Source organism: Arvicanthis niloticus, chromosome 5, assembly GCF_011762505.2.
Source record: "Arvicanthis niloticus isolate mArvNil1 chromosome 5, mArvNil1.pat.X, whole genome shotgun sequence".
NCBI classification, from domain to species: Eukaryota; Metazoa; Chordata; class Mammalia; order Rodentia; family Muridae; genus Arvicanthis; species Arvicanthis niloticus.
Genome location: NC_047662.1, coordinates 55,513,988 through 55,586,076, shown reverse-complemented (window position 1 = coordinate 55,586,076; position 72,089 = coordinate 55,513,988). Strand labels below are relative to the sequence as shown.

The window sequence follows — 72,089 nt, the reverse complement described above, 5'->3', positions numbered from 1 at the left end:
CATTGCCAATCTGAGTTATCTTCATAGGAAATCACCTGTTCTAGACCCTGGATATACCAGAGACTTGATGTGAGTATTGTGGACTTCCTTGAGAACTCTCCTGGGATTTTGGCCAACTTAGTATAATAACAAAGAGGATATGATCTACTTGTCAACTGTGATGACTAATCTTCACTTAATTGGATACAGAGAGATTACCTGGGGAGGGAAGATTTACCCTGAATGTGGATGGCTCTGACCCATGGATTGGGGTCCTAGAGTGCATAAAAAGGAAAAAGGGAGAAAACGAGCTGATCAGCTTTTGTCTCTTTCTTCTTCCTGAGTAAAGAGCTGTAATGTACCCAGTTGCTTCCCGCTCCTTGCTGTGATTTCTCCACCAGAATTGACTGTATTCCTTTAAACAATCATCTAAAACAAGCCATTCTTCTTTATGTTGCTTCTGACAGGCATTTTGCCAGAGCACTAACAAAAGAAACTAAGACATACTGTGGAGTCTTGAACCAAGAACCTTGCTTTATGTAGTAATCTCATTTTCTTTTCCCTTATCACATAGGTCTTTCAACTTCGGCCTCAGGGCACCAGCTAAACTGGTTTATTGGATAATGTGACTTTCTTCTGCCTGACAAAAAGTAAACTCATTTTGCTTGGGTTTTTTTTTTTTTTTCCAACTCTGGTGGTGGTCATATTTTTATTTGATAATACATGTCTTGGAACATAGAAAAGCTTACATGACTTACACACACACACACACACACACACACACACACACACACACACACGCACGCACGCACACAATGCACACACAATGCAAGTGTCACATGCGTGAGGCCTTGAGTTTGGTCCTCAGCACTGCAAACAAATGCAGTACAGTAGGAATAAGACGGCAGCATTAGGATTGCTCTTTCATGCTTCTGTTTTCCGGTCTGATTGCATCAAGACAAGAGCGGGCCCTCAATTTATTCTGATTACACAGGCCCAGCATACATTCTTGACATAAAAAAGAAAATGGCTAGGGTGGTTATTTGTTGTGGACAGCCCTGGCCTTGTATTTTGATACTAATTCCCCTTTCCTGTGAAGAACTGCAGAGGAGGTGTGAGTCATTACACGGGTGATTTCTAGTGAACCTTCTGCCCATCTTAATTTGTAAAATAAAGGCTGAAGCCAGTGATTGGGCAGAGGAAGGGGAGGTGGAGAAATAAAGGCTGGAGAGAGAAGAGAGGAAGAAGGACTGGAGGAAGACAATGGAGGAGGAAGATGATGAAGGAGAGGATGACTGGGAAGCAGGATGAAGAAGGACAGATGCAGGGTCTGGAAAATCCTCAAGCTATAAGAGTCTCATAGCTGAGAAACAGAGTAGTGTAGGGGTATCTGCCCAATCTAGGCTTACAGAATATATTCATAATTACTGAGCTGTGCTTTCATTGACCGGTCATATTTGGGTTGGAGATTTAAATATCTCCCACTACAGCTATTCTAAATGACATATACTTCTACACATGCATTTTACTGTTATTTAACAGATACTGGTAGAATAGAACTGACACAACCCTAATGCCCCAGGTGTGAGGATTCTGAGGGAAAAGAAGCTTTTTAGGAGTAAGAGTATAGAGACAGGGCTTGACTCAGGAGAATCCAGACCAACAGAGATGAGCTGCAGCTCTGTATGTAGGGGTACATCTACATGGCTGACGAGAGTAGTGGTCCACGATCACCTGGAGCTACCCTGCTTTTAATTGGGACTTGGGAATAATCTTATAATTTTTAAAAAATTTAAATCATTTTATTTTATTTGAACTTGATATATTTTTTGTGTGACTGATTGTGTAAAATGAGCTCCACCCCTGCCTGTGAATAGTGCTGTCCAATTGTTTTCTTTGAGCTTGTTTTCCTGGAGCTACAGAGAGGAAGAGCCTCCTGGTGCTCCTCAGGCTGAAGGAACAAGGCGGACTGCGGATGCACTAGGTATGCAGCATCTCTGTGCCTCCAAATCTGCATTATAAATTGGAGTTCACTGAGGGCATGTGCTGGTTTGAATGAAAATGGCCCCCATAGTCTCATATGTTTAAATACTTGGTTCCAAGTTGGTAGCACTGTTTGGGAAAGATTAGGAAGTGTAGTCTTGTTGGGAGGTGTGTCACTACCAGTAAGCTTTGAGATTGAAAAAGTCCATACCAGGCATAGTCTCTACCTGTTTGTTGATCAAGATGTAAGATCTCAGCCCCATGTGTTACCAGTCTGCTGCAATGCTTCATGATATGATGACCATGGACCAATCCTTTTAAAATGTAAGCAAGTTTCCAGTTAAACGCTTTCTTTTATTAGCTGCTTTGGTCATGGTGCCTGTGGTGGTTTGGATAGGTATGGCCCCCACAGACTCATGTGTGTGAATGCTTGGCACATAGGGAGTAGCACTATTAGAAGGTGTGTCCTTGTTAGAGTAGGTATGGCCTTGTTGGAGAAAGTATGTCACTATGGAGGCAGACTTTTATGCTCAAGCTCTGCCTAATGTGGAAGACAATCTCCTCTTTGCTGCCTTTGGATCAAGACATACAACTCTCTGCTTTGTTTCTAGCACCATGCTTCCTGCCAAGACGATAATGAACTGAACCTCTGAAACTGCAAGCCAGCCCAAAATAAATATTTTCCTTTATAAGAGTTGCCATGGTCATGGTGTCTCTTCACAACAATAAAACCCTAACTAAGACAGTGACTCTTCACAGCAACAGAACAGTAACTAAGAGAGGGCATTACATATTAAAATCCAAAGTATGATAAAGAAATGTACTGAACATATATTACACAGTAACCACTGTACTCAGTGAAGAGTAATAAGGATAAGGCAGACATCCTGACCTTGTGCCTGTCAAGTTGAGAAAGAGAGAGAGAGACATTTATCCTTCTGTGTGATATGAAACACAGAGTAACTGGTGTCTGGTCTCAGGAGTCTGGGTTGGTGCTGGGGCACTGGGGAGGAGGAGGGGCTCTGTAGGATCTTGTTCCTAGAACTGTAACAGCTATAGGGTAGTAATAATTAACAATAGTTGTGTGCTATGTTCATCCTATTCCTGTCACATTAATATTATTCTAAAATAATATGTTCTTTAAGGATGTTTTATTAGTTTCTGATTATGTGCATACACATGTATCTGTGTGTGGGTGTAGCACATGAGTACAGGGCCCTCAGAGCCCAGAGGCATTGTATCTCCTAGAATAGGAGTTTGAGGTGGTTTTGAGTGACCATGTGGGGGCAGGGAATCAAACCTGGATCCTCTGCAACAGTAGCCAGTGTTCTTGACTGCTAAGCCATCTCTCTAGCCCCCCACCATGTATCATTTTATTATTGGTGTTCTACTCTCAATAACCTGAACAGGTGATTATTATGGTCTGCTTTTGCAGCCAAGGAATCCGAGACTTAAGTTGTTGACTGGACATGGATCACAAACCCAACCGGAGAAAGATTAACAGTGTGGAAGTGTGACATTCACCAAGAAAGTCAGAGTTTATCACGCAGCTCACAAGACAGCCAGAGACATGAACATTGCCTTGAGAGTCAAGATGGATCCCTCAGGAGGAATGATGGAAATCCCAAATAGGCAGGCTGGCATTAAGTTTTAGCCTGTGGCCACTGCCACTCAGCTAGATGGTTGTAGAGAAGGATGGGAAGAGCTTTGACTATCTCCTCAATACAGTATATCTGATTGCTGAAGAGATGACTGGGTGCTGGGATAGTGAGGTATGGGGTGTGGGAGGAGACTCAGTAAGATAGATCTATTGGTCTCAGCACATGTGACTTTTGAGCCATGGCTGGAAGGATGAGACAGTCTAGGGGTTGACCATTATGTTAGATATTGGTTAAGACAACTCCCCCATCTCCTCCAAAGCTCACAACCTCATGGCAAAACAATATAGTATGATAAATGCTAAGGCTGCTATCATCACTGAGCTCAGTTGGGGACGATATAAGAGACCAATCTCAAATGGGCGATAAGAAAACTCCTAGACAATGAAATGGCATTTGGCTCTAGAAGAAGTAGAGAGTTGTAGGTAAAAAAGACATAGGGGAACTCTGCAGAAGGCATTAGACAAATCCGCAGGAACAGATGCCCAAAAGAAATTGAGCTAACAAGGAACTTAAGCTGCCATGCTAATGAGTTTAGACTTGACCCAGCGAAACGAGGTTGTGATACAAACTCAAGCCCATATCTGCAGGACCATAGTATCTACCTACCGAGTCCTGGGCTGGGGAGCAGAACTACTGAGTGCTGGGCTGGGGAGCAGAACTACTGAGTGCTGGGCTGGGGAGGAGAAGGCCAGGACTCTACAATGTGAGGGAGGAGAGACTGGCTGGGCAGTCGGGGGAACTACAAGTCAGCTTGATAACTTCAGTGGGTTTTGCAACCTACAGAGGCTTAGAAAGGACGATCAGTGACTTTGCAATGAAGCTTTCATGCCTCTGTTGGCGATGCAGCTGGAAGAACGCCTAATTCCAAGAAGCAATGACTGAGTTCCTAAAGAGACTAGCAACCCAGACTAGTCATTTAAATGCTTTCAGGGCAACCTAGCCATAGGCATCCTTGACCACAATATCACTAAAAATATTAGAGTCAGTCATGCCAGGCCTGAAGTCCTGATTCTCCTGTACCCTTTTGCTAAATGACCCCTAGCTTGCTACTTTAACTCATCTATAAAATGGCGGCGGGGGGTAGCAGTTGCATTTATTCAAATAAGTTGTTGAAGGTCACATGAAACTGCTCGTTTATTGAGATTGTTAAATGAGATAGTGGAAGTACTTAATAAAGGGATTGTGTGGGTAGGAAGAAAAAGAGGAAACTCACTTCTGTAGAATAGGGGTAGTGGGTGAGAAGGACACCAAACTGATGAAAGTAGACCCAATGCCACCAGGGAAAAAAAAAAGATTTGCTTACTCAAATCACCAGGCTTTGAGTCAGGAATCTGTCACTTCCCAGCAGGGAAATGCCAATCAATTCACTTTTCTGTGAGAACTACCTTTTTCTCTCCGTTCCCTTCCCAAGAGAGATCTCTTCTAGCAGAACAACACCCACGTATGGGAGTGCCTATTGTGTGCCAGGCCCTTTATTAAGAACTTGTGTTAATGGTAAGGGCTGCAGCTATACAACACACACCCAGTACATTTATAGCTCTTGGTCATCCTCAGAACCAAAAGCAAGCAAGCAAGGAAGCAAGCAAATGAACAAAACCCAAACATCTTTCTTCTTTTACCCGCTCAGCCCCTATATTGTGACCTAAATTCTGTTCACTCCTTTTTGTACAAGAAGAGCCCAGACTCAGAGTGGTTAACGACTGTATCCCGTGCCCCAAGCTCAGCTCTGATGGGGGCTGGATTCAGACCTGACTCTGCTAAACCAACATCAAAGCTTTGGCATATGTCTTCCCTGGACTAGTACACACTTAGAGTTTGTACGGATACTACTCAGCACCAGATGGTCTTGAAAATACTTCACTGGGGAATGCAAGAGCCATTTTTCCATAAGCTATATGGTTACAATTTATGAGCCCCAGTTCACTCCTGTGGGGAGGCAATTGGGTTGATTTCCAGCCGAGAGCCCTTTGGTAGGACCAGCTGTGATAACTCCCAGCTCTTGGCTGCCAGCCCCAACCAGAGCTTTTGTTGGCTATCTTTCCCCCAGAGAAAGTCCACACTCAATTGCTCATTAACATGATTGGGATAATTTTCTCAACAGCCCTCCAGTGGAACAGCCAAAGAAGACTGAAAAGCTCTCAGTCCAGTCGGGTTCCCCCAGCCTTGCCCTTTCCTGTTTACCCATAATGGACCGGCTCAGTCTTTGGAGGAAGACCCATCTGCGTTTGGATTCTGCTGAAGACATTGGCTTGCTGGGAAATCTGCAGCTTTGTATGTCCCCCGTCTCAGTCTTCGATTTCTCCTTAATAGAATAAGACCATTGTATTTAATAAGTTATTTGAAGGACTAAACCAGGCAGTATGAAAGAAGAGATGAGGGAAGCAGGTTAGGTAGTTTTTTGAGTTCCTCATGGTAACTCAGTAGTGAGATAAGGAACATCACCCCCATTTTAAAGGTAAGAAAACTGAGTCACAGATAACTTCATTTTGTAGCTAGTAATTAAGCGTGAGAACGAGGAATCAAACCAAGTCGGCTTTCTCTTTTCCTTTTCACCCCTCCTACCATATTGGAAACTGAATCTATAGCCTTGTGCATTCTTGGCAAATCTTCTACCTCTGCGCTGCATCCCCAGTCCTTTTGTGCTTTTTATATTGAGACAGGATCTCATTAAATTGCCTAGAATGGCTTTGAATTTATAATCTGCCTAAATACCTGTCCGGAGTGGCTGGGACTATAGTCTCCCATTCACATTTATGAGTCCATTTTCTTTTATTGTTGGTCTCTCTTAGACCATGTTGTTTTGCCTAAATCAACATGTAGGAGGAAGAAAAGGGGGAACAGCTAGAACAGTAGTAGGCCTGGGAATTGAGCTCTGCTCTGTTATGTGAACTTTTCCAAAAGGAGGTAAAACATTCACACTCAAACACACACACACACACACACACAGAGAGAGAGAGAGAGAGAGAGAGAGAGAGAGAGAGAGAGAGAGAGAGAGAATAACAAATGTATAAAATGACTAAGGATAGTTATATATAATGACTAAGGAGGCATATTACATATGTATATCCAAGTCTTACATAGAGCCTGGATTCAAATCTCTGGTTCTACCGTTTTAGTCAATGAGATTGGACAAAGTCCTTCCCAGCCATTGAGCCTCAATTTCCTCTACTGTACAATAGGAATCACAAATACATCCATTCCCCCTGGGACTCACGTGAAGATTCAGCCTGATAGGATAGAGACAGTTCTCATTGTCCTGCCTAGCACACTACAAGAGTTGGGCAGTACTAGAAATTCTGCCACCTTTAACCCATCGATTGACCTATAATAACCCCAGTTGCCTCAAAACTGTCCTCAGATGTGAAGGTCTTTCATAAATGCAAACTTTTTCTTCTCTGTACTTTCCACAGTGATCTGTCTCGTTTAGCCACAGGAGTGTCAAGGCATAGTTATGAATCAGTCATTAGGTGTCGGCAGCTATGTGACTGTGGGGTTAACCTGCAAGTGACTAGTGTTTGGAGATTTGCCTTTGTACCCTTCCCACGGCAGCATCAGCGTGGCTGCTTGTAACTCCTCCTGGTGAGTCTGCTGAGGGGCTCATTAAAGTGTCGGTATTAATATCCGCATGAATACTTTCAACAAAACCTTTTGTTCTCTGAGTAGGGGGTGTGGGAGGTGATTACAGGAACTGTCTTGCTTTTCCAGATTTAATTGTCTAAATAGAGAGCTGTCTCAGCAACACGGGGCAATTTCTTTTTTCTTCCATTTCCCCCCCTCTTTCTTTCTTACCAGAGCCCTGCCAAGAGCCTACTTTGGCTATGAGGATTAGTTTGTGTGTTAGTAAACTTGCTGTGTCAGTCACTTTATCCCAGCAAGGGCATGCGAGTTGACACACACTCTCTAACCAGTCTTCTCATTGTTTATTAGGCACAAGTCTGTGGCTAAGTTGTAATGAGGAACTGGATGGCTCCTAGGCAAGTACCTGCCTTTCGGCAAATGCATTAGTGGTAAATGTTCTAATCCCAGGCTCCCTAACAGGTGACCCTACTAGCTTCAGAATCTCCCAACTTAACATCCAGCATGGACCTGAGTGCTCACACTGTGCAAAGCCTCTTTAGGTTAAACATCATGGCACATGAACGAACAGCTTATGCCAGAGTACTTGGGTTTTGACAGGAGGGAAACTGGGTCGCAGAGAAATGAGAGGCCCAGGTGTATAGCTGATTCCAGTGTCTGAGTTCTTCCATACTTCCCTGCTGTTTGTAGCAGTGTGGGGAATTTTTCCCCTACCCCATTCTCAGGGTTGCATAGGAGCATTTTATAACTAGAAGGAACCCATAGGTAGACTGACCAAGTGTCATTGTCTGCCTAGCAGTAAACTGGCTCCTGAGTTTTGAAACTTTCAGATTTAGAACTGGAACTATCAGGGTAAGAATGGAATTCAGCTTGTAAAATGCTTGCCTAGCATGCACAAGGCCTTGGGTTTGATTCCCTAGTAAACTGGGATTCATAAACTGGGCTTGCTGGCTCATGCCTGTAATCGCAGAACACAGAAGATAGAAGCAGGAGTATCAGGAGTTTGAGGTTACTATCTACTACACAAAGAGTAGGAAAAGCCAGCCTGGGATACAGGAATAAAATATGGTAGAGTCTAGGAGAAAAAAAAAAAAAAAAAAAGAAGGAAGGAACTACCCCCCCCCATAGGATATAAAGTTAATGCAACTCTCAAAATAAATAAAAAGTACTTAATACACGATATTATTGCTTTGTCATTTTTAAATTTTTAGAAGGCCTGACACTATTACTGATGCTATGATGTCCTTACAGACAGGAGACTAGCATGGCTGCCCTCTGAGAGGCTCAACAAGCAGCTGAAAGAGTCAGATGTAGATACTTAGGCCCAACCAATGGATAGAAGCCAGGAACCCCTGGGGTTGAATTAGGAAAATGCTAGAAGAAGCTGAGGATGACACCATAGGAAGACCAGCAATTTCAACTAACCTGGACCCCTGAGATCTCTCAGACAATGAAACATCAACCAGGCAGTATGAGCCAGCTGATATGAGGCCCCCCCCCCCCCCGACACATATACAGCAGAGGACTGCCTGGTCTGGCCTCAGTGAGAGAAGATGCACCTAACCCAAGGCCCCAGGGAGTGGGGAGGTCTAGTGGGGTGGGGGTTGGGGATGGAATGGGGACATCCTTTCAGAGATAGGGGTGAGGGTGGGGGGTGGGGGAGAAAGTTTTGGGATGAGGAGCAGTCAGAGGGCAGACCAGGAGGGAGATAACAACTGGACTGCAAAATATGATTAAAGAATAAAAAATTTTTAAAAATGTAGACAGTAAAACTAAAGGTCATAGAATGCAAATAACCTACTTAAGGCAAGCAGACTGGGAACTGGAAAACAAGCTTTGAGATTCGAATGCCATTTCCAATTTCTATATATGAAGCCACAGCACTTAAGACATGACACTCTTACTGATTTCCTACTGCTTACCTGTACTCAGCTAGCCATGGCTTAGCAAAAGCACAGGCAAAATTGCAGGTACCTAAGGTCATATTAGCCACTAGAAGTCTCCACAAGATGAAATATTCTGTCTCAGTGACGTCCTTACCCCAGTCACCAGCTACTTGTAGCTACTGAGCACTGAGAGTGTGGCTAGCATGACTATGAAACTGAATATTTCTGTTGTATTTAGTTACTTTTAAGCCGCTCAGCAGGTGATTTCAATATTGAAAATCACAGACCCAATGGCTGTGCTTAGTGTGACAAAGCATCTTCTTCCTCTCAGAACAGATTCTATAGTGTGTACACTTTTAAAAGGACATTTTTAAAGGGAAAAATAGATGGGATAAATGATGTACAGGTCCTAGATTTCTGGGTATAGGCATGGAAGTAAAATTGAACTCACTTCTCCAAGGCCAATCAAAGAGAATCACCTATTTAGGTTTCAGTTAAAAGGATAGAAGTCTCAGAGGAATTAAGAAACTGTCTCAAGGTCTCCATTTGTCAAAAGTAAGGCCTAGAATATGAACCCAGATCTGATTATAAGTGCTATCGCTTATATGGTGAGAATTGAGCCTTGAAGTAGATGTGGGCCTTCCTGGCCTCAGCTGCAGTTTGTCCCTCAGGTTTCCTGCCTTGAGTTCCTTGGCTTGATGATAGACTCTATTTAACCTGTAAGCTAAATGAACCCTTTCCTTCCCAAGTTAATGTTGGTTGTGGAAAACAGACTGGGATAAAAGGTGTAAAAGAAGAGTTATTATTCTGAGGAAGAAAACAAAAACAATCCTTTTGTTTACTTTATAGGCCGCTTGCCATCCACAGGAGATGTGAGTTCTTTCCCTGGCAAACATCACCCACATCCAACCACATCTTGTTTTCATTGGATGGTAAAACCAACCAGGGAAGGGTTTTCAGTCAGAGGGTAAGATAGCCCAAAAACATGTACTTGAAAATGAGGCTGAAGTGAAGAAGGACCCCAGAGTCCTTATTACAGTGGTATGACCTAGTAGAACCACCATCATTCCAGAATCTTGATTTGCTGACAAAGATGGCAGAGGCAGAAAGGCTGTGACATGGCTCCTCATAAGGATGACAGAAGCCAGGAGAGCAAGGGAAAATCGAAACAGATTCAGTATTTTCCAAGCTTTATATGACACAAGAACCTTCAGGTATTAAAAGCTAAAGATAAGGAAATGTATTTGTTTTTCAAGATTTATTTTATTATTTATTTATGTGTATGTATATGTGTCTGTGTGTATATAGTATACATGTATATGAAGGGGGTTGGGCTGGTGGAGGCCACAAGAGGTCATGGGCATCAGATCCCTTGGAGCTGAAGTTACACACAACTGAGCCAGCCAGTCAGTGCAAGTGCTGGGAGCTGAACTTGGGTTGTGGGGAAGAACCATGAGGGGTTTTAATCACTGAGCCATGTGTCCAGTCCTACACTGTACATTTTTATGCTTCAGTTGGGTGAGGAAAAGACAGCTTTGGAGAAATTGACTGGACAGAAAGGGTGATAATAGGCGGGGAAAATTAAGCCTCTCTTCAACACACCTTCCTCCCAGGTGGAGGGGACAGTTCTGACCAAAGGCATGAGAACAGGGAGAATAACCCTCCTTTGTTTTCTGGTTTGCCTTAGGAAGGGCATTCACATTCCCATAGCCTTGGAGGGGAGGAATTCTGCTCTTTATGGTGTGCTTTGGGAGGATAGAGAAAGGCATATAAGAGAGACTTTGCTTCCAAGGCCTCAGAGGTCCCTTCAGTTCAAAGCACTCAGCATCCCAAAGTGCTATACTTTGGTGAGCTGTTTCTGAGCCCTGACAGAACTGAGAGAAATCAAGTGAAACATGCCTGACAGAACGTACTTAGTAAGTGGTGGCTGCCTCCAGCCTTCTGTCTCCCATATTACTCATTCTCCCTCACCCTTTTAGTTTCTCATCTCTTCTGAGAAAGCTTCAACAGCACCCGGGAATGACACTCAGAGAGGAGGGACCTAGTGAGACCACGTGGTGCATGACTGCAGTGGGAGCTTGTCAGGGTTATGTGCCTCTTTTCTTTCATAGTCTTATCCCAGGACCCATCACCAAAAACTCCTTCAGATCTGCTACTCTCTTATTCCTGCATCCCACCTTTGGATTAAAACCAGAAAACAGAGAGAGATACCAGTATACTTTTCAAAAATTATAATCTTGAGCTTTAGAGATGGCTCAGCAGATAAAGGCACACACACACACACACACACACACACACACACACACCCCACAAACATTAAGTAAAATATAATAAAAATTGTGATTTTTGGAATAGATTTGGAAGAAAAGCTACAATTTTAATCTACAAGGAGTATAATTCTCTTTAGCAACTAGTCCCACCAAAGGCAGGCAACCTCTGACTCCCTTCTTCCCCCTACCATCTCATCTCTACCTACTTAGCCAGGATAGCCTCTCTTTAGGAGGGACCCTGGGTCTTTTGGACACTGGCTCTTGAGATATGGACGATCCTAATCTTCTAGGTTGAGGATCTGTTGAACTGTGTATTTCTGCGTTAGCTTTGAGGGATTGGCTCCAGGCAGTTTCTGGTATATAAATGGAGTTCTTAATAAATAACAAATATTCATAAAAGTTCATTGACTTTTTTTTGCTTGTTTGTTTCTTTGTAGTAGAATGCAATATCGATTCCAATATTTCAAGCTAAGTCACTAAGTCACCCCCCCTCCATCTTTGCCACTGGTTCGGTTCCTTCTTAGCCCTACTGTACTGCATAGCAGGGAGAAGAGGAGAGTAAGTGGGGTGGGGGGAGTTGGAGTTTTGGGTGTTGTGGAACTTGAGTGAGCACAGAAAATCTCAAATGCAAAGCAACGGCTTTGGGGTTTTTGTTTTGTTGTTGTTATTTTGGTGTGTTTGATTGTTTGTTTGTTTTAACTGCAAAGGGTATGTTCTTCATTTTAACACTGAGGGTAAAAAAGAAAAGAAGGCTCTACCCTGAACTGAAATCATCTGTTATTCTTTGTAAATGTTCAAAAGCAAACTAGATTAAGGTAAAAGCCAGTGAAAGGCTACTTACTCGTCCTAGTTACATAGCTTTCAGTTGATTGTCTTTCAGCTGCGCACTGTTCCCAGCTGGACCCAGACAGTCTGAAGGCTTTCGGGGGTCCAGGGTTAGGCTGGGGGCCTAGACAACCCCGGCTCCTGTCATTTCCCTGGCCTGCCTCCTTCCTTCCTTCTTTCTTGGCAGAACCCACATCCTGTTGCTCTGAGCAAAGCCCAAGAAAAAGGCCAGTGGCAAGTTATTGTGCTTCCAATGAAGACAAATGAGTCCCCATTCTGTGGTGCTCCTGGCATCCTGTTGGAGGAAGCAAGGCACAATGCTTGGAGGGAGGGGGCTTTGCTCACCTCCTCCCTGATGGCTTTCCCCTCCCCTTTCTGGTGACTCCCCAAAGCTTCCACTTCCTGAGGAATCCCTGGATGCAGGCTTTAGGTATGTGGCTTCCCATACCCAGGCAGGTTCCTAGCCAGATCTCAGGAAGTGCAGCTCAAAGAGCTCTAGCCCCAGATCTAAGACCTCAGAAAAGGATAGAGTCTTGACTGCTCCCTCTCCTCACCAAGGTAGCTATGGCCAATCCTTGAAGGGCTCTAAAATGTGTTTTCAGTGTGCCAGCAACTGCCGTCTACATCAGTGGCGCCAGAACTCACCCGTGCATCAAAATTCTCCTGGGAGCTTTGACAAGCTGGTACCCTAAATATGCCAGACTCTTAGAACAGACATTTCCTCACCAGAAATGTTCTGTGATGATTCCAGTCCTGTGAAATATAAGCTGTCTCTCTTTCCTCGCTCAGTGCTTTTCTATCCCTGTTTGATACATTGGTAGAGGAGAGAGAGATAGTCACATGGATATGAGCAGCAGCAATAAGTGACTAGGAGCCAGATCCACCCCTAAATATGTGACCTCAGGCAGAACTTGGAGCCACAAGGTGATTTACTTTACTCATCTGCAAAATGGGAACAACGATAATAGTTCAGAATTGGGTGTTTGAGCTGATGGGGGGGTCACAGTTAGTTTTCCTTCATTGAACAGTTCAGTGAACACGTTCCTGTATTTGCTATCAAAAAACCTAAACCAAACCAAACACAGACAAAGACAGACAGACAGACAGACAGACACACACACACACACACACACACACACACACACACACACAACAACCCCCAAACCCCCTGATGAGTTAAGAAAAATAGGGCCAGTGTCTTCTTGCTCTCTCCAAGCCTTTGGGTTATCAGAGAATTCTGTGATATAATCTTGTCACGTGCTGTGCTGTAGTCTCCCAAGAAACCAGACTCAAGTGTTAAGCATGCAGCATGTTTGAGAGAGGAAAGGGAGGAGGAGGGCTATGGGTGAGGAGGCAGTCCACAGTGAGGTCCTCAAGTGATGTTCTTTATCTCACTTAGAGCTCTGTGACCTTTAGAGATCACAAAACAGTGGCTGAGGCAGCCAAGTCATGGAACACTCCAGAAAGGGGCTTGACCTTGAGTTGCCTGAAGGCTGGTCACTGACATCTGGAGTAGGTAAGAAGGCATCAAAAGAGAATTGAGGAATGCCTCAAATAAATATCCCAAATCTGTGAGGTGAATTATGATAAACAACCAAACTACTGAGGAGAGGTAGAAATTCACCTGACACGGGGGTTACAGGTCACACCTGTCTGTTCCTATGGATGCTGAAGATCTGAACTCAGTCTGCATAGGTGCTTGGCGAATGCACCACGTCATCTCCTCAGAGCCTTTACTTGTTTTATGCAAATCCATCTGTTTCTTGTCATAAATCTATTACCTTTCCTCTGCCTCTCTGTCTTTGTCCATTTTTTTTTTCCTCCACAAAAAATCAAGGGCCAATGTTAAAAAAGATAGAACTCTCAACTTTCCCATTGTGAAAGAAGAGGAAGGAAGCCCCAGTATGGCCAGGAACATACTCACAATTTTTAGCCACCAAGAAGCAATGTCTTAGCCATTGGTTTGCTGACCAACAGGGAAGACAGGAAGGTCCTAGAGAAGGGTCTTAGGTGGCAGAGGTAGCAGGGAAAATCGTCATGGGACCCTGAGGAGGCATGGTCAAGAGTGGCAGCAGTTTTCAAGTTAGTCTGGGAATATTTTAAGTTTCAGGAGAGCCTTACAGGTAAATTGCAAACTGTGTTCAACATTGGAGAAATCACCACCATGAGTCCCACATACCTCAAAGGCATGGCAGGATCCTAGCTGGAAAAGCCATAGCAAGTTTGCTCTTCTTTGTGTCACAGATTTGTGGTAGGTATTCTGAGAATGTTCAGCTCTGAAGAGATCCAGAAAGCGGTTCAGCCCCTTGGATGCACCCAGAACACTGGCAAGCCTCTTACTATTTGAGGAGTTCAAGCCCATCCATTGTTTAATGGGACCAATACTACTGATTTGATGAAATGGAATAAAAATTAAACATCATTGTGTCAGTGAAAGGTATTTTACACCTGCCTGGGATATACCGTGGTTGTTCAACGAATGCTTTCCCATGCTTTCATTTCTGTTTCTTTTATTTCCTGTTTCCCAGTATTCTCCCTTGGTTTCATGCCCCTAAACCATGCACACCCTCCATAAAATGACCATGAGATGATGTGAGATGATGATGATGGTGGTGACGACAATGACGATGATAAGCTATAAGAAAAGTCTTTAGATCTGTGACAAACTACTGAGATCTATAAATTTTCTCCTCCAAACAGAGAGTTCTAATTAAGAGAATAGAATCCCCTGGTTGAATTCTTTCTGCCCAAGAACAGCAGACTTTTCCTCTTCCTCGAGGTCAGGTAACTGATTTAGAAAGATAACCTGAATAAGAGAGAACTGCTTAAAATCTACCTTGTGTGTTCGTCTGCACACAGCCACATCTGAGAAGATTCCATGAGCCTGTACTCTTGAATCACTTGACCACAGAATGAATAATAGTTGAAAATTTGGAGACATTCAGTCAAATATTGCTAAGGGGTCATATCTGCATTAAGCTGTTTTGAGTCACACACCAGCTGAAAAAGGGCAGCTGCTTTAAAAAAAAAAAAACATAGCTATAGCGAGAAATCTGGAATGTTGGTTTCTTTAAAAAGCACAGAAATATTATAATACTATAATAATATATTATATGTTTTCTTTTAATACCAGGTGGGGTGACATGGGACTGCTTCCCAGCAACTATTATTTGCCTCCTGCTCTGGCAGAGGCATGGTTTCGCCAGCTGCAGACAGTTTCTTGCAATTGTGTGATGATTAGAATTCTGGAAAATCTACAGAGGGTATATAAACTGGTTGTTGGTCGTTCAGGAGGCAGTGGTTGCAATTCATTAATAGTCACACTCAAGGAAGAAAGAAGAAAAAAATAGATTCGTGGATCTTTCTCTCTCCCTTCTATCCTTCTGTCTCTTCTATCTAGTGATAAGGGTTGAAACCAAGGGGGATAGAGAGGGGTAAACAGAAGAACTCACAATGCAGCCAAGACCAGCTGCAGATAGCATTTGTCTTCTTTGTTAAACACTAACATACTAATTCGACTTTCCTTTTTAAATTAAAAATTTAAAACTTTCTTACAAAAAAAAAAAACATTGCAAATAAGAATGTAAAAAAAGGCGGGGAGGTGGCCCTGAAATTAACTAGGACCAAAGACTTTAGGAGTCAATGAACTTCTGTATAGTTAGAATAACAATTAGAGATGGAACTGTGAAGTTTTATGTTGGATTTTATACTTCTATGCATTCATCCACTGCCAAAAATGAAAATTCCACACTAAAGTTAAAACCAGACAAACGATTAGCTTTGTATCTTCTTTCCTGGCCTGTGTCCATCATCTGTCTTTTGTCTCTCCTCATCCTCCAGGGCTTAGCCTTTCCTGTGCTCTTGTCCACAGTTTACACTGTGCCCACATGTGCATTAGTTTACATGTACACATACATTATTGGCTAGATTCTGCTCATGAGGGAGATCATGTGGGTTTTTCTTTCTGTGACGGTGGAACTTCTGTTAATGTTATACATTCTCAGTCTGTCCATTTTCCTGGACAAATTCAACTTGCTACTGAATTGTTTAGTTGACAATATTCAAGTAAATTTTACCCTTAAAAATATTTGTTCATTCCAAATTCTGGAAAGAATCACCTTACCACACACAAAGAAGCCAGTCTACAGAGCACCTTGTTTCTGCAATGTTTGCACTTATGATGCACAGTTGGTGACTTTTCCCTTTCAGTAAAGTGTCTTCCACAGTAGAAGTCAGTTTGAAACCTGCTTTTCTAAGTAAGGATAAATGGAAACAATAATATATTCTCTTCTTCCTTGGTAAGTTTTCCTTCAAATTGTAGAACGTTAGCAGTGTGGGTCAGGGTACTTTGAGATAGAGAGAATTTAGTGGGACATTTTTCCACTGTGTGGGGTTTTTTTTTTTCTTTATATATAAAACTTTTTATTGATTCTTTGTGAATTTCACATCATGCACCCCATCCCACTCACCTCTCCATTCTTCCACCCTTGCAACCTCTCCTTCAAAAGAAAACAAAAAATAAAGTAAAAAAAAATACAAAAAAGAAATAACAGAACAAACAAACAAACAAACAAAACATCTCACTATGGAAGCTTCAGTAAGGCACAGTGTTACCCTTTTGTCCACACATCTTTACTTGCTAATGTTCATTGCAGTGAGTCAGTTATTGGTCTGGTTTGAGGCATCTGACTTCTGGTACACTCTCATTACTGGCTCTTCACCAGGGCTCCTCTAGGATATCCTGTTGTTGCCCTGTGTCATGGAGATCCTGCAGCTTTGGCTCTGCAGGATCACCTTCTTCACATACTCCAGAAGTTCATAGATGGGGTAGATGTTGGGGTGGGCCAACTCAAAGCCCTGGATCTGGGCCTGGGTGGTAGCTGAGTTGGTCAGTGTGATGATTTATATATGCTCTGCCAAAAGAGAGGCATTATTAGAAGGTGTGGCCCTGTTGGAGTAGGTGTGGCCTTCTTGGAGTAGGTTTGTCACTGTGGGTGTCGGCTTTAAGACCCTCATCCTAGCTCCCTAGAAGTCAGTATTCTGCTAGCAGCTTTGAGATGAAGATACAGAATTCTCAGAGTGGACTGCACCATACCTTCCTGGATGCTGCCATGCTTCTGCCTTGAAGATAATAGATTGAACCTCTGAACCTGTAAGCCAGCCCCAATTAAATGTTGTCCTTTATAAGACTTGCATTGGTCATGGTGTCTGTTCGAAGCAGTAAAACCCTAACTAAGAGAGTTGGCCTGCCAGCTTTCCTGTACCCACCCACACTGCCAGGGTTATTTCTCCAGGGTCAGCTCTCCAGCACCCCCCCCCCAGGACCCACCCCCCATAGCTCACCCAAGGGCTCCAGCTGGCAAGTGTCTGGGTCAGCTCTCCTTCACTCATACCATCAGGCTTACCTCGACCCACTCCACCAGAGCAAGGGCCAGCTTTACTCTGCTGCCCAGGTAAGGTGCAGGGCCTAGCTCTCTCATTGCTGTGAGGCCAGCTCTCTACCTCTCCTGACCTCCAGGCCAGTTCTCCCACCTGCTGCAGGCATCAAGGGCTGGGGTCTACTGTGTGTTATGAGAACATCTGTGTGAATTAAACTCTTCTAAAAGGATCAGCTGATTAATGAAATCACTTTGGCTGGTTGACTAGGTTGTCTATGTCTAAATGAGAAATTTGATCAAGAACTTAGGAAGGAAATGTGAGAGTGTAGAAATATGGCTGACAAAAAAAAAAAAAAACAGGGCACCAGAGCCCCACGCAGCACAGAGATTAGCTAGTTTAGAGGCAGCACAAACACAAAGACGCAGTAGAAAGGTGTTAAAATATCCTACATGTTTGTTCTGAAATGTGCCTTGTGAATTGCTTCCTCTGCTTCTCCATATGGTCCCCAGTAAGATTCACTTTGGTGTGGATGGCTTTTTTTTTTTTTTTCTGGAGAATGCAAATAGGACTGAGACCTGCAAAGTTGGTTAGAAGTCAGGGTGGAGCTGCAAGTATGAATCTCCATTAAAGTGATAATGACAATAGAAACTTCATGATTGAGCACTTACTAAAGTCGAGCTTATCTCAGTTAACCTTCATTGCTACCTATTCATTCAACTGATTATCCCCTTTGATATAAATGAGAAAACTATAGTTCAGAAGGCTAGCTCATTTGCCTGGGGAACTTCAGGAGTCCTCGGAAAAACTGGGCTAAGAAAAGCATCTGTGGTCCCCATCTTGAGCTGCATCCTCAGGGGTAGAGGCAAGCAGTTGACCCTCAGGTCAGCCATGGCTTTTCCAAGATGCACACACTATGTGGGACAGTCAGTGAACTGAACATGTCCAACTTTGATTCTGTGGCACCTTGTGTACCGGTGAAACAGTCAGTTCACTGAGCAATTCCAGCCTCAGTTCTGTGGCCCCTAGAGTCCTAAGGACAGTATGTTGATTTTCATATCCTGTTCTCATAGGGTTCTTGAGAGGGTCGGGTAAACTGATACATGTTTTTAAAATTCTTCAAACAGTACCTGGCATGGGAGTTGCCCAGTACATGTTTTCTATTTTCACCAGAGCGTCCCAGTCATATTATCCTTTGCTCTGTCAAGCCTGTGAGATAGAAACTGTTGCTTGTTTATAGATGATAAAACTGAGAGACAGACAAGGCTGAGTAATTTGCCCAGGCTCATATAAAGAATAAATCTCAGAGCATGAATCTAAGCCCCAAGTTGGGAGATACAGACGTTGACACTGCAGATGTGTCTCAGTTCCTTCACCCTTGTCTTTAGTTTACAAAGTTTCTCCAGTTGGGGACCAGAACCCCCAGATAACGTCTCACTCTGACGTCCAATGAGATTCAAACATACATACTGAATGATCCCAGAGTTTTAGTTTCCCAGATTCGTTTTTTTTGTTCTATACAAAAGGGGCCAGAGGCTGGAGGCAACAGCCAGTCAGCTTCCTGTCACAGCCGGTCTTCAGCATGGGCGTGATCACTCAGTGTTTAGTCTGTTGTTTGCTGTCTGCACGGCTGGATTTCAAGCACTGAACAGGGGGATTATGACTTAGGAATCCAGAGAGTATGGTTTTTCCAAAGCCCTCCCCGTCACGTCTCTGTGTTTGTGCTTCGTTGCTTTGTTGTGTTGCTCATCTTTCAGCTGGTACAACCAAACTGTCTGTTATCACTGACTCTGGGTTTAAGTGGCAGCAGCAACTCAGAGCTGTTGTTCACATAGGCATGTGCATCTCAAGTGTGTCTGAAGTTCAGAACTATTCGTTGACTGCACTGAGCACTGGAGTATTTAGTGTGGTTAAAGTTGTTGTAATTACCCACAGGGTCAGTGGAAGGTAAGAGTCTAAAGTCTAGCCATTGACTTTACAGAGGGAAGTCTCAGCTCTTCCACTTATTAGATGTGTGACTTATAGCAAGTATCATGAAATTAAGCTCCAACACGCTCATTAGCAAAAGAAAATACTTGTATTGTCATTCACACAGCACTTGTGAGCTTCATGACTCTGCATGCAAAATGAGTAGACATGTAAGTTGGGATTGAGTGTCTCTCATTAGTGCTAATACCCCATGATACTTTGGGGGAGTTTAGTAATTTAGCGAAAGTGATTTGTGCAACACTTGGCACAGAATTAGTACTCTATAAGGGTCTGTCATGAGCAGCATTTCTTTGTGTTACCATCGTGAAGCCTATAGTCCTTTACCAGTGTCTCCACTGTGACAGAAACACTGCATGGGAATGAATCGGACACCACTGCTAATTTCAGAAAGTCCCCCAAGTCATGTGGGAAGGCTGATCAAAAGAGAATGATCTTTGTTTCCTACTTGCAGGAGAGGATGGACTAAAGCCAGTCAGGGGGAAGGCTAGTGAAGCAGTACCTTCCAAATTTGGTTGAGACTAGGAAGCACCTCACTAAAGAAGGTACTGGGCTGAAGTCTGAAGGGAATATAGGTCAACAGGTCAAGGGAAAGCCCACTTTGGACTAGGAGTCTTGAGGTCCCAAGCAGCAAGCACTGCATATCTAGACTGGCTTGTGCATAAGTTCAAAAACATAAAGGAGTTGAGTAAGAAAAGAGCTAGGTAAAGTGGGAAAGCTCCAAAGGTGGAAGAAGGCCAATTCTGCATGGGAAGGACATGGGTCCTACTCCACTGGAGTTAGAGAGACTAGCCAGAAGGAAGCACAGGCATGACAGAATGACCTCCTAACAGTCTTACCTTGTTAAGACCTTGGTAATAGTAGAGAATCAGGAGCCTTGTCACTGAGATACAAAGGGCAGGGTTTTGAGAAAGAGACAATCAGTCCTTCCAAAGTCACGAAGATGTCTACTGAGATAAGCACTCAAAAGCACTGAGTGGACTGAGCAGTTGCAACACCGTTCAACTGTCTTGGAGACTACTTTTAATGGGGCAGAAGGCACGGAATCCTGGTGGGTTCTTCCTGCACCTAAAGAATGTATGTGTGTCCATTTTAATGTAGTCACTGAATGATTTCAATATTAATTACAGATCACATCTTTTTGCTCCAAAAGTTTCAATATGGGTATCCTAAGAACAAAATAACTATAATATTCTTATATATGAATTTAACATTTAGGAAGTACATATTGACACAAAATATGTCATTATATGTCACATATGACACTACTGTCTTATATATAGTCTATATTCAAATTTCTTGTGTCCCCAAACTTCCCTTTATATCTTTTTTTATTTTTTTATTTTTTAATTTTTTTTTATAGTGATGTTGAGAATCATGTATTTTAACTCTGGTATTTTCTTAGTCTCATTGCGTCTAGGAAAATCCCCAAGGGAAGTTTGTTTATCTGGCTGTCTTCCTTTCCAGTCTGCTATAACAGTGCCTCAGGGAGAGTATAAGGGCAGAATGCCCCTCAGCTTGGAGTCCCTGGTTATTTCCCCCTAATTAAATTCAGGCTTCACTGTTTTGGTATGGACACTACATAGGTGACATATACTCCTTTCTAGTGCCTCACAGAGATGCACAGGACTACAGGCTACTCTATCACCAATGATGTTGTATTTGATATCTAATTATTGGGCTTCATTAGACCTCAGCATGTGGCGATAGCATTATATCTTTGTAGTTATAAGTAATCTTTGAACTGGGTAACTGGCCTGTTCTCTTACCTTTTTTTCCACCTACTGGTTTAAACAATTTCCATGGATGACTCTTGCTTAGACCCAGGCCTTTGACTGATATAGACTATGATTTTCTATTTTTAGCCTCCCTCTGTCTCTCTGTCTCTCTGTCTCTGTTCTCCTTTCTCTCTCCCTCTCTTTCTTCTCTCCCCTCTCTTCTCTTTCTCTTTCTAATCCTTTGCAGTCCCTGATGCCAGAACTGTATCCAGTTGCCTATCTAACTTTAGTTTCCAGCCTTGTATTACAACCAAATGGAGGAGAAACAAAGAGAGAAAAGTCATATAGTCCACAGTTCTCTCCGTTTTTCTTTGTGAAATCTGAGCGTACATGTTCTGTTGACCACAGCAGAGATATAGTTATCCCTCCTTGGAAACAGAGAAGATATCCTCTTTATTTCAGACAGTCATATGCTGAGATAAAAATTTGGGGTTCTATTAGAAAAGAGGAAGAAGAAAACAGTTCTTCATATAGACCCTACAAATAATGTTCTAGAGCATACATTCTAAAAGGGGAACATTAGAAAAAGATCAGTGACATCAACCTGGAAGAGTCACACAGAAAACAGATTGTTTTGTATCTTTGACTTTAAAAACAAAACTAAATCAATGTTCATATCTCAGTTTTACTAAGTGTCTCAGTTTGGGTTGTATTGCTGTGAAGAAATACTGTGACCAAGGTAACTCCTTTGGGCCTGGCTTCCAGTTTTAGATGTAGTCTATTATCATCATGGTGTGAAGCATGTCAGCATCCAGGCAGATATGGTGCTGAAGGAGCTGAGAGTTCTCCATGTTGATCAACAGGCAGCATAAGGGGACTGCCCTCCATGGGCAGCTAGAAGAAGGCTCTTATTCTGTGCTGGGTGTAGCTTGAGCTTATATATGAGACCTCAAATCCCACCTCCACAGTGACACACTTCTTCCAACAAGACCACACCTCCTAATATTACCATTTCCTTTGGGCCAAGCATTTAAGCACATGAATCTATGGGGGGCCATACCTATTCTAACCACCACACCAGTCAACATTGTTTTGCTCTGTACCCTTCTTTGTGGACTGAGTTGCAGTAGTGACATAGGATGTCTGCTGATACCAGGTCCTTCTTGGAAATGCACTATCGTTTTCTCACCAGTGTCCCTGAGGCAACTGGCATAGACAACTGAAACTGATACATATGTGGCAGTAACAGGAGTCACAGATGGAATGTCAAGTGACAGTGGGTGTATGTTGGAAACCACCCCAGCCAGGAGCCTGGATCCAGAGATTCCAGGTCCAAGTCAGCCACTGGGTTTTTTCATAACTCAGTTGCCCTCCTCAGGGTATTTCCCCTGCTCCTGTTTTCATACTTGGTGCATAATATTTGCTTTCAGAATAAGATAATCTGAGATCTGGAATGAAAAGCCTTTACTTTTGCTCTGTTAGGAAATGTAGAGAATCTGGCAAATTCCAAGGCTTAGCTTGCTAATTGCCTTTCCATTTGGCTTTGATACAACACTGTATGATTAACAGCAAATGCTCATTAACCAGTGGTTTAATGAGAACAGGAATCTTGTTTGATTTTCTCACTGTATCACCAACAACTATCTCAGTCCCTGGTACATGGAAGAGCTAACACTGTCATGGTAACTGACTTATTGATTGGACTAGATAGTTTTCTTCCTAAACTGTCATGAGGACTGGTTCTGCTCTTTTCTTCCTAAGACCAAGCAAGAGGTAATCCAAGAGGAGCCAGCCAACAAGGCTTACATACAACCTATGTTGTATTTTACTTTAGTTTTCCTCAAGAAATATATCATGATTTTTCTTATAAATGACAAATCTGGATATTAGAAAAATAAATGACTTGTTTGAGGTTATATCATTTTATTACATTTATTTATTTACTTATTTATTGTATGTGTCTGGCGGTCAAAAGGCAACTTATAGGAGTCAATTCTCACTCTTCATCCCAGGGATTGCATTCAGATTATCAGGCTTGGTGGCAAGTGGCTTTACCTACTGAGCCATCTTACCAACCCAAAATTTGTGTAGTTTTTAATGAGAAATATCCACAAAGTATATGAAGAAAACTATAAAACATTGCTGACACATAGATGTGAGCATGCACAAATGAAGAAAAACATTTCTGCTCTTAATTCAGACAGCTCAGTATCACCAGGATAGGAATTTATCTTACTAGTTCACTGAAATTCTAATAAGTAGACCAGTAACCTTTTTCCAAAGCTAAACAAGTTTATTCTAAAATTGATATGCAATAATCAAGAGGAATAAAATAGTTAGGAACACTTTAGGAAGTGAGCACATTTCTCTAGTTAAAATAGAGCTACACTATTCCTGTATGCACAGACCCCCGTCAGACAATTAGTTCACCATTTGGAACAATTCTCATTCGTAAGAAGGAATTTGGAACAATTCTCATTCGTAAGAAGGAAAAAGAAAAACAGAATTCTTAACACACCAAAGAACAAAATGTGAAGTGATGCACTATATAAACAATGGAGGAAATCATGATTGATTCCTTATAATGGAGTGTAGAGTAATAGTTTCCTATCTATGATTCAAGATTAAGACATAATAAAAAATGATTGATACATCTAACTAATTAAAAACAAAACTCTTCTATGGAAATTCACCATTAGAAAAAACAAATAGCAAATGACAAATCTGAAAAAAAAAGATCTTTGTGACACATACCCTCAGGGCTAAAATTGATAACAGATAAAGAACTTTCAGATGAAGGAGAATATTGCAAATAAAGTCATAGATAGATAAAAAGGAAGTATGTGTAAATGGCCCATTCATGCATAGAGAAATGCTATGGCAGACGGTCCCTATGTAGCCCCCATGACTCATGCCCTTGTATCATGTTCCACTTGCATAAGAACTAGACCTAGATTCCATAAAAGTGATAGGATGCTTCTTCAGAGATTAGGTTACAAAATAATATCACTTTGGCCTTATTTATATACTTGCTTCAAGAGAAACCAGCTGCCATATTTTGATCTACCCTCTGGAGAGGCCCACTGAGTTAGGAGCCATTGTCTCTAGCTAGCAGCCAGCCAAGAACTAAGGACTTCCAATAGCCACAGAATGTACTTCGGGATAGATGGTACCTCAGCCAAACCTTGCAATATGCACAGCCTCCAAAAACAACTTGGCCTGCTGTTTTGAAGAACCTTGAGATAGTGTCACCAGCCAAACGACACCTGCATTCCTGGCTCATAAAAACTGTAAATAATAAAATATTATTTCTAAACCACTAAACAATTATTAGTTCAGCACTAAATCTCACTTCTTGGATTTTGTCCTTGAAATATAACCCCAATAATACAAAAGTACATAGAAATTAATTCACTGGAGCATTATCTATAATTGATATGTGAGGATTGGGTATCCTCATAGTAGAATAGATAGTTCCATCTCTCCACTGTTTTGTAACACATCATCTGAAAACTTAGTGCCTTAACTGTTCCACAATTTACCCTTCATCATACTGTTGGTCAAGTTGGTGTTTCTGTTAAGCTCCAGTGTTGTTATAATTATTTAATATCAGTTGGGGGAGGGTTCTACCTCGCTCTTGATATTCCAGATAAAAGACATACAGTTTTTACATTAATAACAAGCCTTTAATGTATTAGAGCCGGGTAGAGCTCTACCCTCTAAATTATTAGAATTATATCTACCCTCTAAGCTATAAGAATCTATTTCTCCATCAATAACCTCAAATTATAACTTGTCACTTTCCATCTGGGCTGCTCTTAACTCCGATTGGCCAGCCCTCATGGCCATGTTTTCAGGACTCACCTAATATATGGTATTTTCTCTCTCCACCTTCTCTCATTTTCTCTTCATGAGTCTCCTCTGACCCAAGCCCAGGAACTAGACCTCCACATATCTCTCTTCTGCACAGCTATATGCTGTAGGCATCTTTATTCACCAAGATAACTTGGGGGGCAATGCCACATAGCATCACTTTGTGTACATGCTGGATTCTCTCATTCTTGGGATCAACCAAGCCTTGCGGGGGCCAGTATTTAGCTTTACAATACATAGCAAAAGAGCAAACCTCGACATCACAGGATGTTAAGGCTAAGGTCACTTGGCTGACCACATTCAACTGATGAATCAAGCTGATCTCTTATTTTTAAGGACCACTCAGCACAAGACCTCTCGCTGCCCAGTAGCATCCTTTGAGCCTCTGTACAGCATGGTGGCTCTTTCCAATGAAAAACCAGAAACCCACAGTCCTCTAAGATCTTGGCTTGGAAGTCCAGGACATTATATATGCTACCTACTGTTGCCCAAAGCAATTCAGAAGGAGAGAGAAATGGCAAATAATTCACAAAAATTTTATTATAAATATTCAAAGGTGTTAAAGGATGGGGCCAACTTCATGAACATCCATGGGATAACTGCCGGAGGAAAGCAAAGTGCAAGACTGTCCATATAGGGCTCTATATTTTACATAGGAGAAAAAGAATAAGCAATAAAACCCCACACATATCTATCTGCTTCTTTGTTTTAAATTTAAAAATAATCTAGGAATAATAATAGGAAATAAAATGGGCTACCTCTTATGGGATGTCCTTGGAGTGGAAAGGAAGAGGGAGGATGTTTCTCTGAGTATGATTTGGTTTTTATAGTTTAACCTTGGAAACATATTAATCTTCCTGTTCAAAAGATAAAATTAGTCTATAGAAGGGAGTGGAAAGGTCCAAGAGACAGAGGATGGGGAGAGATGCAGCAAGGCACATCTTCTGGCCATGACCTACCCACTGCACTTTTGAATTCCCTGTAGTTGTGGCTATCTGTGGGGAAGATCTACATGACACCAGGCCCATCATCAGTTCATCCTGCATTAGGAGGAGCCCCACGAGGCCCCATGCCTCCCTGAGGGTCTACTGATAGTTAAATGATTCTTAGGGAAGGGATGCCATATTTCCCTCTCAGTGGTTACAGTAATAACCTCTTTCTATAGTACTAACCTCTTACCCATGCTCAGGCAAGAAACTGATTAAAATCAACGGGTCACACTCTAGTAGACAGGAAAGTAGGAGGGGGCTTGTTGAGAAGGCTTCCAGCTTATAGCAAGAGAGAGAGAGAACGTGGGATGGGGAGCAGAGAAGAGACAGGAAAGTCTAAAATTCATTATATAAGTATATGAAACTGCCAGACAATAAAAATTAAAAATAAATTAAATTAAGTCTAGAAGGAAAACCATAAAGGGGAATACAAATAGAAACAGATGTGCTCAGGTTCTTCAGGTACTGGAAGAAAATATGGTTTATAAAAATGTTATTGATACACATGAAAAAATATATAATGGAGACCATGTATTAAAGTATTCTATCATTGTTGGATTATCTGAGACTTCACAGGGGTTACATAAGAGAACATCCTTGTTCTTAAATGAACATACTAACATACTGACTGCATCCTAAAGGGCATTCTGTACCTTTAAGCTATTCTCAAATGATTCCAGAAAACACTATGATATATTACTGTTATGTAATATCTCAAAACTCTTGGTCCAATTTTAAATTTTAATAGCTTTTAAAGTAGAAATGTCACTAACTTAATTTTCTTTGAAAATGTTCCTTTATTTCTTTTATTTTAGTTTTGTGACTTTTGAATGACATTTTTAATTCCACGTTTTTTATTTCAGTGAGATTTTGTTATCTTCCATCGAAGAGACTGAAACAAAAGAGGGGGGTGGAGAATAATCTGGAACAGGAGGCAAACTGCTATAAATTGGTGAATCTGGGCAGAAGTTACATAGGAGGTTCCTGTGCTGCTTTTGAAACTTTCTGTGAGTTTGAAGTTACTTCAGCATAAACAGTGAGGCGGCTGGAAAGGACTGCTGATGTCTGTGTCGTACCTCAGGTATGCAATGCCGAAGCTCAGCTTCCATCTGAGCTTTGGATGCTTTCTATTCTGGATAGAGGAGTGGGGAACATTGTCTGCTCTTATTCTCTAACATGAGGACCTATCAGGACACAGGCACCATGAATGGGGGAATGGAGAGAGGGAAAAAGGCTTCCATTGCTCTTGGCCTTGAGGGACTTGCTCTTTAATCCACTGAGCTAACTAATTCCAGACCTTTCCCCAAAGAGAACCGTGTAATAGGCATGTCAAACGATGAAGTGGATTGCTGTGGAAACTTGTGTAAATAACTCTTTGGGCAGGAAAAAGATGGCCAACACCTGCTTTTTGTTTTCTGGAATTTATTAGAGCCACCCTGTGAGGGACGCTAAGCTTCCTGGAGCTTATTCACTTATCTGAGTTCATTCTTGGTTCAGGGCCGGCATTTTGGGGGGCCTAGAAAAAGCTGTCAAGGATCAGAGGAGGGTCACCAACTGCAGGCTTTGGGAAGGTGAAGGTGATTCATAAGAGTTCAACTGGAGAGTAAAGATCTCTGCTGTATTTCCCTACCCAGATGCAGGCAACAGTACAGCAGTAAGAGGTGGGATAGTCATGGATGCTGGGATGCCTAACCCTGTCTGTCAAGGAAAATACTTGGAGCTGAAATCAAAAGGATGTTGAGAATAGTGTGTCAGGCAAAGGAATCGGTGTGGATAAAGACAGGGTCGTCTGAATTCTTGCTTCCTGGGAGTACAGTCTCTTTTATCAGGAGAATCAACCTTAGCCAGAACTTACTAGAAACACAGAAGCTTGGGCTGTACTCCAGGCCCAGTATATCAGAGATGCATATTTACAAAGTTCCTAAGCACAGTGGTCTGAGCGAAGCTCTAATCCAAATTCCACTTCTTAGAGAAGGGACCACTGGACCAGCATCTCACTCCTAGCTGGTGCAACTTTCTGCCAGCCACAGTTGTATCAACTGCTGACCTGAATGAAGATTCATCTCAGGGCTCTTCTCCCCCTCCAGATTTATTTCAAACACCAGCATCCCCAGCCCTCATAAGGCCTCTGGGAAAATGGGAAGTCCCTCCCTACTGGGAGGCTCTAGGAGTCTAGTTTCTTTGAGCTGTAATACTGTCTGTACTTTTTGACCTAGTAATTCTACTTGGAGGATGTGAGCTCAAGGAAAAAAAAGTAATTCAAAATAAAATGGCCATCTATGTTCAGATGTTGGATGTTTACAGCTGTGCTGTCTCCAGTCATAAACAACCAAAGAGGAAACAATCCAAATGCTGGCAGGGACCTAGGAGCACGGCCGGGGCATGTTGTTCCCAGAGCACTATTGGGAACAGCCAGTCTGCCTCTGGGGACTGATCTTGGTGTTGTGGAAATTGGCTGGGCAGACAGGGAACCTGGGTTTCATTTTCATTCTGCTCTCCAACCTGGGTCCCCACTCTCTCGACTCATGCCTGTGTCAAGGTCTTCTGTGACTCCTACTATTTAAACATTTCATATGTACTCATCTGGTGGTCTCAGATCTCTCCGTTCACAAAGACCCTGGGAGGAACACGGGTGGTATAAAGAAAGAAACTTAAGTAGAGCTGACAGCAACTGTGTAGAGAGAGAAAAGAACAGGCACGGAATTCATGTTCTGTGCAGACTCTGTGATACAAATAAAAGCTAATGTTTATTCAGGGCTCACTGTTGCCAGAGGCTGTTTTAAGCACTTTTATGTGAATTAACTCACTTAATCCTCCCATCAACACTATAAAATTAGAATTACTAGTCCCCTCTGTTTTAGATATGGTTGAGAAAATAATTTGTTTAAAGTCACTCTGATGGAAGGAACAGGGCCAAGAATAGTATGTACCTTTCTCTCTGACCATAACTCATACTCTTACCATCTTCCTAAGTCCTCACCATGGGGTCCCCAGGTCACCATCAGCAGCAATCCTGGACCTTTCTTTGAAATCGATCTTCTCCAGACCCACCCAATCAGAAGCAGGGGGGAGACCTAGGCACTCTGCTTCATCAAGCTCTATCTACCCATGTGATTGATGCATGACAAATTTCTAGAATTATTGCTGCAGCACCACGTGCTGCTTTTAATACTCATGGCACAAAAGAAGTAGAGGTTCAGATAATTAATAGCACTCTATTGCTAAAGCAATTGAGAACCATGTGGTCACTTGCTTTCTTCCTTTTTTTTTTTTTTTTTTACTAAAAATCTAGAAAAATCATAGATCCAGGATGTGAGCCTAATGCACCATGCCTATATTCAGAGTTTATTCAGAGAGAGGGATCGGGGAGAAGAAGGAGACATGAATCAGTTATGGGGGAGTTGCAGGGCAGGAATTAGAGATGGGAAAACAGGTAAACCATGAGAAGGGTAGGTAGCTCAGTTGTTCTACCCCTGGCAGACAGAGGTGACACCTGTGGTGGTGGTGGTGCCCAGAGCTGTGGTAGCACCTTGGTTTGATCTGATTAGCCAACCTCTGTGTACTGGGCTGCTGGGTTTTTCTAGGCTCCATGCATAAGGCCTATTTTTAGTTCAGCCTTGATAGGACATGCTGGCTGGGTGTTGCCAAATCTCAGGAACAATCCCACTCTGGCAGCAGGCAGACTTTGCTTGGCTCACAGATCTCAGAGGGCTGTCAGGGCATGTACCCAGCCTCCACCCAGATGCCAGTCCCACCTGGACCAGCCCTGGGTGAAAGAAAGAGATTCCAAGGGAAGCCAAAGGAATTGCCTATGACACACCCACTGAAAGGCTACCAAAACCCACGGGCCATGGGGGCAGGGGATACACCATGACTTGCTTCCAGCCACCCAGCCAGTTGGTAGAACGACAACAGTCAGAACCTTAGGTTTTCAGACTTCTTCCTCTGAGTTATGCAGATGATTCTAGAGTTCTCTGGGACTTGTTTGTTTGTGTTCTGTTTTCTTCTACTGACAACAAAAGATTGATGAGTATCAATTTCCCTTATAACAGGTACATCTTCCCAGGAAGAGACAGAGAGCGGGAGGCCCCAGAAAGTAGTGTTCCATGGGCAGCAATGGTAACTTAGTGAAATTAGTAAGGTAGTCATATTTTCTGCAACTATTTAAAGTCTCTTTTATCTAAGATTTTTCTGCATTTTACCCACAGAAGAGAGAATAAAGGCATGTTATTATCAATAATAACCGATATATTTGCAGTGATAATGATTGCTAAATTTGGTGTCAGATTCTGTCTCACATTCATGAACTCATTTAAACAACCCAGTAGCCTCATGAAACAGATTAATATCATTTTACTAGTAGAGAAACGAAAGCCCAGACTGCGAGTCAGTAAAAGCCAAGCCAGCACAGGTTAGAGCCAAGTTTGACAAATCTAAACTATGTGAACGTGGCAGTTTAAATACAAATGGCCCCAATAGGCTCATAGATTTGAATGCTCTGTCACCAGGCAATTGCACTATTTGGAGGTATAGCTTTGTCAGAGTAGGTGTGGCCTTTGTCAGGAAGTGTGTCACTGGTTTGGGGGTGTTTTGGGTTTCAAATGTTCAAGCCGGGCCTAGTGGCTTTCTGCTGTCTGTGGATCCAGATGTAGAACTCTCAGCTACCTCTCCAGCCCCATGTCTGCCTGTGTGCCACCACGCTTCCAGCCATGATGATAATGAACTGAACCTCTGAACCTGTAAGCCAGCCCCGATTACATGTTTTCCTTTATAACAGTTGTTGTGTCTCTTTGCAGCAGTAGAACACTGATTAAGACAGTGAGCTTACCTATATGGTCCACCCTAACGAGAAACAAGGATAGTAACCCAGAAAGCCACAAATAGATACAGATAGATGAGGTTGAGAACTATCTACCATTCAGCAAATGTGCTTTCATCTAATGAAGAATCAGCAAGACCCATTCCCAGCTGGGGAGAGCTAGTGCTATGTGACTATTACTCAGTAAAAGAGATGATGACTGTGGATGCACCGAGCAAGCTTTCTGTGACAGTGGGTGTTGGCATGAGAGATACATGAGCAGCATTTGAAGGCAGATATTCCCACTGGAGCATGGGTGCCTGGCCTGAAGGATGCCTATGACCCCTCCATGGTCGGTGAACATGTGAGTGCCTTAAGAGTAAATACCGCATTCAGTTATTTTTCCATCTCCCAAATACCCAGTGTAGACCTCCTTAGTTAGGGTTGAACAAATGTTTGCTGACCATAGCTTTGCCAGTAAACATAGTTGATTTCTTCAGCATAGCCCTCAGAAAGGAAGACTGGTAGATACCAGCAGGTCCCATCTGTAGCCAAAATGAAGCTGTCATCCCCCCATTGCCCAACCTGCCTAGATGTTGGCTATGGCGATTTGAAATGATCTGTCTGAGGAATAGTGACAGAAGCAGAGGCTAGAGACTCCAGAGATGTCCTGCAAGTGTCCCCATGAATACAGGCACAATGATTGCAGCTTAAGTAGCTCCCTGTGATATGAGGCAGGAGCAGTGAGCTGAGTACAGCAGAGCAGCAAGGCAGGAGTGATGCTCTCGCTGGAGCCTCACGGCCGTCATTAAGCTTGGCTTACTGGAGTCCCCTTGTCCAAACTGGGCAAACATTCAAGTTGCTCCCATAGTATGCCCTTTTCTTTCTCTTAATTCCTTTGAAGATGTCCCAGGCCAGGCAAACTAACAACATGCTCTGAGACTTTCTACCAATGCCATCTCTTCACCCTGGAATCATCTCCACTTTCTAGAATCTTACCCAATTTGGCCACTTTATTCAGCTCTCTTGACTTCTCCCTCTTTTGACTAATGTCCATTCACCTGAGAATTCATCAGGTACGTTCTTTTGAAGTAGAGGTCTGAGTTTTCACACTTGCTTTGCAATCAAGAGAACTGAGCTTTAGAATTAGATAGTGTTGTCAATAAACAAACTTTTAGAACTACCCAGCTTCCGTTTTCCTAACCTGTGAAATGAAGATGCCAATACCTACCTCACTGAGACTCAAGACAAAGTTAGCCAGAACATGAGGCCCACTGGAGAAAGTACCAGAAGGTGGGGGCAGCTTGAGGAAGGACAGAGGCTGTGTTGTTAGATTTCACTTTGATGAGCTCTGAGAAGTTCAAGGGGATAAGACATATATTCTCTCACATTCTTTGGACCATAAAAATCATTTGGCCAATTATTTTGTAGGTCAAAGGAATCATAGCTGTGAGAGAGGAGAGGCTGAAATGACATGTAAGGATGCTCTTGGATTATCTTCTCTGGTCATGAATTGATCTATATGATATGTCCATGGGGAGAATAAAGGTATGGCGGCAGAGAAGATGCAAAGAATAGGCCAGCATGGTAAGTATATACTCAAAGGCTATGAAGCATGTGACAGGTGCTTGTTGCTCTTCCAGAGAACCTTGGTTGAGTTCCATCCACATCTGGTGGCTCAAATTCAAACTCTGAGGGATGCCCTCTTTCAACTTCCACAGGCACTTGTATATACATAGCATATACACACACAGCTACATACACATAAATAAAAAGAAATCTACCTGGAAGTGGTAGTGTATGCCTTTAATCCTAATACTTTGGAGTCAGAAGTAAGCAATTCTCTGAGTTTAAGGCCAGCCTGGACTATGCTAGGGTTACACAGTGAGACGCTGCCTCAATATTTGTGTGTGTGGGAAGGAACAAAATGGGGGCAGTGTAAAATCACACAATTTAAAAAATGCTTCAAATAGTGTGAAATTTCTTCTGGCCCTCCAATTTATTTGCACCACTGTCGGTGGGTGCAAATAAAAGATGCTAATTTCACGTGCCTTAGGAAACATACTTTGGAAGGCAGCTATGCTTACCACTAATCCCAGCACTTGGGAGGCAGAGGCAGGCGGATTTCTGAGTTCAAGGCCAGCCTGGTCTACAGAGTGAGTTCCAGGACAGCCAGGGCTACACAGAGAAACCCTGTCTCGAAAAACAAAAAAAAAAAAACAAAAAACAAAAAAACAAAAAACAAAACAAAACAAAAAAAAAAAAAAAAAGAAAGAAAAGAAACATACTTTGCTTCATCTCTTGATGGTGTGCCATTATCTTTCCTATCAGCTCAAAGCTTGGTGACATATGGGCTTCAGTTCAAATCTTTGTTCCACAACTTGCTGTTTCTATGACCTAGCCCAAGGGATTTTACTACGGACCTCAGATTTCTCAGAAGAACTTCAACAGTATCAGAATATTAACTTCACAATCTAACACCGGTTTGAGCTCCTTTAGTACTAACTACATTCATTTTTCAACAACTTGTAAGATGACAAAACCACAATGACTTTCATTTTATGAAAACATTGAGGCTCATATAAATAGAACTTTTGTTCTATTATAAATAGGGAGTAGGGGACAAGCATGGACCCTGTAGGGCCAGTGACCTCTGTGGTTTTACTCTTCTCACTGGAATAGCACTAAGAGTGAGTCAGAGTTCTCTGAAGAAGTGAGAAACTGAGAAAAATTACTAAAACACACCAAAATAATAATAATAATAATAATAATAATAATAATAATAATAATAATAAATAACTAGAGGAAAGGATGCTAATGCGGTGATAAAGATGTAGTAAGGTACCTGCATTACATCACTAAGTCTTTCCTGGGCTCATCCTCATTCCCTCCTTTCCCCATCCCTGGTCTCCACCTCTGTCTCTGTTCTAACTATCAAAAGAGTAATTCTTTCTGTACACAGCTTTAGGCAAACACCCTTTAACCCGCCTCACACCGTGGCTTATTTCTCTTCACCTTTCTGTCCTTTACTATTCCTCCCAAGCCTTTCCTCAACATTTTTTGTTTAATCCAGAGGACTATTTATCAGATAAAATCTATCATTAGGTAATGCTTTAAGAACATGTTTTCCATCAGTAAATGGATATTACGTAAACCCTAGGACCAGCCATGCCCTATGGTGAATATTACCCTAAAAAGGAAATCCATGACTCACGGTTAGCTGCACAGCCAACAGAGAAGACAAGGAGTTCCCATTTATGAAAATTAGTATTGTCTGATTGGTTTTTAACCCAACCTCTGCCTGAGGGTCCTTTGAGTCATGCATACATGTGTAGCATGCAAACTGGCAGGGGCTGATTGGTTAGAGATGAAGTCAGGGTGACTTAAGAGCCTATATTTATAGTATCTGTGTATAAGGGAAAAATCTCCGTTTTGTGCAATGACCTATAATCAGGAATTTCCTGGCAATGAACACACACAGGCACACATATACCAGATCCTGTAGCTCACCTGCCCCAGCAGGCCAAGAGTGCTGCTGCTCCTCCCTGGTCCTCCTCTGACTGTCTGCTGAGCTGCAGGGAGGTGCTCAGGTTTGGCAATTCTCAATGCAAATGACTGTTTGGTTGCTTCATGACTTCAGACCTAAAACAGACTCCTCTGAGCCTCAGTTTCCTCCCTCATAGAGTTGTTATGAGGATGAGAGCAGATAAGGCCACTTTTACGTAGTTCATCACTTACATGTTGACACTGCTGTGGAAGATAACAAACTCGCAGCTGGGGGACATTCTGCATGAGACAATGGTGGCTGTAATGTTGAGATCTAAAAAAAAAAAAAAAAAAAGTAAGTATGTCTGAAGACACACCAGAAGAGGTCATCATCAGATTCCATTATGGATGGTTATGAACCACCATGTGGTTGTTGGGAATTGAACTCAGGACCTTTAGGAAGACCAGTCAGTGCGCTTAACTACTGAGCTATCTCTCCAGTCCCCTAATGTTGAGATCTTGTGGGGGTGGGAGAAAGGAGGGGGAGCCTGAGGCTCCAGACACATTTCAGAATCCTCAGTTCTGTCTGTTTTGTACTGATGGACTGGAAACAGTGAGACTATAGGTCCAGTCCCTTCTCCTTGAGAAGCTACAATTGGCCAGAGGCTGAGTATATAGGTGCAGGAAGAGAGCAATGCCACAAACTTACAGGCTGTAGTGATCAATAAACTATGAAAAAATCTAGACCACTTCCATCCTAGACATAATGAGCCACATCTCTGAAAAGTAAGGTCTTCATTTTGATGAACTCCTGATCAAGCCCATGTACACTAAAGTTGGAGGCTCCTTTGCAGCATCTGAAGCATAATTTCTCATTGTTTATTCTTCCCTTCAGTTGACTAGTACTGGTTGATGGTATTCCTGAGCTGGGCGCCAGCACTAAGCAGTTTGTGTGCATGGACCCATCGGGTCCTTTCAACAGGCGTAGGCTGAAGTTGTGACTAACTTCACCCTTCCAACCAGACGAAGGAAAGCACACATTTCACAGGCTTACAGTAAAGAAACTGCCTGCATGACTGTCCATTAGAGAAACTGTTTTTATTGTAGGTAACAGAAAATAGTCAGAGGCATTTGGAAGAGTCCAGAGCAGAAAGAGACTGGACATGATCAGGGATAGTAAAGCAGGAGAGAACACTGGAGCTAGCAAGATAGCAGGAGTTAGAGAACAGAGCATGTTAAGAGAGCAAGAGGATAGCAAGAAATAGGGAGAGAGATAACGGGGGCATAGAGCACAGTAAGAGAGAAAGAGAAGCAAGAGTAGGAATAGATTCAGAGAGACTAGGGTGGACAAATCATGCAGGATTATAAACAGAAGTAACTGGAGGGAGGGGAGGGCAGGATGCTAGCATGGACTGGGAAATGTGAACCTTGTACTGTGATACTGAGGGGGCCTGGAGGCACTTTGATATGCTGATTGGCACCACAGGTAGCCATATGTCCCTTCTGCAAGAGCTAAGGGAAATGACTTCTTTGAGCAGATGAAAACCAATTTTGCAAGATCCTAAGGAACGCTGGCTTTTATCTAACTGCCACAAATCCTTCCATAGGCCACTAAGCTCATTTCTGGTTGTGTGGATTGCCTGAGACCTAATATTCAAGCTTTTTTGTCGATGACAAAGGGCAACAGATTTCTCCTGCAACTCCTCAGCTGGGGAGGGTCATGGTCAGAGGTAGGGAAATCTAGGAAGGCTGGAATTTGAGTCACAATCAGGGAGTAGAAGCTGTCAGAGATAGGGGCCCAGGGAAGACCCAAGGATGCTTGGAGTCGGTCCCTGGAAGCTGTACTTTGCAAGCAAGTTGTTTTTCTCTTGATTGGACAGCATCATCAAGATGAGGGCTTTGGCGGGACGACGTGGGGCTGGCAAAGTATAGGCCATTCCATTTCGAGCTGTCTGCACGTCTGCTGCTGGGTTCCTAGATGGTGTCAGCTGACTGGAAATCTGCTGGGACAGATACAGACTAGGGACAAAGGTCTGGCCACTGTCTGTGATCTGCACTGCAATTGTCATTGTGGAGAAAGAAGTTAATGAGTGTCTGTAAACAGTGAGAGCAGACTTCTGGTTCTGAGCCATAGTAAAACAAAGCTGAAACGCTATCAACAGGATAGTACTGTAAACATTTTTTTCTTTGGTAATATGACAGAAATTTCTCAGCAGGAAAGAAAACAAAGAAGAAGACAAGCTTGGGAACCGATGTATATATAGACTGAACAGAGATGTTTTTAGCACAAGAGGCACTTTTAAGTCTATATTTAGAAAACAACCAAAGGAAATTTAAATTTTGAGGCCAGTGACTATCATAACAATTACTGAGGTTAGATTAATAACCTAACAAAACCCCAGTGATTAATGTTAAACTTTGCATTTTGAAGCCTTAACATCATGTATCGTCTTTAAGTCTCGTGTTTTTTTTTTTTTTTTTTTTTTTTTTTAACTTAACCTTAAATCACTTCCTCAGGCCTTGACGACTTACATAAACTTTAAACTCTCCCCTCCCCCACAAATCTGGAAACACTCAAATCATCTACAGTGAGACACAGGTGCTTGATTACTAAAAGCAGTCCCTAAAAAGCAAGTTCTGTTTTTAAAAAGAAATAGTAAAAACTAAACTTTTTTTTTGTCAACAACAACAACAACAGCATGGTAGCTTGATTTCTGTCTTACATGAACTCTGTTTTGAGAGTATATCATTTGCAGTGTGAAGCCTGTCAGTAAGATAAACTTGCCTGGGAGTTTGCCATTCTCAGCAGGAGACCTAGTAGCTCTAAGAAAAACAAGGCATGACCTTTACTTATGAAATGGATTGACCAGGCAGATGCAGTCTTGGTGGGAGGAGCCGGGTAAGTCAGCTTACTGCTGCCAAACCGATAAAGCTAGGGCTTGGCACATTGCCATCACAGAGATCTGAGAAAAATAAATAAATTTGAGCAAAAAGTATAAACCAGGTGGCCCCTGAATTGACTAAGAATGACAGAGATGTTCTGCACTCAGTGGAGCTGGCCCAAGGGCATGAGGAGAGCTGACTCTGTCCTTTGCCAGTTTGTGGCATTGGGTGAGCTAGTCAATACTGGAGAGATTGCCCTGATGGTGTAGGTATGGGAGAGCTGGTGGGCTCAACCAACTCAGCTACCACCCAGGCCCAGATCCACGGCTTTGAGTTGGCCCACCCCAACATCTACCTCATCTGTGAACTTATAGAACAAATGAAGGAGTGGATCCTATTGACCCAAAGCTGCAGGATCTGCATAACACTGGGCAACAACAGGATGTCTGAGAGGAGTCCCATTGAAGATCCAGTATTGATAATGGAGGTTTGAACCAGACCACTGGTTCACTGGAATGAACATGTGCAAGTAAAGAAGTATGGACCAAAGTGTGCACTGTGGAACACGCTGTGACACACTACAGCTTCCATGATGTTTGTTTGTTATTTTTGGTTTTTGTTTTGTTTTGTTTTTGTTTGTTTGTTTTTTGGAGGGGAAATGTTCCAAGAGTGGAATGAGGATAGGAAGGGATGAGGAGGTGAATGGGATTGCGATGTACAATGTGAAATTCACAAAAGAGTGATAATTATTTTTTAAAATGACAGACTTACTCCCTATCTGGACACACAGCCTGGGTGATCTCCATGGTGATCTTGATTGCTTTGTTTGTCAGTCTTTTGCCACCTCAAAGGACAGTACTAAGTTTTCAGGTGCCACACAAAGCAGCATCAGCTTTCAGGCACCAGACCCAGAAGTTCTGACAGATTTTTTTTTTTTTTTTTTTTTTTTTTTTTTTTTTTTTTTTTTTTTTTGAGAAGGAACTTTCTGCACTGCCCTACCTTGGCAAGGAAGAGTAGCAGTCTACCCAGTAGTATGTATGGCTTGGGAAGGACACTGAGAGTAGGCAGGTGAGGCACAATGAGGTCTTTGACTCAGTACTCAATGCTACTAAACTCAAAGCAAGCTCCAAGTGGAGTCTGTTGCTGCCCATCTTCATCTGGAGATAGGCTCAGCTGCTGCTACCAGAAGCTACTATTTTTATTAGGGAAAGTCTTTTTATTAAACATCTTGAATGCCATATTCATCAGATCTCTGAGTAGTTTGAGCGCCATTACCTAATCTATTAAGTACAGCTGATTTTAAATAAACTTTACTTCTTTTTAGTTACTTGCTTCAGGCTTAACATTGACAACATATGCAGAAGGCTAAAGCTTATCCCAGTAGAAGAATTTTACATTTGTACTTAGCGTGACTACAAAGCATAGTTCTGAGCACAATAAAAAAAATTGATCACTTGTAAGTTGACTGACCATTAACTTAAATGCCCTAGTTATCTTTCCCAGTTTACAATAAGTTACTAGTTTTTATAAGATTAGGTTTTTACAGTTTTATTCCTATTAAATTTGAGCCTTCAAAATTTGAATTGAAGATTCAACTGAAGATCCTTTAGCATCAAAATAAAACTTTAAACCATAAATACAGTTCACAGAGAGACTGAGAACCTTATTTTCTCAATCCTTTTATAGCAGGCCACTACAGAGTATTTTATAGTTTTAGCATGATGCACTTTCTCCAAATAGCTAAAATTTAACATAGATAATAAATACAAAGAAGTTATAGGTACATCTTCATGTCAGTTTCTGCTACCCTGAATAGACCTTAGGAATCTATAAAATTTAACCATCAGATATATGTTATTACTATGTTCTATTTTACATAAACAAGAATTGAATCCAAGGTACGTGCAAATGGTATGCTATAGCAAACCTAGTTTTTAAACAGAAGTTGAATCCAAGTTGCATACAAGATACAAGATTATCTGTGTATAGATTTTTTAAACTATCAACCATTTCTGTTAAAAAAAAATTTAACTTAACTTGTTATTACAGGTTTTGTAGATCTTTTAACTACACCAAATAAACTTAAAAACCCTGAGATACAGAAACTTTAAGCAATGATCTTAAGAGACGTTTTGAGAGTAGAGAGAAAGAAAACTTAGTGATAAGAGATTTTTTTCAAGACTAGAGAGTAGAGAAAGCTTAGAGATAAGATATTTGGAGGAACATTTACTTGAGCAGTGGCAGAAGTTGTTACAATCTGCAAGAATTTGGAAATTGGGTGTGCCCTGTTTTTGACCATTGAGCTGAACTGAGGCCAAGATGTTTGCAGGAAGACAGCAAGGCTTTAACAAAGGTGCGGCCAAGGAGGAAAAAGATTAGAGAATGCCAGCAAGTGGTCTAGTAAGAGGCCATGGCATTTAGGCCTCACCAGGCGAGCTAGAGAGACAGAGTAAAAGCTAGGAGTGAACAGAGACAGAGCAAGCAGGAAAGAAGACATCCTTGAGTTGCAGAGTGAAGGGAAGGTGAGGGAGGCTTGGCAAAAGGGGTTGCAAATGAATAGAAACTCCAACAGAAAGGGTCTAACAGAGGGAGAGGGGTTAGATGCCTCAGCAGAGAGAGAGCATGAATCACAGTACAGAAGCACACAGCAAAATCCAGCAAGCCAATAAAGAGGCACATGATAGGTATTCAGGAGTGTGTAGGAGGCTCCAGGAGCATAAGAGGCTGAGAGGACACTTAGTAGGAAAAGAGAGCTGAGTGGTTAGAGCAGCTGTACGAGAAGTGGCTAAAAGAGTAGACTCTAGAATTTAGAATTTAGGGTCAAGTATGGTAGAAGGCAGCAGAAACAAAGGATCCGTACCTTAGGAGAGTCAACTCAGTAGCTGGGTTCAGTTAAGAGAGGCTAGGGCCCTCGGAAAGGGGTCCATCGGTCTCACTCCCAGGTTTCAGCACCAAATGTATTCAAGAGGCCACACTAAAGAAACTGCCTACGTGACTGCCCCATTAGGGGAAAGGTTTTTATTGTGGGTAAGGAAGAGAAAATATCCAGAGGTATCTGGAAGAGTCCAGAGCAGAAAACGAGACTGTTCTTGATCAGATTGAGGAAAGTGGGGAAGCAGGTGAGAATAGTGGAAATAGCAAGGTGGTGGAGATAGAGACTATCGCATATTGGGAGAGCAAGAAGAGAGAGGAGGGGTGAGTAGAGAGTAGCAAGAGTGAACATAGAGATAGGGAAAGTGGGGTGGGCAAATCATGTGGATTATAGAGGATAAGTAGCTTCAGGGAGGGGCGGGCAGGATGCTAGTGTGGACTATGAAATAAATGTATAACAGGTTCTTGTGATACTGAGGGAGCCTGGAGGCCAGCATAAGCTTTGATATGCTAATAGTTGCCAGAAGGGGAATGATTCCTTTTGGCAGCCAGGAACTGGTTTCACAAGTTTCTGAGGAATGCTGGCTTTTGTTTAACCACCAGAAATCCTCCTCCAGTCCAGCTTGAGCTCATTCTGGATATCTGGATTGCTTGAGACCTAACAGTAATTATCTTGACAGAGGTGCAGCAAATGTTCCCTGTATGTCCTAAGAAGGAAGAAATTGGTGGCGATAATGGAGGAAGGGAGATGGCATCTGAAATGTAAATAAATAAAATATTGAATAAATCTCATTTTACTTCCAAAAATAAAAATAAAAAAAAAATTTAAAAAGAGAGGTAGCATAAGAGCTCGTCCACAATGAGCCAGTTCTAATGCCATTCCAGCATGGTGATGCTTTGCACAGGGTTAAGGATGCTGAGGGTCAGTCCTCTCTGAGGAAGGACACAGCTGTTAATGTGCACCTTTAACATCAGTTTTGCTTTTCAGATAAATGTGGACACCTTGACAGGGCTATTCCTAGGCACTTAGAAAGAGGCCTTGATTTCTTTATGAGTCTAAAGAGATACGTGGCATATAAAAGCAGTTATTCTATTTTAAATCACTGTAACTCGTTTTATCTAAACGAAAAGAAGGCAGCGTTACTACCAGTCTATGAACTTGACAACTATTAAGCAGGTAAGTGTAGTGGGGTATTTTCCCCATCTACATTTCACATTAAAGCTTGGTAATTTGGGAGGAGCTAATGTGGGAGGAGCGAAGAGTGGAAAGGAGAAAGAGAAAGGGGAGGAGATGAACAAGGAGGGGCAGTCGGCTAGCAGTCTTGGCGAACTGCAGATGGTTCGAGAGCAGTCCTGGGTAACAATTCATATCTAAAGGTTAGGTATTGGGTAACAACTCTAATGGTGTGGGCATCTTGTTAATTGAGCATTTCCAAATATATAAATCCTTTAGATAACTTTAAGCTTTAAGAGTCTTCTTTCTACCAGGAACTGTGAGCATGACCGGTGTTGTCTGGGGTTCAGCACACCATTGTGGATTCAGCATGGGGGATTGGCAGAGCCATCCCTCACGCTGGCATGAGTGCCAGGGCCAGTGTTTCCAGATAGCCAGAGCCGGGGTCCAGATACCGAGCCGTGGAAAAATGGTGGCTGTCTGGGAACAAGCTGGACCACGCGCTGTGTTTTAAATATTACCCGCAACAGGTAAGGATTACATGAGAAGAATTTGGTTTGGGCAAAAGTGTGGTAAAGTGGACATTTCCTGGAGCCTATGGGAATGTGAATTTTCATGCCGTCTGGAGGTAATTTAGCGATAGAAACCAAGAACGTGAATGAAATTTCATACCTCTGAGTTTTCTAATTGCCGTTCTGTGAAACGTGACTCATGGAACAGGCCGGGATATAAATCTGTAAATCAGTATGTTGTCCCTCATAGTATTGTTTGTAAGGCCATTAGGTCGGGAGCACTTTGAAAGAGATTGGTTAAGGAAAGTTCCACAAACTCTCATGATAAGCAGGAAGTGAAATGTTAGCTCTGTGGGGTGAGCTTTGCTCTTGAGTTCACTGTCATTCCCAGAGCCCTGACACTCAACAAGGGTTTGCTGAAGTAGAAGAGTGAGACACAGGCATTTTGACCTTGGACTTCTTGGCTTCTTGACTCATAGTCTACAGTTGTACCGGCCATGTCTCAGTATTTCCATTTGGAAGATGAGGGTGCCCTTCAACCTTTACAGAGGACTGTGTTAAGGTTTGAACGTTTATATTAAGAGGTAAGCTGTATTAAACCAATAGTAAGTAAGTACTGCACCTCCAGCAATCATATCAGGAAGTATTTGATATCTTCCATACTTGGGGAAACTCACAATTGAACAGAAACCTACACAGTATTTATATTTATAAAACTACAAGGAAGTGCCTCTGAAAGACTGGTAACTACAGGCTGAGTTTAAAGTAGTGAAACCTTTCTGTCTATCTTCACATTACAGGAAGGAGTTAAAGGGAACATGTAGGTTTGGGGAGAAAAATAACAAGATCATGTTCTAAGCAGTTATCAGCAAAACCAAGGCCTTTGGAAGCTTTGCTCTCTTCGAGCCTTATGTTCATTGCTGGTGTTAGCTTGCTGATCATAAGAGGCCGCTCCAATGAGTTTAGTTCTTGGCTTGGCCCTTTCATTTTTTTGGGAGAATCTGTGAGTCTAAGGGAAAACTTTGCTACTTGCTGCCCCTAAACTTTCCTTTAAGCAGTTCTGTGACTTTAGAGTCAGACAGAGCACTGGCAAAGACCACTTTGTCAAAGCTTCACCCAGCAGTCTAAAGACTTGCAAAGCAATCTGTATTTTCAGGGATATTTATAAAACTTTCTGGTGGCATGAGCAAGCCTCAAAGTACAACAATCTGAGGTTAAAAGCAACGATCACTGTTCGGGATGGGGCAGGATTTGTGCTACAAAGAACCACAGACAAACCTTGCATTGTGGAGTTAGAAGATGTTGTCTGGAACACCAGTCTCATGTGCTGCCTGACAATACCGATACCTAGCATTCTGTAACCCCATGCCCAATTACCCACTACAGTTATCAGCGGGCTCTCCAAGGGCTCTCCAGTGGGGTGTGGTGGTAGAGATGGTGGCAGTGGTAGAGGAGAAAGTGCTGGTGCCGGTGGTGGAAAAGGTAATGGTAGATGTAGTGGTGACGGTGGTAGTGGTGAAGGTAATAAAGATTGTGGTGGAGGTGGTGATGGAAATGGTATTTGTAGAGGTAGTGGTAAAGGTGGGGGGGTGGTAGTGGTGGGGGTGGTAATGATGGTGGTGGGGAAGTGATGATGGAGGTGGTGATGGGGGTATTGGTGGTGGTGGAGGTGATGGTGCTGGAGATGGTGGTAACAGAGGTGATGGTGGTAGTCCAGCCTGAAAGATTGTCCTCTTCACAAAATTCAAATATTAGCTTCTGAAATTAAGGGACAGAGACCACAAGCCTGAAGGATATTTCAATAGTATATAGTACATCTGGTGGACTTATTAATCACACACAAACACACACACACACACACACACACACACCTTTTACTATTTCAAACTACCTAAGATTTCAAGACAAGAAGGTTTGGTAAGGCCTGATATTGTCAGAAATGCATTTCACTAGGCCATAAGGCAAGATATTCGCTTTCAAATATTGTCTTTCACAATTTCATGCATAATGTGCTTTGACTGTGTTCACCCCCGTTATTCTCTTTAATTCTCCTCCACCAAAACACTTCTATCTGGCAAGTCCCTCTCCTACATTCTTGTTTGTTTGTTTGTTTGTTTAGGTTAGGTTAGCCAGTCTTGTGCAGGTAACCACCATTGCTGAATTCATAGGTGCAGCTGTCCAGAAGACAGTATTACTCACCACTCTTCCCCGTTTTCCAGCTTTTGCATCCTTTTGCCTCCCTTTTTCACAATGTTCTCGAAGCCTTAGAGGTAGTGGTATTAATGTCCTTTTGAGGACTTGTTCTCCACACTTGAACCCATTTTGAATTTCCAAATTCACCACTTTCTGTTGCAGAAAGAAGCTCTCTGACCAAGCCCAAGAACAGTGCTGTGGGTGACTATGAGCATAGGTCTTTAGAGCACACGTTGTCCATTTAGGGAAACATCAATAGTGAGTTTCCCTAACACTTGGGGCCAATGACAGATCATTTGCAAGACTTGATATGGATTCTCCATTGTAGAGTTGGTCTCAGATCCTATCAGAAAGTAATTGAGTTTCTCCATAACAATCAGGCTGCTACTATTGCACCAGTGGGCATATCTTGCCTGGCTGTTCAGCATTCAGGATCCACAGCTGAGTAAGGCCACTGATGAATTTTCTCCATCAGTAACCTGCATAGAACCTTCTGGCACTATGAAAACTCCTGATTGTTGGTGAAATTGTCTATAAATATACTAGTGCTGAGTAAGTTTATACTTTTATTCAATTCTGCTTTATTCTTGGTGACATTTTAATGCTCAAAATATTAATTACTCATAAATATTAAAACCTTTCAATTATTGTGGGTCTGTTTTCCCTTTTTATTCTGTCATTTTTTTGTATCTCGAACCTACAGCTGAAGGGTGGCAATTTAGTATTATGTCCAGAAGAATTTTCCTTATTATCATTGTGATATCCCTTCTTCATCCCTGGGTATGGTCTTCATCCTGAATTCCACTCAACCACTCAAGCTTTCTTTTAATTGCTATTTTCATAATATATTTTCCCACTTTTTAATTCTGACTGTATTAAGTGGTTAGTATTAGCACATTGTCACATTTTCTGCCTTTGACTCTGAATCCTCCAGCTACATTCACTTGCATTTAGTGGTATCATGATGCTCATGGTTAATGTATTAGACAGTATTGTGGTTCTTCAACCTACCATCTTGTTAGTTCTCTATGTGCCCTACCTATTCTTAGTTCTCATCATTCACACGAGTCATGAGTAGGCCTTGGTTGGATGTGTTAGAAGGAAAGTGCTAGATGAGAGAAGTAAAGGGCATTGAAAGAAAGCCACACACATGAAAAAGCTTATGTAAAGTCTTTAGGGAAATGAAGTGTCAGAAGAGAAGAAAAGGGATGGACTGAGATGAAGCTGAACAGATGCATAATTACAGTGTAACATAAGGTCCTATTCACACTTCAACTCCAGGAGAACTGAGGAACTACTTAATAGCTTTCATGGGTAGACAACACGATCTTTTTGGTGTTTTAGAAAATTGCCATCATTTGCAGTCTGGAAAATGGTCTCTAGGGGGATAGTAATGGTCCAAGAGGAAACTACATTAATAAAACAAATCATTTAGGCTTGAGTTGCATTATTGGAAACTAGAATCAAAAGATATAGATGAATATGGTGGTTTGAATAAAAATAGCCCTCATTGGCTCATATGTTTGAAACTTAGGTTTTGCTTTGGTCACATTGAATATTCTGTAAGGGATGGGGGCATTTCTTGGACTCTTCTTGGTTTGACTATTGTTTTGCCACGTATGTGATTCTGGGTATCTAGTTACTAAGGCCTGCACACTTCCTGTGGGTATTTCCTATTCACTGATTTGATGTCCATTTCTTGCTTATTCTAATAGTCACACTTGGTGTGAGCCGGGCTGCCATCCTGGCTGGATCACAAGGTTGGAATCTTGTATCTGTTGTACTCTACTCTGTACTCCTTTCTTTAAGTTTAAAAATAGTGCCAGCATATTTCTTTCTATGACTCATGAATAACTGTGACACAAAAGTCAATAAATTAATTAATTAATTAATTAATTAATGCATAAAGTTAGGTGGCATGGCTGAGTGTAAACACATAAGTTTAATAAGCTCAAGACTCTGGTTCAGTCCCCAGCACTAAAACAATGCTCCCACTCTCCCCACCCCTCCAAAAAATGAAAATACTTCCTGGAGATCAGATTCAGAAAAGAGCTAGACCTTTTATAGTATTAAGACAGCCTTGTATTAGGTAAGAAAGATGGAAATATCATGATAATCCATTAAGATCAGAGGATAAAATGTTGACTTATAGAGAGTTGATAAAGAAAGATACTTGAGACTTCAGCACAGGTGCTAATTGTTTTGTAATATTGACTCTTCTCATGTAATAACAGAACCTTCTTACTTTTAGCTATTTGTCCTACAATAAAAATCTTGAAGTTAAGTAGATCTAAAAACCTCAACCAAATACAGATGATGTAATCAAATCAGGATAAGCCAAAGAGAATTTCTTCATAAATATGATGTTTACTAAGCTGAGTTTGGAAAAACTCAGTATTGTATAGCAACTTAGATCTTGTATCAGTGAAGCTCTTATCTCCCTTAGGACCCAATGATATAAGGGAAAAAACAGTTACCAAGACCAAGAAAAAGGTAGGCTATGGCAGAACCAATGCTTTTGCAAGAATCAGTAATCTTGAGTTGATGGACAGAGCCTGCTTAATTTAACAATAAAGAAGAAATACAAAGAAATATACACCCTACCCCACTCCTCTATTTCTAATATCTTTCTGGAGACTCCATTTTCTGCATTACAACCATAGAATCCAGATAAAAGTTATTCCATTGAAGGAATCTACAAAGGCCAACCAACCATGACAGAGAATAGAAGAATAAGCAGAAAGACTGGATGTGGGAAGCAGAAATACGGGAATGACATATCTATACATTGGACAATGAAATGTAAGCAGATGTATGTTCAATCTGGAGACATGTTTCTAAAGGGCAAAATGTCCTGTCAAAGGCTATTTGGTTCATAAAGTGGAATTCATCTCCTAGTTCTAGTCAAACAATACAATAGACAGTATCTAGATGACTAAGGACCAGGTGACTAATTCTAGTCACCTACATTTAATGGAGAGAAATAGACATATTATTAAGCCACTGTTACTGTAGACTTTCTTTTATTTGCAGTTGGTACAAACCCTAACCAATTCAGAAGACCAAACAGGAAATTCTTTAGGGACACAGATATATTGGTTATGGTATTTTTTTTAGACCTGTAAGCATCTGAAATGGATTTTGTCTAGCTTGAGCAAAGGGGGAAATTTATTGGAAGGATGCTGTGGGTGTCTCAGAGAATCAAAGGAAGTGCTGAACTACTAAGATAGGAGGACCCAGGGCCACTCTGGTATCTCAACATTCTTCATGGCCTTTTCCCCTGGAGGTCTGCCACAAATGTGACTCACCGTTCAGAACGCCCACTCTCTTCTGCAATCCATTCCAAAGATCATATTTCTATTTGAAATACTCTGATTGGATTGCCTTGGGTCAGGTTCTGGTGCCTTTGGAACATGACCGCAGGACCATAGGGCTTCACTAAAGTTCTAAAGGCCATGAGGCATTATGAGTCAATTATCCCAGAGATAAGATTTTGAAAAACCATTACTCCAACTTACAACAATCTCTAAAGGATTTTTGTAAGCGAGGTATATCTCCACAGTGAAGTCACAGTTCTTCAAGGACATTCTTCATACTTATTCTGGAGGCAGAATGGATAATAAAAATACCTGGCCTTTAGTAGACACCTAATGTCTATCTACACAGGATATTATAGGTCTATTGTCAAGGGAAAGGAGAAGAAGTCAGAGCTTAAATTTGGTACAGCTAAGTTCATCAAATTTCTTAGTACCTACCGTGTTTTAGGACATATTTTTTAATACAACTGACAAAAAATTATTAAATTATTTTTTAAATCCTATATTCTGGTAAGCATGAGAACATATAGATAAATAATAACAGCCATATGCTATCAGAGAAGAATATATATGTTAAAGAATAGAGGGAAAAGCCCTGGGAACTGCCTAAGTGCTGTTTGAGTAAGCAAAGGTCCTGAAGGTGTAATTGGAGGAAGGGAAAACACAAGAAATTACATATGTGAAGCTAAAGAAGCAAAGCAAATGCTCAGCCCTGTTCTAGGCAGGGGTAGAGGTAGAGAGCTTAAACCTTGGAGCAGACTCCCAAAGGCACTGACTTGGTTCTTGGTAGTAATCTATGGAGCATGACTGTGCTCAGTTATCAGGGAGTCACAGCTAAAGTAGATGCCATTTCCAATTTCAGTGGGAGGGGAAAACAGTGATTAGTAATCAGATGAGCTGCAATGGCAGGAACAAATAAATGTCCAATTGTGAGTTCACAGGGAAGGAGGCTTTGCAAACTGAATCCAGAACTCTAGGTAAGAGCTATGGGTTGTACTAAGCAGCTAAGGCTGCTTGGGTTTCTGCATCTTGGAGGTTATGACACCCTCTAAACTTAGCAAATGCATTTGTCAATCAGCAGGACTCAATTGTAGATGCCTCTTCAAAATCTCTAAGAAAGGAAAATCCAGTTGTTTCACATTTGTTCCAAGTACTGGGCTAGTGACCTTACAAACATTATCTCATTTCAGTTGACGTTGGTATTCAGGCACAGAGAACTGTGTGCCTGAGTTTGGAGGGGAGCAAGTCGGAGGAAAGGAAAGGACTATAGCATCCACTGGGAGGGGCTGGGTTGAGCAAGTAAATTCTGTTATATGTATGGAGTACAGGGCCTTACACTCCTCTTCCATAAACGCTTCTATTCACTGGGTATGTGTGATGGGCCAGAGCTTTATTCCTCTGTCAGTCAGGAACACAGGTTAGCTGAAGCTTGATGAAACTAGTTATCCTTGGACTTTTTCATCACCAAGTCCAAATAAAAGCAGAACAAAAGCACCCCAGAGATCCAGACTCATCCATTTTGTTAAGATGGCTGCTGTAGCTCCAAGTCTCCCCTCTCTATTCCAAGAAGAAGTGAGGAAAGGCTTTTACCAAGAAGGTTTGGCTTTCTTTTTCAGGACTGGCTACTTCAGAGATACCTGCTTACACCTTCCTGGTCAATATGATGTAGTATGGCCACCTCTAGGTGCTGCTAGAATATGAGGTTTTATTGTAGTTGCTGTCATTGTTAGTATTACTTATTTACATGTACATGTGTGTGTATGTCTGTATATGTGTATGTTCCTGAGGTTAGAGGCATCCCCTGGAGCTGGAATTAGAAGCAGTTGTGAGCTAATTGATGTGGCCACTGGAAATTGAACTCAGCTCCTCTATAAGAACAATACATGTTCTTAACCACTGAGCCCTGAAAGTGCAGTCTTTTAACACAATGTATGTGTAACACCTCCGCATAAAGATGAGTCACTGCAGCACAAGGAAGATGGAGAAGGAAATGGGTTACAAGTTGACCAATGTCACTTCATTCTGTATTTCCAGATTTTAGAGGTGGCCACCCACAGTCTACTGCTGAGGAAGTGTGTTAGAAAAGGAAAATCAATTTTCCAAAGTCACCCAAGTAGTGAGTCATAAAATAAAGATTATAAAAAGGTCTATATTATCCCAGCAACAAAAGATTTTTTTACATGATATCATCTCATCTCCCTTAGCTGTACAACCTTGAGTAGTTTACTGAACTTGCCTAAGCTTTATAAAAGAAAGACTATCAGTATGCAGATGAAGGACTATCTAGCTGCAGAAGGGCTGGGAGGCAATAGGCTGGACTTTGAATAGGCCCTGGTTACTACATCTCCCTAGGGTTCCACACATAACTGACAGGCAACTATGTTTCTTTGAAGAATTCAGCTTGAACACTGGCATTTGAACTTGGCATTGCAAGTTCTCCTCCTTGGTATTTCCTATTTTGGCTCCATCACAGTTTCCCAGGAATTTCTACTGGCTGGGTTTCTTTTGTCTACTGCAAGGCTGCCTAAGTGCATGAGTTTCTGTGGCATTCCTCAGCAAAGCAGAGCAGACAAGCTGACCTTTCCTGTCACTCTCACGCTCTTCCTTCATGGTCCCAATGAGAGCCACACTTGGGTTGTTTCTTAGAGGGTACTTCATTTGAGCCCCATTGCAAAATGGGAAATGCCAACTAAGCACTTGGGTGTTTCTAGCTGCAGAACCCACAAGAGCCCCATGGTGTCACCCTGGGCTTTGACTCTTACAGGTCTGGAGCTTCCCTTTTCCTAATACAGGCTCAGGTCCCCTCTCCTTAGACCTTACCACTACTTGTAGGTTTGCTTCTTCATTGATATTTATTGTTTTCATTTCTCTATTAGCATATGACTTATTTGATATCTTTGTCACAGTATAGCACAGCACACATAGTCTGAATTAAGCCTCAGCCCATAGTGCAGTGGTTCCTAACTTTCCTAATGCTATGATCCTTCAATACAGTTCCTCATGAACCCCCAACCATAAAATTATTTTCATTGCTACTTAAACAACTCTGTTTTTGTGCTGTTATGGATCACAATGTAAATATCTGATATGTGATCCCTATGAAAGGGTTGTTCAACCTCCAAAGGAGTTGTGACCCAAAGATTGAGAACCACTACCATAGAATCTGTTTTGTCTCTACTAAATACCAGAAAATTTAAAGCCAACAAAATAGTGTGTGTGTGTATATATATATATATATATATATATATATACTGTATATATATGTGTGTGTATATATATACTGTATATCTGTATGTATGTATATGTGTCTGTGTGTGTTTATATGTGATATGTATGTATACATATCTGTATGTATGTATGTATATGTGTCTGTGTGTGTTTATATGTGATAGACAGATGATAGATAGATAGATAGATAGTTTGATAGATAGTTTGATAGATAGTAGATAGAATATGTGCAGAGAGAGAGAGAGAGAGAGAGAGAGAGAGAGAGAGAGAGAGAGAGAGCATTGCTATGATCTGAGTACTTATATCCTCTCCAAACTCTTACACTGAAGTGTGGGTCTCCAAGATGATTATACTAAGGGACCTTGATGAGCTCACAGGGCAATACCACATAGTATGGATGGGTGCTCTGAAAAAATGAAGAGGTCAGAAAGTTCTTCTTTGCCCCTTCTACATAGTAAGAAATGCCATCACCAAGGAAGATGGCAGTCACCAGACACCAGATCTGCCAGGCTTTATCTTGTGCTTTCTGGCCTCTGCATCTTCAAGAAGTAAACATTTGTTGTCCACAAGTCTTCTGGTTTATGCTATTTTTGTTATAATAGCTATGTTCATTGTAACCTAAAAGAAAGAAAGAAGGGAAGTAGGGAAGAATGGAAGGAGGGAGTCACGGAACGATATCTTAAAATTTTTTAACTTTTCCCCATCAACCACTTAACTGTGCATAGGTATGATGCAAGTATGGTCCCACTGGAGTAGACAAATAGCTGAAGCTCTGTTTCAGAGGCCTTTGTGGAACCCAGGCTTCACTTATTAGTTGCCAGTTTGGTCTTTCTGGGTCAACAATGTATGTATTTTCATTGCCTTTTAACTACTAGCTGAGTACACTATCTGTCAAGCCATTTTTCTACTTTAGAAGCTCACTGTTATGAGTGATGCTGGAATGAAAAAATGTTTGAGAATATAATTGTCAGGCAGGTGGTGGTATTTCAGAGTGACAAAATCCAAGAGATGGTATTTGGAGGGATACTCCAAAGTTGCTTTCTGCTAATAGAGTATAAGTACACTCACTTCCCAGAGCCTCACTGAACCTGGATGTTGCAAACACCTCACTCACCCACTCCTGCATTTGAATTCCCCTCATGATCACACAGCTGTCATTTTCCTTCTGTACCTTGACCATTAGCATCAGACTTTTGGCTGCAACACATATGACTCTTGACTGCAAAAGTCACTAGGTTCCACTCAGTCCTGAGACTCTGCTTTCAGAATGTCTCCTTCACTTCTTCAGCACACGGATTCATTAAGAACACTCAGGCATTTGGCCTCTAAAAGTTCTTCCTTTGAAGTTTACTAAGTGTCTTTTCCCTATGTCATCTTTTTATTCCTTTTTCTCCTGTTTTTGTTCTTTCTTTTTTTTTAAATTCCAGTTATTGTCTGCATCATTCTTGACTTTGCTTTGCCCCAGTCTGGCGGAGTATCTTCCGTGTGAGATGATGTCTACGTCTTCAACATTCAAGCATGCTAAATCATCTCCTCGAGTCAGAGCCCTTGCCGTTGAATACTCATTGTCTATTGTCTTTGCACAAGTCAATTTTATTTCATTTCAAATTCAGGGAGCCCCCACTCTGGGACAAACTTTGGGAATACAAAATTGTGAACCATTCAGCCCCTGTTTCAGAGATGTTTGAATTCTAGAGGAGTAGAAAGCCAATGGAGAAAGAATGCTGTGGTCCTCTAGGCAAGTCAGAGTGATGCCAGCATGCTCTGGCAGACAGGGGAGCTCCTCTGTTCTCAGCTTGGGGAGATCAGAGTCTCTTTGTGGCCCTTCACTTAAATCCAGCTGTTGAAATACTAGCACCAAAGTGTCACAGATGGGACTGTAGAGAGGTGACTATGTCTTGAAGACCATCTCCATTTGAATTGAATTAATCCATGGAAATAGAAAGCAAGAGACATTCCCTTACCCTTTTACCTTATGAGCTCACAGCAGATGTCAGCCATTATTGAGGAAGTAAGCTTCACCACCAAGTCTGCAGGCTTTGGACTTCCCAGCCCACAGAACTATGATACACAAGTGATTACTCTTTATAAGCCATCCAGTTTATGGTATTTTGTCCTAGTGACTTGAACTGGTTGAGGCACCAGTGATAAACTAGGTCAGCTAACAAATCAGTGATTGTTTCTTCAGCTGTTAAGTACAGACAGCTGGCTAGGCAACAGTGGTACACACCTTTGATTCTACACTCTGGAGGCAGAGGCAGGGGGATCTCTATGAATTTGAGGTCACCCTGGTCTACAGAGTGAGCTCCGGAACAGCCAGGGCTAGACAGAGAAACTTTGTCTTGTTAAAAAAAAAAAAAAAGTTACAAACAGTAGTTTGTCTCTAAAAGGGTGGTTATGAAGTCTAAATAAAGTTCTTGGGGGTGTGTTATATAGTAATTGACCAAAAAACAATACCTTTTAACTTTAGTTTAATGTGTGTGTGTGTGTGTGTGTGTGTGTGTGCGCGCGCAACCATGTGCATGATCAAAAGACAATGCTGTGTTGTCAGTTCTTTTCTTCCACCTGCATAAGGATCCCAGGGATCAAATCCAGGCCACCAGACTTGTTCAAGTGTCTTTACCCTCTGAGTAATCTTGCCTGCTTAGTAAATGTTAGTTTATAATGCTATTGTCACAACCATCTTCTTAATTATAATTAATTTTATTAGAGCACCATAAAAATGTCTAACTCAACCTAGTGGTTAATAGAGACGGCGATAGTAGGGTCAAGCAGAGAAAACGGACGTGGCCTTGCTGTAGAAATGAGATATTCCATTTTGACTGCATTTTGAGCAGTGACAGTGGTGGAACACTTGGCTGCCCTGACCCCATTTATACATCCAGATGCTCAGGTGTGGGGGAGTTGCATATACAGCCCAGGGTTATGTGACACATGGGTGGCAGTGTAGAGACCGGGATGTGCTGCATATTTATTTCCTCTATTTCATTAGACAACAATGAAGCACAGAGAGGCATCAAGGTCAAGATTTAGATTCTCTTCTCAACCCTTAAATGCGTTCTCTTCTGTTATCCTCAGTGACCCACCTGTAGTACATTCAAGAGTGTGGTCTTTTCAAGGCACTGGAAGAAAACATTGGTCTTCTAATATGGGGTGGTTTTTGTTTGTTTGTTTGTTTGTTTGTTTGTTTTTCAGGCCAACCTCTCCATGCCTTCCTCTCCACACACTGCCTATGAGGCTGTGACGAGTGGGCTTTCTCTGGCAAGGTGCCTCGGTTTCTTTGAAGAAAGGAAGAAAATCTCAAGACGCTGGATGGCACCAGTGGCATTTCTGAGGGTGGAGATGTATGGAAACTTCCTAATATTTCAGGCAACAACATCCGAAGGAAGTGGAATTTTCCTGAAGAACAGGCAAGACATCTCTGTCTCAGGTTATTGATCTGGTGTGCACATCTCGCATTTAATCTAGTGATTTATTTGGAGGGAGGCGGCATGAATACTGCCTTTCATTTAGTGAGTTTAAAAGCACTCAGTTTCTTATTTATTTTTGCCTCTATTTATGCAGGGCTATTGGATTGGGAAGAGTTGAATGATAGGCGTCTGACAGGTAGTTAAAGACACATAAAATTCAAACAAGACATCAAATACTTTAAAGCACTCAACTTATCTTTGTGGTTTGTTAATCACACTCACTGAAGGCTGGTTGGCCCTCTAGAAACAGCTCAGAAAGGGACTATTTAGCATGCAAAGTTTGCCCATCCTAGTCTTTTTTTTTTTTTTTTTTTAATCAAGTAAGCCAAAGCTCCCAAATAGGGACTTCCAAAGTCAAACCATGAGTTATCCATCACTGAAAGGACCTCATAGTTTCAGATACATTAAGACTTCCAAATATGTCCCAAGTGTTTTCATAACAAGTTGGGAGTTGAGATAAGTTTGCCCAACTAACTCCTGCTGCTCAGGTGCAAGCCACAGCACTCAAAAGAACAGATGAATGAACCACCAGCCAGTTGAACTGCCCCACTCTCTAGACTGGATTCCCACAGACCCATTCTACTTCCGTTTTCCTCCAGCCTCACTGCCAGCCTACAGCCCAGGCCCCTACCCCTAATTCTGGAACATAAGTCTGCCCAACTCCTGCTTCTCAGGTGCAGGCCACACAAGTCAGAAGAACAGAGACCCCCATGCTGCACCAAAGGCCAAGCAAGTTGCTAGAAGTCTAGCCCCCAAAATGGTCAGGGACTCCTTACTGGATTAGGTCATGCCAGCCACTGCAAATCCAAGACAAAAAGACAAGAAGACCAAAGAAGAAACAGAAAGCAAGGAACAAAACACTCCTCCAACAAAGACAAACTCAGAAATCAGCATTGAGACCTAAAATCATCCAAATCCAGATGCCTAAATGCTAGTGTAAGAAAACAGTCAACAAGAGGCAGGGCAGTGTGGTACCACCAGAGCCCAGCTGTCCTATGTCAGCAAGGTCTGAGTAGTCCAATGCAGCTGTAGCACAAGAAAATGACCTTAAAACCAGCTTTATGAAGATAATTGAAATCCTTAGAGAGGAAATGGAACATTCCTTCAAGAAACTGAGGAGATAAGTCTCCCGTAGGTCCCTCTTGCTTTAAGAACAAACATTATGAGCTAGCTTTCACTGACATGGCAATCCCCTCTCATTTCTTAGCTCCACTCTTTTGAGACAATTTTATCTTTTTACAAATAGGTTATATAGAGGCTTCTTACTGATGGCTGATGGACATACTGGCCAACTGTTTGGAACATTGCTCTAGAGAAGGAGGGAGGGAGTAAGCACCCAAACCTGGCTTCCTATTTCATTCTATTGGGAGGCTGGCTTCCCTGAATCATTACAGCGATTCTAACTATCTCTGACACAGACTTTCAGCTTCTTGACTGCAGTTCATCGGTGGCCTGAGATGCTCCTATTTTAAATGTTGGCACTAAAATGACAGCTTATTTAAGAAAGTTGCCATACTTCCCACCTTCTGCAAATCTGTGACTCCATTTTCATGCCTCCGTGGGCCGGGAACTAGGTTAGGGTTAAGGTTACGCAGTATGTGGATCTGAGAAAGCAAACTGACATCTACATGGATAAATCCAGATGGGAAATTTCATGGAATAGTGGGTGGGTCGACAACATCATCTGAAAGGGCAAAACTCAAGTGGGCCTTTTAGCAAGAGCATGCAGGACTGAGCCAAACACTGTGCTTATTAAGGAGTAGGCAGAGGTCACGTTAGGATGGGGACATGGAGAGCTTGGCTTAGGCTCCGCTGTCAGCATGGAAAGGATGGACGCCAAGATGAATGGGCAGAGGAGTGGGGTACTAGTGGAGCTGGGATGCAGGTCAGTGTACTCTCCTTACTGAATCCCCACTGTGGCTCCATTCTGAAAAGTCAGGGTATGGCTAAGAAGAAAATGTGATGAAAAAAGAGGTTGGAATTCAACCAGGAATTTATTGTGTTGTTCATTTTGCTTTACTCATATATACAATGCACACATGTTTTAATATTTATCATTTGGCTTCAATGTTATCATGCTAGACAGTGGTCTAGGCATGTACACAGCAATGATAGAGACAGACATAGCCCTGCCATCACAGAAAATTATTACTAAGGGGAATTATTAATGTAAAGGACTTGTTTGCAGGAGATCCAGATAGGCTGCAATGACTCTGTCCACATGCGACTATTAAGATAGAATGAGATGGTGTGCGAAGCCTCTGGCTGGCCCAGGGGACATGCTCACAATTGCTCTCCCCTTCCTTCATTCACAGCACTTCCTAAAGTCCCACAGGCCTGACTCTGCTTCCTGTCTAGCCACCTCATTCCTTTGTGTCAGCCTCCTATAGCCACTTTCTACCAGGGATCACAGAGAGCTCGGGCTCTGATCAGTGCCCCACTCAGAGACACCATTAGAGAAGCATCTTCTGGCAGTACCTGGGAACTAACACAGAGACCTACAACTGGACAACGTGGAAAGTGAGAGATTTTCAAGTACTCAGTCCTAAATGAGATGCCTTTATCAAACACCTTTCCTCATGACTCAGGGAGATGTGTAGAAGAGGAAGCAGAAAGGTTGTAAGAGCCAGAGGGGATGGGCCAAGAAAAGAACATCTTCCGGATATAAAAGGACTGACACACATAAGAATTTGAAGACTGAGGCCACATGTGCAGGGCCATACAAGTTTAAGTCAGATGGGATCCCAGTGCTGAGAAAGAGAAGTGGGCATGGACCCAGCCTACTTCTAACCAAAAGCTGTCTTCAAATTGACCCCTTTTTGCAAGGGGAAAAAAACAGTTTTCTCAAATGGAGTCTCACTGGGTATATTAATCACTGTTCAATGTACACCCCATGCCCAAAAGTAGCTGGCCAACACAAAACAAAGGCAATTTTGTCTCAAATTGCTTTGTTTGGACATTTTCTTTCTTTCTTTCTTTCTTTCTTTCTTTCTTTCTTTCTTTCTTTCTTTCTCTTTGCTAGTATATTTTGGTTTCTGTTTTTGTGATGTGTGTATGTGCTCTTGTGTGCATGCATGTGTACATGTGTGCCTGTGTGTCTGTCTGTCTGGTTTATTTGTTGTTTGTTTTTTGAAGAAAAAAAGAGACATGGAATTGGATAGATGGAAAGGAACTGGGGAAAGGAAAAGGCATTATCAAAATATATTTTATGAAAAAAAATGTTTCTTTCCATTATAAAAAAAAAAATCCCAAAGAACCAGCAGTCTTGGGTTTCATGTTTTGTTGTATATGAAACAATTCCAGACTTGGAACTACAGAAAGAACTGTTCCAGGGTAACCTGCCTTGTGAAGCCTTTGAAAAGCAGAGCTCTTCCTTGAACTTGCTTGGATAGCAGGTTACAGTAGCAGAACATCAGATGCAGGGCCACCAGATCAAGAGAACCTGTATAGAACTTGATCCTCCAATGAATACCAGCCAGACATCCCTTGAAGGAAAAGGCCATGTGCTGACTGATGCTTGGCCACAAGCTAATCTTTGGAGTCTTGAAGCCAGTGTTGTATTTGGCTCTGTATTCTTATGGCTCATCTGAGAGATGAGCAGGAACATGCCTCCCATGTGAGTGCTCCCATGATGATATGGAATAACTAGTGTTTAAATGATTGGCCAAGCTATGTCATCAAATACTGTTCATTAACTGTGAGAGCAACATTTTTTTTTTCCTCAGCAATGAACAGTATTTATAGCCCTTGTGGTCACATGGCCTTCCTTCTCTAGTCCTTATTCTACAGGCAATAATATAAGCTTAGAACAAGGGATCCAAGCTCCATGAACACAGAAACTGGTGAACCTTATCCTTTGTTGTACCTCCAGAGAATCCCTTATTGAACTAGGAATGAATTCAATACTAAGAGAATGAATACATTGTATGAGAGAGACAAATAAATATGTAGTGTGCTTGAATAAAGGCCAGAATGGTGAAGAGTCCTGGAACCACATTGTGTATGGAACATTGCTGAAACCAAAGCCATAATACTACAGTTGAAATTCTCGAGCATAGAGTTTCTGATAATTGGCTGCATCAGTCAGGGCTTAACCAGCAACACAGAGCTGTTTCTCAGAACAATGATTAATCAGATCTCAATATTCAGTTTGTGTTACTAAAGTTCAGGGGTTTTTTTTTTTGTTTGTTTGTTTTTGGTTTTTTGGTTTTTTTTTTGTTTTGTTTTTTTTTGCTATAATTTTATATTAACTTTTTTTTTTAAAAGGACTAATAAAATTTACCCGGCTATTTTCATGAGTGAAAGTTGAACGTGAGTCTGTTGGAAATAGAGGCAGATACAGTTCAGTCTCTTATAGTCCGCTGCTTTCCCGTTAGAGAGAGTTGAGCGAGCGATAGCTAACGTCGCCGGCCATACTGTGTAAGCCCAGTTTTCTTTAAATAATAATAATAATAATAAAAGTACTAGTGGATTTAAAGACACAGATTAATATCAATCCATCAATAGTTGGTGATTTCAAAACCCCACTTTCTCCAACGGACAGGTCATTTGCAATAAAAGAAAATAAAACAATAGAACACCACATACTGGGATACAAAACAAAACTTTACATATTCAAAAAAAAAAAAAGACTGAAATCACACTGTGTGTCCTAGCTGAACACAGTGCAATAAAACTTAAAATTGACAGAAAAAAAATCTAGTAAATACACAAAATAATGGAGATTAAACACTTCATTACTGAATGATGAATGAGCCAAAGAAGAAATCAAGAAAGAAATAAAACACTTACTAGAACTAAAGAAAAATGAATGTACAACACAACAATACTAAAGATGTTCAAAATATAAGCTATAGGGAAAAAAATGCATCTTCAACACATAGTGCTGGGAAACAGATGTCCACATACAAAGGAAGGAAACCTTTCCTTATGGATAGACCATATCCATCACCTCGCACAAAAACTAACTCCAAATGTATCAAAGACTTAATTAAATGTAAAGTCTGAAACACTGAAACTACTATCAAAAGAAACAGGCAGTACTGTGTGTATATGACATACAAACAGTGTAGGAAAGGATTTCCTGAATAGGACTCCAATAATTGGTAACTGGGATTTCATAAAACTAAAAAGCTTCTGCACAACTTATCCAGACCCCAGAAACCCCTTATCCAGTCCCCCTCCTGTTACTTCTATGAGGGTGTGTCCCCACCCATTGACCCCCTCCCTTCTCCCCACCCTTGAATTTTCCCACACTGGGGCATCCAGCCTTCACAGGACCAAGGACCTCCTCTCTCACCAATGACTGACAAGGCCATCCTCCACTACATATACAGCTGGAGCCATGGGTCCCTGCAAGCTTGTTCCTAGGCTGGCAGTTTAGGCCCTGGGAGCTCTGGTTGGTTGGTATTGTTGCTCTTCCAATGGGGCCACAACCCCTTCAGCTCCTTCAGTCTTCTCTCTACCTCCTCCATTAGGGACCCCATGATCATCTACAAAATAACTTCCACACCTAAGACTTAGGGTACATTGTGGAAGTGGGGGCAGAAAGTATGTAAAATTGAGAGGATCAAGGAGTGTATCCTAGCAATGTCAGACGCTATACTCATGAAGTTACCTCCTGTCTCATGAACAGGAGCACTTAAACATGAGCAGAACAAGGATCATAACAACAGGCATGTCAAAGTGGGCAGGGGAATACCCACAAGGCCTCAACCCTACACAAAGAATGAGAGGCAACTAAGAATGCTCAGAATTGAGTCTTTTCCACAGAAGAATACACCAACTGGTTAGCCAATACCAAATGGTCAGCCCTGAAACCACTTATATGAGTAACATTATATGGACTGAGCAGGTTATATTCAGGAATAAATATTTATATACATACATATATGCATGTAATAGCAATCCATGAAAAAAGAAGCTGTGATTTGAACGTGTACAAACAAATTTTGAAGAGAGAAATAGTGTAATTATATTCTCAAAAATAAATGAAAAAACTTTAAGCAATTCATCATTTGGTAGCTGGATGGATGGATAAACAGATTTTCATTAAAGAAAAATTAAAATGTATAATAATTATGTTTTAAATTAGTAATAATTTATAGTTTGTCATTGTGGAAGTAAACAAAACAAAACCCATGCCTATAGGCCCAGTCACAGGAAGATGACCTTTATGGGAAAGAACAGTTGCTGGTCTAATTCTTCTCTCCCAGAAGTAAACTTATCAGGGACCTACCCCTCTAAGCCCCCTTCATTGAAATTCTTAAATTAGTGTAGAATGGCCTTATCTGTCTTTTTTCTATCCAAAGAACATTTCCTATGTGATTGTGTCAAGACCCAGCTCAAAGCTCAACTACCCTGAGCAAGTTACCTCCTGTGTGGGCTATTTTCCTGCCTTCACATGGCTTGGCATCATAAGATCATGTTTTCTGCCCCCCAGAGATGGAGCAATAAGCTCTTCAAGTTCTATGGTGATGTTTCCTGAGCTGTTATTGTAATGTTCTTGTGCTTCTTTAGACAAAAATAGACTAAAGCTTCTTAGTGCCTCGAACTACCTGTGTCATGATGCCTGAAACTTGTTCAAATGTAGACTCCTAGGAATCAAACCTCTCAAGATTGGCTCCCAGGGAAAAGGATTAGTAATATGCACTTTAATAAAATTCTCTAAGACATCCTGAAGTTTTATGGCTTGAGCATAACATGTCTTATCCTTCATTGACTCCTTCAACCTCACTGCTATTTTGGGTGGTTATAAAAACATTAGGAGGAAGAACTGACTTGAACAAAGTAGATCACTGTAGGCATATTGTAGTATTTATTTTTCTGTTGTCGTGATATAACACCCTGACAAAAAGCAACTTAGAGGAGAAAGGTTTTATTTTAGCTAACAGTCCCAGAGAGATAATATCTATCATGATGGAGAAGGCATGGAAGAGTGAGGGGAAATATGGAGACAGGAGCAGAATGTTGGTTAATCCTAATTTAATCCACAGGAAGGAGGTGTACATGCAGGAAGTGGGGCGAGTCTGTATGACCTCAGAGTCTGGCCACAATAAAGTACTTCCTCCAGCAAAACGTTACCTTCTAAAGGAAAGGTAAACTTTTCCAACAGCACCACCAAATGGGGGCCAAGTATTCAATTACATGAACTTATGAGGAGACCTTCTCATTCAAACCACTACATTTCACCTCTGCTCCCCATAAGCTCATGGCTATGTCATTGTTCAAAATGTATTTAGTCCAACTTTAAAAGTCCTACAGTTTTGAACAGTTCTAAAACCATTCAAATATCCAAAATCTCTCCTGAGACTAAAGACAATTTCTTTAGCTGTGTATGACAGGAAGGACCAAGTATGAGGGAAAGAGAAGTAGGAGAGAGAACTGAAATTGGTGTAGGTGAGGGAGTGGGTAGTTCTGGGATAATCCAGAAACATAAGACAAGGGAAACTCCCAGGAATCTATGAAGGCGATTCTAGCTCAGACTCCTAGCAATGGGATATGTGGAACCTGAAATGGCCACCTCTTCTAACCATGAAAGACTTCCAATAAAGTAACGGGGCACCAACCCAACCACAAAACCTTCAATCCAAAATTTGTGCTGCCTACAAGATATTCAGGAATAAAAGTGGAACAGAAATTGAGGGAATGTCCAACCAAGGAGTGGCCCAACCTGAGAACCATCCCATGAGAGAGAGCCAACCCCTGATAATATTAATGATATTCTGTGATACTTGTAGACATAACTGGTCTCTGAAAGGCTTCACCCAGCAGCTGATGGAAATGGATACAGAGACCCATTTCCAAACATTAGGTAGAGCTTGAGGAATATTATGGAAGAGAGGGGGGAGGATTGAAGGAGCCAGAAAGGTCAGGAACACCACAAGAAAACCTATAAAATCAACTAACCTGGGCACATGTGGGCTCACAGAGACTAAACCACCAATCAAAGAGCAAGTATGGGATGAACCTAGTCCCCCTACACATATGTGATTGATGTGCAGCTTAGTTTTCATGTGAGTCCCCTAACAACTGAAGCAGGGGCTGTCTCTAATTTGTTGCCTGCCTTTGGAGCCCTTTATCCTAAGTGGGCTGCCTTGTCTAACCTCAATAGGAGAAGATCCACCTAGTCCTACTGCAACTTGATATGCTAAGGTGGGTTGACATGCATGGGAGGCCTCCCTTTCACTGAGGAGAAAGGGAGAAGAAGGGGGAGTGAGGTGAGAGGGACGGATTGGGAGGAGAGGAGGGATGGGAAGCTGCGAGCAAGATGGAAAGTAAATATTAATTAATTTATGAAAAAACACACAAAAAGACACAGTAGGATCTTCCAACATAAAATGGTACAGAATACACATCTCCATTCCAAAGGGAAGAAACGGAGGAACAGTGAGGAAGACCTGGACCAAAACCTAGCATCTACATCAATTCCTTATCTCAATGTCAAGCACCTGAGGCTTCAATTTTCAGGACCTCAGGTGCCCTGACCCCTCCAGCATTGGTGTCTATAATGTACATTTCTCTCCTAGGCCAATTCTGGTTCTTGTATGCAGCTTTCCTTGGCCAATGTCCAACAGTTCCTGCATCTTCAATATCTTGAGGTCTTCACCACACCCCTGGCTTTACCTTCCCAACTTCAAACAATGACCTCTGAAAGCTTGCTTACTGAGACTCCAATCCTGCTAGATGTTACCTGGTTTCAGCAGGTGTCTGAAAACAGTGAAGGAAGAATCCATTTCTTGTCTTCAAAACCAGTACCATTTGGATGACAATGCCAAGATTGGCCACCAGTTTATGATAAAGATCACATGCCTTAGTTAGGACCATAGTTACAGCCAATTCTGTACATGGAAAATGATGAAAAATTTCACTAGGCAGATGCTTTAGAGCACCAGTTCTCAACCTGTGAGGCATGACACCTTTGGCAAACCTCTATCTCCCAAAATATTTACATTATAATTCATAACAGTAGCAAAATTACAGATGTGAAGTAGATTGAACTAATTTTATGGTTAGGGGTTACCACAACAAAGGAATTATATTAAAGGGTTGCAGAATTAGGAAGGTTGAGAACCACTACTTTAAAGGAACAAGCAATTTATTTGGCTCTCTTTCACAAGTTGGAGACTTAGACAGCTCAGTCTTCCTATGGTTTCAGAGCAGAGCAAGGAGTTTCTCCTAAACAGCACTAATCTTTCTAACAAGTATAGTCTGTTTTTCAACATATGATTTAACTTCAGTATTATGCTTCCTAGTGTTTTTTTTTTTAAGCTCTAATCTACACATTTTTTATTTCATTCTGGCCACTATTGCTCATATTTTATAGCCCTGCATAAGATTAATTATATGCCATAGACTAGGTGTTATGCTACCTTAAAATTTCCTCTGCATTCAAATTAGGCCATTAGTTTAAAATTCAGCTTCATGCAAGTTCACAGGATACATACAGAATGAAACCAGATTCTTTACCAAAATATCACATAAATTCCCTTTAGACCAGTTGATAATAGAATCTGTGTTCTCCTCTGAAATCTTTGAATCTTTGTATTAGAAGCTGGGCCTCTAATATCTGCATTTCTCCCCCCCTCCCGCCCCCCCCCATGAGACTCGGGAGGAGACCCACGAACGAACAAGCGAGGGTAGAGAGAGAGCTTACAGAGGGCCGCTGCCGGTTCGGTTCGCTTGCATTTCTTTCAACATAACTGGATTTGAAGCTTCTACTAGAACAGCTTGTCAAGCACTGTTTACTGCATTCAAAGGCTTTTCTGACCCCAAGTTCTAAAGTCTACCACATAATAGTTCAATATCATGAAAGTCATATGGTCAAGTTTATCCTCATGGTTTCCCACTCCTGATATCAATTTCTGTATTAGATACTTTTTTTTTGTTGTTCTGACAAAATATCACAACCAAAAATCAATTTTAGGGATGAAAGGATTTATTTTGACTTATCAGAGAGATAGGGCCCCTTGTGAAAAGAAAGCTGTGGTGTCAGGCACAGGAAGCTGGCTGATTGTATTTTCATCCACACATAAGAAAAAGAGAGAGGGAGAAAGGGAAGGAGGAAGAAATAGAAAGGGAGAAAAGGAGGAGGGGAGGAAGAGAGAGGGAGGACACGCACAGGAAGTAGGCACAGCTACAACCACTCAAAGCCCATCTCCGATGACCTACTTTCTCCAGCAAGTGTCTACCTCCTTAAGGTTTCATAACCTTCCAAATTGTACCACCAAATGAGGACCAAGTATTCAAATACACAAGCCTATGGGGGACATTCTCACTGAAACACCACACATGGTTTTTCAGTAATTGCTGAAGGTCTTTCTGCATCCTCTCTGCTTCCTTTACTGCCATGAGGCAAACAGCCTTCTCTTCCAAATGTGACCATGGCCATGATATCCAGCCTCACCATAGCATGATCTTAAAGCCAAAGTTCGCAGGCTGCAATTACCAAAACTATAAGCCAAATAAATATTATTTCCATTTAGGTTGCTTTTTCCTCTGGTGTTTATCAAATGATGAGCAGCTAACGCACAAATTCCTTTGTAAGCTACTACTTCCTCAGTCTTTCCTACAACACCACTAATATAATTGGATGATCAGTTAATTAATATTTTTAGAGTGGGTTTGCTGTTTTGCCTGGTGTGATGTCCATCTCCAGTTCCAGAGTCACATAAGCATAAATCCTTGTAGGTTAGTTAGTCATTGGCCGCTTACCCTCCTGCATTGGGCCAGGCCATGGAAGAGAAGGATGGGATGATAGAAGAGAAATAGTCTTGGCAACTGAAAAGTTGTTGCATTACCTCACCCTCTATCAGAAGGCTCCTTTATCATCCCCCACCTCCTCCTCATCTCCCCACCCCCAAGCATCCTGTCACATAAGCAGTGTTTGCTAGTTTGACATTTCAAAATAGCATCAAGGATGCTAAAGATAGCTAAGTTACTGGGGAGGTTAAACATCTCACCAAACAACACTGAGGCCTTATTCATGTTGGTCCAAAGACTACATGGGTACTTTTCCCCCTAAGTAAAGAGCAGAAGCATGGGATGGAGGGAGGGATTAAGCAAAGAGCCAACACAAGAACTTCAGTCTTGTTCCTGGTATGCTAAAGGTGCCATGACTTCGGAGGTCTCACTCAATGGGCTTTGTGTCTCTGGTTGTCTAAGACAAGAGCCTTCACATATGGAAATCCTTTCTTACAGGGTAAGTGCATAGTGTTATTCTGGAAACTGCATTCCACACAGAGAAACAAAACATAGCCAGGGATAATCCAAGCTGTGGAAGCAGTTTGTGCATTAACTAAAAAATAGGAAAGAAAAAGCCAATGATATTTAGCTTTCCTTTCCTTTCTCGCTGTCTCACTTGTTTTTCAGTTAAAATTTCTAGAGCTACATTGACCATGGATTTAGGCATCTGAGAGTCAGACCTTTGTACTAGGTTGCAGGAAAGGCACAATCTTCCCCAGAGAGCAAGAATGTCCTAAGAAGTCACTATGAACAAACAATAATGCCAAGCATTCTGGTAAGACTTTGGTATGCTTCTCTTCATTTGATCTCACAGCAGGATACACAGTTAGATAGTAGTGTTTCATTGGGAGAAGTTAAACTAAGGGTCACACAGGTTCAACTGTCTGCCTCCAACACCTGCTTTCTTCCCAGCCATGATCGTCTTCCTTTCTACAGATAGACAGGGAATAGTCTTACTTGCACAGTTTGGATTGAATGCATTCCAAGATTCAACTGGCTTCTGAGAGAAAAGATACACTGCTACAGAAGGTCACTCTCTCAAGGCCAAGGAGACTGACCACACTGAGCCCTGACTCAGCAGACTAGCCTGTGTCTGACACCCCCTTCCCCTGCATCACAGACATCTGATGGAAAGGCTATTCCTGCTTGCACCCAGCAGGGTGACTAAACACCAAAGTCTCAGGAGAGAGGCTAAATGTCAGAGTTGAAGTGAGTCCCTCTGCCTCACCTCTGATTGTGACTACAGCTGCCCATGTAGTGATGATCACACTGTTGCAGACAGGGAGGGAGGGAGGGAACTGTTGGTGCAGGGTAGTGGCAACTCTGATAAAATGAAGGTGGGATGGATAAGGTGGTCTAATTCCTGTAGCTTTACCTCCATGTTGTCCATCTTCCAGAAACTCAGCTAAGAGGTGAAAAAAAACACACTTAAGTTTCCACATTTGGGGTCTTCTTCAGTGAGGCCTTCTAAATTTGGCGGCAGAGTTCTGAGATGGAGAGTTCACTGGAACCAATTCCAAAGGGAAGATCTCAGATCTTCTGTGTAGGGATCAGAGTCTGTGAAGACAAGCAAAGACGCAGCCTGACCATAGCTTGAGGCCACTGGGAGAGTAAAAACTTCCAGAGTTTGAACAACAAAGAGGACCATAGGCACAACAGAAGCACGGGAATCTGTCAGTGCATCCTGGCTTGGGGGCCAAGAGACACACACACGAAGATGATGCTCACTGAAGGAGCTAGAGGCATGGAAAACAGAAAACACAGCATATGGGAAGAGCCAGGGAAGGAGATAGTGCCCACAGGGGCAAGACAGAGCAAGGTTGGGGACAAAGGCACAGACTGTAAGGAGAGAATAGGAGAGCTGAACTGGTAGTGGGACAGCCAGGTCTGATATTCAACTTGTAATCGACCCTCTTGGAAGTACCAGTCTGGCCTGTGAGAAGTGGATACAGTCCTAGGTATCTGCAGGAGCTCAGTGGAGAGCACTGGTCATGGCATTGGGTACCAGACTAATGTGCTGGCCAGGGATGGAGAGGAGACAAGGAGTTAGGCCAGAAAAGAGATTAAAACAATGTATAGAGCCTCTAGCATTGAAAAACATTTTCACTGAAAAGTATACTAATTCACCCCAGTCTTTTGTGGCTGGTAGGCTCTCTTGTAGATATTTAGTTCAATATCTTTTTTTTTTTTTTTTTTTTTTTTGGTTTTTCGAGACAGGGTTTCTCTGAGTAGTCCTGGCTGTCCTGGAACTCACTCTGTAGACCAGGCTGGCCTCGAACTCAGAAATCCGCCTGCCTCTGCCTCCCAAGTGCTAGGATTAAAGGCATGCACCACCACCGCCCGGCTAGTTCAGTATCTTTTAAAGAGAATTACAGGGGTTTATTAGGGACCTGAATTCATTAATGCAGGGAGGGAGTCATGGTATGATAGGCAACATTAGGTTCTACCTGGATAAGAAGCTAAACTGGATCCAATCTTTCTTGGGGTTCCAGAAACTTCTGAATGTGGAGCGTGTGTGTCCAGTCAGCTAAGCCTTTAGTTCCAGGCAATTTGGGGTTGGTTTATCCCCTGGCATTTGTGATGGAGCAAGCTGCTACCATCACCAGGCAAAACTCCAAATGAAGAAGATTGGAAAGGCACATTTCAGCCAAGAGATCCTGAAGCTTGCTAGATAATATTGGGTGCAAGGTCCATCACTCCTCTTACTGTTCTCAAAGTAGAAAGTTATACCTTCCCTCATAGTATATGAAATTTTGCAGAGACCATGGACCCCAGTGATCTGTGTTCAAATCCTTACCCCTTCCTCACCCTGTGACTATGGGCTAGTCTGCCTTGCTTTCCCTCTCAGTGTTCTTCACTATGGAATAGAAATGATATAGTTGTTTTGAAAGGTTACTGTAAGCATTAGATGAGGTGGTACTACCTAGCCCAGGACTCAATTTTTCTGCCTTGCCCCTACTGATATTCCAAACAAGGGGTTATCTAAGGTTGGGAAACCAGAAGTGGTGCCTGGTGCAAAATGGCTCTGAAATAAACAATAATTTCTCTTTTCTCTCCTTAAGGCCCGAGGTCCCCAGACTTCTCCTCATCTTGTAGGGAATTCTTTTAATAATGTCATGAGAGCCATAGAGCTTCTCCTATGAAACCTGTAGACATGTGGGTGGGGGATAGTGTCTATGAATATGTTCTCACACAATTTCACTTACAATACTGAAGAATTCTCTTCACAGATTCCATGAAACTCATCATGAACTTTAATTTCAAAACGTGTGATGGTACCATATGACAAGCTGCTTTCTGTGACAAATTGTATTACTCTAGTTAACTAATTTCCCCTGTAGATTAAAAGCTACATGAAGCTGAAGATCAGTTTTTTACAAGTCTGTATCCTATTACTAGAGAATAAAGAACATCCGTGAATATCAACTGTATTCCTGGGTGGGTATGTATATGAACAGACAGATAAAGATAAGGAATGGATAACTTTATGGTGGAATGAATGCCAGGTAGATAAAAAGATGAATGAATGTGTGAGTGATTTGTGTGGGCAGATGGATAGGTTAATGAATAAGTAAATGGATATAATGATGAAGGGCTTGCCAAGACAATGACCTACACGTGTATTGAGATGATGCACAGGAGGTTGTAGAACTGATATTCTGAAGGACCTTAATGCCTTGGTGGAAGACCTGTGGCTTAATTCAGTAGAAATTTTAGGATCTGGAGATATCAAAGCAGAGACTGGTGGAGTAAGCATTACAGTAGGCTAGGTTTAGAGAATGCCTTCTGCAAAGTGGGGCAGTGAGAATATGAGTCAGAAAAATCACTAGGAAGCAGGAATACAGCAAGAGATGAGGAAACTCCCAATGAAGAACATCTCTGTTACTCAATGGCAGCTACTAGGCTGATTTCTAAGGAAAAAATGCAGAGCAACCAGTCTGAAACAAAAGTGGATCCTGGGAGCAGAGAAGAGCCCAAGTAGGACAGAAATCCATGGCATGTGTGATTTACTGAGTCACTCACTCAACAATACTTTGTTGGGATTCTCCTGTGTGTCAAGCTGTTTTAGGGACAAAACATAAGATTTGGTCTTTACACCAAGAGGTAAGAAAGACAGAAAAGAAAAAAAAACCAATAAACAGTGAACTTTGGAATGCTTCAGTATAGCAGATACTATTCAAAAATATTTAATGTCTTAAACAACAGCCATAGGAAAAATGTTCTATTTCCATTACTATTTAAATGGATGAAGAAACTAAAACACAGAGGGCAAACAGCATCAAGGCCAAAATTTGAACCCAGAGACACCAGAGAGACCCAAGAGCTAAGAAGTGGTTCTGGGCAAACTGCTTTGCAAGGCTAGGATCCAGGGGATGAGTTGAATTTTCATATTTATATAAAGAGTTAGGGAAGGCCAGTGAGATAGATCAGGATCTAAGGGTGCCTGGCACCAAGTTTGACAATATGAGTTTGATCCTTGGTACCAACACAGAAGAAGAAGAGACTGATTACTACAAACTGTGTCTTGGCCTCAGTACCTGCACACACACACACACACACACACACACACACACACACACACACACTGCAATGCAAAATTTAAAAAAAAGTTTGGCTTTTGATAATTCTGAATAAGCCCAGGAAGAAAGGAAATCAACTGTTAAGACTATTTTTATTTGGGGGATAAAAGAAGAGATTAATAATGCTGAAATCACCACACACCTTGGTCACAGGGCATGAAGAAATCAAGTACTAACCAGGAAAATTCCCAGAGGATGCCATGTGTGCTGCTGATGAGAGAAGGTGTGAGTTAACAGCACTTATACCTAGCTCGGAATGCTGTGAACTATAGCTATGACCACTATGGCAAAACATGCTCATAGGTGCAATAGTGACGCAAATGATATGAGGATAACCAACTACTTCCTCATTTTCTTTCCTACTTTAAAAATCAAAAGAGAAAAAAATGTTTTATTAATAATAACATGAGTAGTTATTTTTGTACAAAAAATTACAAATGCAAATTCATTCCTATATTATTTTAAAGCATTTTCTGGAGTAATTTGTTAAAAATCACTTTTTCTTCCTTTTCTTTTTCTCTTTCTTTTCTTTTTCTTTTTTTTTCTTTTTTGCTTTTATACCATTTTAATTATGTGCAAGTATTAAAGTCAGTTCTATGTTGAGGAACTAGCAATACAATAGATGCACATAGTCAAGGAACAAGCAAGACAAACACAAATAGCCAAAGAACAAGCAAGGCAATGAACAAAGTCCTGTGATCACTCTTGTGATCACTCTTTCTAAGGGCTTATCAGGATGACCAAAATATCTGAGCCTACTTCCCTGTCCTAGCTCAAAGTCATTTTCATTTCTGAAGCCTACTTCTTTGTTCTAGCCTAAAATTTAGATTCCTGCCTGAAATTACTTCTTTGTTCTAGCCTAATGTCAGATTCCTGGCTGAAGCCCATTTCCTTGTCCTTGGTCAATGTCAGATTCCTGCAAAGCACCCACAAAAGCTCTCCACATATCCCCCCCTTTTTTTTTTTTTCCATAAACAAGACTGAGCCTGTCTTATGTCGTTCTGACAAGAATACCTTCCTTGCCCATTGTGGAATATGCATTATCAAAAGCAATGCACTTCTGTCTTAGGTTGTTAAGGCTCTGTGCAGAATATTACCCATCCTTGGTTTGTCAGCCTGTTAAATTAATAACTCTGTCTGGGGGCCTATTTTCAGTTTCAAGTAATGTATTTTTGCTGCCAACATATTGATGTTGTTAAAGACAAACTTTAACATGATAGGCAAGAATAAAAGTATTCCCAGGACAAAAATGAGCTAGCATGATCAAGCTATAGATGCCATTCTTGAAGCTTGACCAAAATGGAAATACTGACCTCAAGCCATGGATAATTTTATCAGCAGTATCTGCAGCATCAAAGCTCAGCAGAGCAGCAGTTTAAATTCATAATCTCACTATGTAAAGTTAAAACATCCCAAGAGGTGTTAGGCTTATGCCAGATACCCTGCAAGTATCTTTAAACTTTTTCCTAATTATAATGACTACCACTGTAAATTTTAGAAGTAACACAAATTCAATGGTATTTGGCATGCCACTCAAGATGGCTCCTTACTCTTAAACTCTGAACCTCTTCCCAATAATTTGAATAGGATAAAGAGTATCTATCCGTTGTTCTAAACATCTATCTAAATCCTCTTGTATACTCAACACATTAGTAACATTTTTTTGCTAAATGATTAACAAAAGTACCTATCTTAACTTTTTGTGTCAAAGCAATTGCTGAAGCAGCAGTGCTAGCAATTAATGTAATTAAAGCTGTTATACCAGCAATAATCAAGCCCACTACTGTCTTGCTTCTGCTTAAAGCCTGACTCACTTCTACTACTTGCAAGCTTTTTTTAGAAAACCAAGGTTTTGTAATACTCCGGGCAATAAAACAAAAGCTGGTTGACAGACCCTCATAACAGACATTCCAGGTTTCAACACACAATTAGAAAGTGTATCATCAATGCAACTTACATTAAACACTGTAGAAGAAACCAAAGTAATTTTAACTTGACAATTAAAAGAGCCAAATCCTGTCCCAACTTTATCTCTTATTAACATTACATCATAGAGAACTGCAGCTAACTTCCAAATATGTCTCTGAAAATGTCCAGATTTAGCCTTCCAAATGAAGACTGTTATTTCCAATATTGGATTGATTTCTAGACCAGTACATGATAGAGTCCAAATAACTGGTCACATTTAAGAAAAGTACAAGAGTCATTATAACTTCTCTTTTTGATTCTCTGTCCCACAAGATCTAAAAACTTGAGGCAAGGCAGCTTGTCCCATTTGGGATTTAGGAAAGCAAAGGTGGGTCAGGAACATATGTCCAATACAGCTTCCCAGTCAGCATTGTCAGGGCACTCAGTAAGCTCACAGGTCAGCATCATTCATTGTCCCAGCATCAGCATGTCTCACCAATCACTCTGGCAGCCACCATGCTCCTTCAGCATTCTGCAGAAAAAACACAAATGATCCTGGGCATGTTAGAGCTCCTGGGGGTCCAGCCAGGCATTCAAGGTTTAACTTCCTCATTTTTTTAAAGGTATGCATATATGGAACTTCAGTCTTGCCAATGACCTAGAGGTGAACTACTTACAAGGCCAGGAGTATACCTACTTGTATTCTGCTAAAAGAACATAGAATCAAACTCTATGCCCACAGATTAGTGTAGCTCCCAGTCTGCATCAGGAAAGCTTCTTTGTGCAGTGGATGGTAGGTGATGC

At 41.7% G+C, this 72,089-nt stretch overlaps 1 long non-coding RNA gene across 2 annotated transcripts; it reads left to right on the top strand.

Annotated features, from left to right (window-relative positions):
• The first annotated feature begins 41,393 nt into the window (after nt 1-41,393).
• LOC143442411 (uncharacterized) lies at nt 41,394-60,735 on the top strand. 2 transcript variants are annotated; one of them, XR_013110584.1, is made up of 4 exons: nt 41,394-41,537; nt 41,649-41,864; nt 53,780-53,994; nt 56,370-60,735. It is a non-coding gene; the product is annotated as an uncharacterized LOC143442411 (long non-coding RNA). The 2 variants fall into 2 exon arrangements; XR_013110583.1 differs by having other exon boundaries at nt 53,780-60,735.
• The last annotated feature ends 11,354 nt before the right edge of the window (nt 60,736-72,089 follow it).